The sequence below is a fragment of the Polistes dominula genome, unplaced genomic scaffold (genome assembly GCF_049000335.1).
Source record: "Polistes dominula isolate Pdom_NZ unplaced genomic scaffold, Pdom_raw_medaka scaffold_35, whole genome shotgun sequence".
In the NCBI taxonomy this organism is placed as follows: domain Eukaryota; kingdom Metazoa; phylum Arthropoda; class Insecta; order Hymenoptera; family Vespidae; genus Polistes; species Polistes dominula.
The window spans coordinates 2,191,183-2,255,000 of NW_028300968.1; the positions used below are offsets into that span (position 1 = coordinate 2,191,183).

A 63,818-nucleotide genomic window follows, 5' to 3' on the forward strand; every position below is an offset into this window, starting at 1 on the left:
AAATTAATAATATATATTTTATTCATTAATAAATATATTATATAATAAAAATAAATATATAATTAATAGTATTTAATATATAATATAATATATATATAAATATTATATATATTATTAATTAAATATTTATTTTTAGTATATTAATATTATAATATTAATAATTATTAATTATAACTATATATATATATATATGTATATACATTATAGATAAGAATAATAAAATAATATAAACTAGATTTGATATAAATATAACTAGATTTTATTTTAATATAAATATAAATATAACTAGATTTTATTTTAATATGAATATTAATATAACTAGGTTTTATCTTAATATTGGATCAGGGTTAACACATGGAAACGTTTTATTCTTTATTTTCATAATTTAGTTTTGTCTTTCTTTTTTCCCCTCTCAATTTATTTAAAAGATTTGTTGTGTTTAATTGACCAGTTTACTCGTGGTAAACTTTCAAAAGGAAAATGTTAGTTGAGTTAGCAAGTGATGGCAAAGTAGGTAATAGTTGTATAGAAGAAAACTGAAAGAAACTGCGCAAAGCGGTGCCAGGAGCCTGCGTTCAAGGAGAACCGCAATGAGAAATATTACGTAATTTTGTTTTACGCTCTTCTCGACAACTACTATGACAACGACTATAACGAAGATGCAGAAAAAGATCTAACACCTCTATAAGAGAAAAATATTATTTTTATCCAATTTTTTTTCTGTTTTTTTGTTTTTTTGTTTTTTTCTGCAAATCAACTTATTTAAACCAATGATATATTAGATTCGATTATAAAAACATATTATTAAACTACTTTACTATTCTAAACCGCATACTCGTAAATGAGATTCTTGTTGTAAAAGATCTACGAGAAAGGTATAGGGAAAGTTAGTTACTAAATACATTAGAAACACACACGCACACACACACACACATGCACTATGAGAATTAACTAACATAAATGCATGAAATACTTACACGTACGTGGTGATAATTAATGATGATAAATTTAGATAAAAGTAAATGTTTTTTTTATTTTGCTTGAATTTATGGGTTTTTTTTTTTTGCTAGGGATATAATAGAAATTTTAAATTTAACTAGATAAAAGCAAATGTTTTTTTTTTTTTATTTTGTTTTAACTTAATAAATCTTTCTATCTATATACATTACAATATTATTTTTATATCGTAATATAAATTGATTTATTTGTTTTTTATTAATTATCAAATCTTAGGTTTTTCTTTTTTGCTAGGGGTATAATAGAAATTTTGAATATAACTAGATAAAAGCAAATGTTATATTCTGATTTAATTAATTAAGTATTTTTTATTAATATACATTACAATATTATTTATATATAATAATAGAAAAATTAATTTATTTGTATTTTATTAATTATCAAATTATAGGTTTTTTTTTTTGCTAGGGGTATAATAGAAATTTTAAATTTTTAACTAGGTATAAGTAAATGTTTTTTTTTTTTTTTTAATTTAATAAATCTATATACATAACAATATTATTTTGATATCGTAATAGAAATTAATTGATTTATATTTTATTAATTATAGAATTGTAGGTTCTTTTCTATATCTAGAGATTTAACAGACATTTTAAATATAACTAGATAATACCAAAGTTTATATTTAGTTTTAATTAATTAAATCTATATACATTACAATATTATTTATATATCATAATAAAAATTAATTTATTTATATTTTATTAATTATCATATTATAGTTTCTTTTTACTAGGGATATAATAGAAATTTTAAATTTAACTAGATACTATCAAAATGTATATTTTGTTTTAATTTAATTAATCTTCTATCTTTATACATTACAATATTAATAGAAATTGATTTATTTGTTATTATTATTAATTATTAAATCATAGTTATTTTTTTTTGCTACGGATATAATAGAAATTTTCTATATTATAATTTATTTGTTTGACTGTAAATTCATTGAAGTATCATTTTACGAATAATTTTAAAAGCTTGAAAACTCGTGGGAAATTTTTTTATCTGATTAAAATGAAAAATGATAGAATAATAAAACAAACAAAAATTATACATTATTATCCTAATTGTTACTAGATAAATACTTTGTATAAATCAATGTATAGTATAAATGTATTTACTTGGAAAAATTATGAACAATTTCTAAGAAATTCATTCTATAAATTCTACTAATATTGACGTTGAAATTCGTAATACAAAATGCATACATAAACACATATATACACACACACACACACACACAGAACAGATAAATAGACAAATAGACAGACAGGTACGTGATAAATATTTATTTTCAAGAATTATTCAAGTAAATTTCCTATAAGACATTGTCAACCGACTAATAATAGGGAAATTAAAATTGAATTGTTAATAACACGATAGAAAAAAAAAAAAAGGAACCTTTTGTCTCCAACGAAAAAAATAAACGACGATGGAAAAAAAAAAGGAAAAGAATAATAAGAAGAAGAAGAAGAAGAAGAAATAGAAAATAAGGAAACACAAAAGGAAAATAAAATATGGTCGTGTTTGAATTCGCGTGTTTCGCGGAAGTGAACGGTCGCGAGTATGAACATTCAAGCGAGAAGCCATTTTCTCTTCTGGTTAATAATCAATTTCTCCTTTACCACGTTTATTATTCTTATGTTTGAAAGAAAAAAAAAAAGATATTATATATATATATATATATATATATATATATATATATATATATATATACATCTTAAGTTAGATTATTTTTATCGATAAAAATTAATATCTTATGATAACTCATTTGTATAATTTTTGTTCTTTTTCTTCTTCTACTGACGAATATCTTTTTCTGTACGATATTATTCATTGGACTAAGGTCACGAGATCATTATCGAATAGGAAGGGGAAAAGGTGGAGGAGTGGGGATAAGAGTTAAAGATGGTGAATAGAATTTCAATGAGTTGAACGAGTTTCGTGACATCATCATCTCTCTTTTGCTCGTTAAATTCTGCAAAAAAATGGCACGACCGAGTTTCGTCTTCTTATATAGAAGTATATGTTTGTCTGTATATATATATTTATGTACATGTAAAATAAGTATACATGTGTATGTATGTATGCATTACCGTTACAAACGATCGATGAATCTTCCGCAACTCACGTCTCGTAAGTTGATCTTACTTTCTATCGAGTACTTCGAAATAAAACCGGAAATGGCATATTGATGAAACTTAAATTATAAATGAAGTATAATAAATTAAATAAATATATATATATATATTATTTGAAAATAATGGTTATATGTGATGAATAGGAATCGATTATTAATAAGTGAAATAATAATTGGAAAATAAGTTATTTTGTTATTACTATGTTTTGTACATTAAAATTATTTATTACAAATTTTTATGACAATAAATTATACTTATATTGAAATTTACAATATATACATATATATACTTATATAGTTATGATATTAAATTTATTATAGTTATATTATATAATTAATTATTTAATTTATTTTAGTTATTATATAATTTATTTAATATATATATATATATATAATAATTTTAATAAATTTAATTTACATTTAATACATTTAACAATTTAACATTTAATTATATTTATTATTATATATTTAATATATAATATATTTATTATATATTATATATTAATAATATATGAAATAATAATATATAATTGTATTTATTATTATTATATTTAATTTAAATTTAATAAATTTAATAATTTATTATTTAATATAATAACTATATTAATTAATAAAATTTTAAGAATAATAAACTTAAAGTAAATTTTAAAAAATAGAAGAAATTTGTTTGAATAGAAATATATTAACTCATTTTATTTTGAAATGTAAATTACAAGGAAATTTTAAATCAAGTTTAAAATGTTTATTGGTAAAATGTTAAATGAAGTTTAAAAATATTACTTTCCATACAAATATATATATATATATATATATATATATATATATATATATATATATATATATATATATATAGTTATTTGTCGTTATAAAATAATGAAATAAATATCAATCGAACGAGTTTTTACTTAGGTTATGTTAGTGAAAAGTTGTTACGATACGACAATTTTCTAATTTGTTGTTTTTTTTTCTTATTTATCTCTTTTGGAATATATCTACTTCCGAATTACCTTAATCAGATTAATTACACGTGACCAGTTTTTCAAGAAAAAAAGCATAGAAAAAAATCGATAATTACATTCTTCCTGTTTGCCATTTCCTGTTGCAATTTTATTTTCTAAAATTCTTGCTAGTCATTTGTTTAAGTTTATCAAAAAAGTACAAAAGTGAAAGGAAATAACAACAACTTGATAATATTATACTAATTAAGATACTTTTACAAATTGTTATTATACTAATGACAAAATCATTGAATAGTATTTAATAATATGTTTTGTTTTTTTTTAACTAAAAATAAATATACTCGTTGTAAGAATTTACACACAAGAGATGAAATTGGCATTTAAAAGGAAACAAATGGTATCTTCCTTGATGAGATTTTGAAAAGAAGATATCCAAGGATTGGTCACCTTGACATTAATTATACCAACGTAATCATCATTATCGTTTTATTACGTTTCCTGATTATTCTATTGAGAAGAATATTTATCTTAAGTAATTTATTCTTAGTACAGGTTACAACTAATTTCTGTTTTTAACAAAGTAAACGTTTTACAGCTATACAGTGTGGTAGAAATTAAAACAAAAATAAAATCATGTGTCAAGAACAGAAAGAAAGAAAAATAAAGTAAAATAAAAAATAAATATGGCAACCATAGAATTAATGAATCAAAACAACAACTAAATAAATTCTTTACACTAATATTATAATTCGCAATAAGTACGAAAGTGGTAATAATAAATTAAAAGAAGCTTAACGAGTGATATAAGTTTGTTAAATAAATAAATTCTTAAGATTTAAAAATATTAGGAATATTATATTATTATATTAAATTTTATAATATTAATATTTATTATATTAAATTTTATAATTATATAAAATTATTATATATAATATATAATATATATTATAAATTATTATAAAATTAAATTATAATAATTTAATTATAATATATATTATAATATTATATTAAATTTTAGAAATATTAAATTATTAATAATGATTTAATATGAATAATTTATTAATATTAAAAATTTCTAATTATTTAGAAATATAATGTAATGTCGTTTTCACGTATATGTCAATTTTTATATTTTAATTAAAAATTAATTGACTTTATCGGTCCTGTATTAAAAATTTGCATACTAAATAAAAAAAAAAGGTTATTGATAACAAAGTTGATTATGTTATTGATTAAAAATATAAATTTGTTAGAAATGTATTCGTTTGAATTTAAGGTTAGAAAGCGACATTACTTTCTGGTCTACCTAATATCATTGAAGTGAGTTGAGAAAAGGATTTAGAAAAATGATTGAACTCAAGTAAATGATTTGAGGTATTATAAAGAATACTGGCATTTTGTATTTTTCACGAAACTCGTGTTGGAAAGGTACATTACTTACTTACTTACTTACTTACTTACTTACTTACTTACTTACTTACTACTTACGTACCACAACGGAAAGTGGGTTGCCCGTTGCATTCACCAACACGATGAACAACACCATCACCACTACTACTACTACTACCTCCATCAATATAATACTATACATAGCTTACATAGTACAGCAAAGTAAAGCCAAAGCAAGGTGAATGTTCTCTGAAAAGATTTTCTCTCCGTAAAGTAACTGTATTGTTACCCCGTTCGAAGTTAAGACGTTGTCTATCTTCTTTTTCTTCCTTTTTCTTCCTTTTTTTTTTATATCTTACACAGAGACCTGTTTTTGTTGTTGTTGTTGTTGTTGTTCGCAGAATACTTTTTATTTATACGAATTAATACTTGAAGAAAGCGTTAAAGTAATTAAAAAATAAATGAACGTATTATAGTGGAGCCATTTTATTTTGAAAATGATTTAAATTCAATTAATTATGAAAGTTCGTCAATTATTATTGTATTATAAATTTTGTTAGAAATTAGATGATTTTGGAAATTGTTAATATTAAAAATCGTATTACCACCTGTGCAATTAACTATCGTTGGATTTCAATTTTGTTGGAATTTAAATTTTAAATTAGAAAAATTAGTTATAAAATATATATATATATATAATTAATTAAATGAATTTAATTAGTTAAATTTAATTATTTAAATTAATTAGTAAAATTTATTGTATTATATATCTTAATATATATAAATTACGTGTCACGTTGTTCGTCCGCAATGGACTCCTAAACAACTGAACCGATTTTAATAAAATTTTGCACACTATGTGCAGTTTCATCCAACTTGAAATATAAGATAGTTTATATCTCAATTTATAATCGCAATATTATTTTATTAATCGCGAATTATTTGTTTATTAACAAAGAGTCATGATTATCTCTGTTAGTTCGATAAGATTCTATCAGATGGCGGTATAAGGTAATTCGTTGCTGATTTTGAGCCACAGCAACGCATGACGGGGCACCCCTAGTATAAATATATATTTATTTTTTTAATAAATTAAAATATATATTTAATTTTTAAATAAATGTAATTAGTTAAATTTATTTTGTTATATTTATATAAAATTATTTAAATTAATTTAATTAGTTAAATTTCGTTGGATTCTATCCAACGAAAAGTTTTTCCTTTTGTATTTGTTTTTTTTTTTTTATAATTGATCTTTATTTAATTTTATTTTTAAAAAAATAATGAGAAACAAATCATTGTAAAAAATAGAGAAAAAAATGTTAGGAAAATAGATAAGATAAATCGATAAGATAAATCATTTTGTTGAATATTTCAGAAAGTTACAGGATATGAAACATTTAAACAGAGACTCCACTAACCTTTCGAAATTACCGATGCGAATAATAGAATTTTCCAAAGAAAGAAAGTCTTCTTCTTTTTCTTCTTTTTCTTTTTCTCTTTTTTACGGTGCATCGTTTTTTTCAAATTTCTCGCCAGAATGCACCGGGGATATCTGCAATTTAGTTGTGCACGATCTGCACATATACACTTATTCACTCTCTCTCTCTCACAGATTTTAAACTACACATATACTTATATATACATTTACTTACATTTGCATACACGTGCATACATAATAAATATACGTTTACTATAAATATATGTGTATGGGTATGTATGTGAGAAAGAAAGAAAGACACATCATTTACTTTATGTACAACACACATACACACACACACACATTAATACGATTCATACTTAATCGATTTTCATACACTACATCCTGTCTGTCCTACCTTTGATGATTATACTTTGATGATTATACTTTGATGATTATACTGCTTGTCACTCGGTGCATCGTAAAATCCTTTCTACGTCCTAAATCATTTTCCAAAGTGGAAAGTACTCATAGATAATTATTTACTCTCGTCGTATCTTAGAAATCGTACGTTCACTTTATTATTATTTTATTTATTTATTCGATTACAATTAATAAAAATTAATACAAAATAAAACAAATATAATCATTAATTTCATTGATTTTTTTTCAGGTTTTAGAAATCATTTTAAAACCTGAAAATAAATGGTTGATTATGATTAATAAAAATTAATTTAAAAAGAAAACAAATACGTTCATCGATTCCATTGATTTTTTCAGGTTTTAGAAATCATTTTAAAACCTGAAAATAAATGGTTGATTATGATTAATAAAAATTAATACAAAATAAAAATGAATGCAATCATTAATTTCATTGATTTTTTTCAGGTTTTAGAAATCATTTTAAAACCTGAAAATAAATGGTTGATTATGATTAATAAAAATTAATTAAAAAAGAAAACAAATACGTTCATCGATTCCATTGATTTTTTCAGGTTTTAGAAATCATTTTAAGACCTGAAAATAAATGGTTGATTATGATTAATAAAAATTAATAAAAAAAGAAAACAAATACGATTATCAATTTCATTGATTTTTTTCAGGTTTTATTAGGTTATTCGGAAAGTTCGTGCCGATTTTGACGAAAGATTGAAATGCAACACATTTAAGTTTTTTTTTTTTTTAGTATATATTTATTCAATTATATATACAAGTGCTATTTTGTTCCATAACCTTTTTTCATCTTAAAGGTTAAATTAAAAAGTTCATCCCTCCAGAAGTTTTCAGGTTTTTTTCAGAAAACAAATTGTGTGCCATCTACCGACAATCGGCACGAACTTTCTGGACAACCCAATAGAAATCATTTTAAAACCTGAAAAAAAATGGTTGATTATGATTAATAAAAATTAATACAGAATATAAACAAATACAATCATTGATCTTATTGATTTTTTCAGGTTTTAGAAATCATTTTAAAAACCTGAAAAAAACATAGTTACAATTTATTATAATTCTAAGAATAATACAACGAAATAATTACAAAATGTTTATTAATATTTAAATATTGCATTCTCAATATTTAACCTGTAATATACTTGATATTTAAATATAATATATTTAATAAAAATATCAAACGTTTATATAATAATAAAAATTGAAACATATATATGACGAATGTATATAAATATATAATATATTTAATATCAAGTATATTACGTGTCGTATTTATTGTACATACTGTACTACTGTATATTTTTTCGTACATAAACATTTGCAATTTAGCAATAATCAATAACAGGTTTGTATATGTTTATTAAATAAGTAAGAGAAATTTGTTGAAAGTTAAAACCGTAATTTCGAAGGATGTGATTGCAAAAGAAAAAAGAAAAAAATGAAAAAATTGGGGACAAGTGTATGTTTGGGTAATCGTTGAGAAAAGTTACAAAATCTTTAGAAATACTATTATTTACACGATTCTAAAATTACATATCTCAGTTGACGTATGATATATAACATTACATACATTTATTATTAAATAATAACAATAATATATTGCACAAATGTATAAACATCAAGAAAATCGATTTTATTAAAACGTTTCCAGTGAAAAAAAAAAAAAGAGGAAAATAAAATGAAAATATTTAAAAATAAAATAATGGAGTTGGAATAAAAACATTTGATGTTAGTTTAATAATATTTTGAAAGTTATGCAATAATAGTCATAAAGTCAATTATCGTTCATCGTTGCAAATCTTCTTCCTGGTCGTGAAGGATCAAGTTTCAAGAGAAAGTGAATTTATCGCACTATGACCTCGAGTACGAATGCTAGAAATCGAATATAAACTGTGTGATGAGTTTGTTTTATAAATCTACTGTCTTTAAAAACTATATATATATATATATATAACATATATATTATAATCCTAATATTGGGATCTCTGGCAGGGTTGTGAAATAGCAATTCGACCTATGTACTTTGAATTTAGCCACCAGATAGCTTATTCAAGTGCTAGAGATCCCAAAACGTATATTATAGTATACCTTCGTATATTATATATATATATATATAAATATATATGACGTGTATAACCTAAAAATATAATTGTAATACTTTCTATTAAATTTATTAACAATTAAATTAATTTATTAACTTTAGGATCCGATTGAAGCCAAGGAGAGTTTACAAAATCTTGCTGAGACGACTAAGAAAGAAAATGAAATAAATACTAAAGATATTAAGAATCAAAAGGAAGAGGACAATGGTTCGAAATCCGACAACGAAAATGGCGATCGTGATGAGGACGACGACGATTACGATGACGATCAATTTCCTCCCGTACATATTAAACTTCCCCTCCAACTTGACTTGGATGATATAGCTGGTGTAAGTTGACGAACCTTGAAAGAAAAAGAAACAAAAATATTATAATACTATGATGAATCAAAAATTAAAATAATTAAATAATTAATTATGTTATAAATTGCATAATAAATTGTTTATTTCTTTTTTCTTTTTATTATAAAATTTACTTTAGAAATATTAATTCAAAAAATGTACAAACTTTTGATTCACCCTAATATAATATTTTGGTTATATTTAATTAATTTAAATAAAACAAAATGCATTTATTTTTTCCATTTTTCCAACTATTATGCCATTAATATTTTTCTAACCATTTTTTTCTTGTATTTTCTTATTGTTCAGGCTTTAATACAACAAGCAAGAAGTAGAGTTTCCTGTGTAGTAGAAAGAAGAAGAGCTGATGAAGTTATGGACGGAACTAACGACAACGGATTGGATAACAGTACCGATCCTCAACGTTTCCAAAGATTAAGCGGTGAACGTGTTGCTATACTGTGTGAATCGGGCAATCCTAATCAGGAGTAAGTACAGTTAATTATAATAAACAATACAACAACAAAAAATACTTCATTATGATAAAATAACATTATTATTTTACAGACAACAGGAGCAAGAAATGCTTACTCCGATCATAGTTCCATTAGGAACCGTACAAATTCCTTTACAATCGCAAGAACCTAATCCAAATTATCATCAGTATCAAATCCACACGCAGTATCAGGTTCCTGACATGCAACAATTGCCATTGAGTGATCCACGTGGTTTAAATCATATACCAGCTAATGTACTTCCTGCAGAATTACGTAATCTTCCACAACTTACGATGGAAATGAGACCACCACGAATGGGTCCACAAATTCCTTCAATGATGGGACCACAACCTGGTGTAACAGGACCACAGGTTAATATACGAATATTATTATTCAATCATGATTTATTTTGTTACTTATGATTTATTTTGATCTTAGATCGAAATGCGTCAAATCCCAATCGAATTACGTCACTTCCCAATGGATCCAGCAAGAAACATGAGACCACCAATGCCACAAGAACAACGTCAGGAACAACACCAGATTCCAATTATGTATCAACAACAACCCGAACAAAATCTTGAAATGTATGGTCAAGAACAACAAGGTGCTGCTATGATGCCACCACCACCACCACCACCCCCATCCCACAATGAACAACAAATTCCTGAACAAAGAGTATTGCCCCAAATGATTGTACCGCAAACGGAACAAAGAATGCCAATGCAACCGCAAGTTGTACCAGAAAGACCACATTCCCCGTTCCAGGGTATACCCATTGAGATTAGAAGGATTATTCAACAAGTACCTTTAGAAATAAAGAACATAATTCAACATATTACTGGGGAAGCTCGGCCAGTACCGATACAAGTATCTGAAGGAACAAGACGAGAGGTAAATCATATTTGTGCTTATCAAAAACTTGTATAAATCATCAAAAACATATTCATAAATATTCTTAATGTTTTTGTTTTAGAATGTACAAGAATTCAAACCATTCCCTGAAGGTGCACGACCAATCATACCAATGGGATCATTCCCACTACCTGTTGAAGTGAGAAACCTTTTGGAACATGGAAATATCGAAGGACGAAGACGAGAAGATGCTTCCAATGAGCAACAAGAAGCTAAACCATTCCCAGGACCCGAAGATGAGGGTGAAGAAGTTGAGAAGAACTTCCCTGTACCTGCCGAAATACGTAATATAATACACCAAGTAAGTTTTACGTCTAATTAATTATTTATAAAGATTATTTATAAATAAATAGAGAAAATGCATAAGAAAGTAATTTAAGATTTTTAAATTTGAGGTAGCGTGGCCGAGCGGTCTAAGGCGCTGGTTTAAGGCACCAGTCTCTTCGGAGGCGTGGGTTCGAATCCCACCGCTGCCAATTTTTTTTTTTTTTTTTTAATAAATAAAATTAATAAATACATATATATATATATATATATAGGGAAATCAATAGTTCTGTATCCGGTTAAGGATATCTAATCTCTTCGTGTTGCCGGCACCATTTAAGATAGATTAAAAGATATTCTTTATTTCAACAAGTTACTATTTATTATAATCAGTACACAATAACAATTCACAATCTCTCACGCTCACTCTGACCTCACAAAACGCACAAAATCCTCGAATATCCGCAATCTTACCGCAACTTGCTAATCACTCGCTAATCACTCTCTAATCATTCATATAGTATTACTTTGTCACTTGTTCTCATCGCTTGGTTCTCACACCGCTCTCACACGCATAACTGTTCATTCTTTATAAGTTTCTGCCCCCACCCTGCATCCCTGAGGAATGAACCTTCCTCCGTATCGCTCTCGAATTTTCCAAACGTCCGACTCGGTCTAATAAACAAAGCACCGATGTCGCTTACTTACACACACAACTTGCACAACTTACAAAGAACAGACCACAGTCTTTCTTTATTTCGATCATTGGGTCCTTTTCCCTTTAGTCTTTCGTCGCCTACCTACTTATCTATGTTTACTCTTCGACACTTAAAAACTCCCCTACATATATATACGTTTATTTAATCATTATTTTTATTAAAAAAAAAAAAAAAACATTTTTACAGGTTGTAGAAGGACGTGCATTCCCTGTACCAAGGTTTGCTTTACCATTGAGACCTGTCGAATCATTGGAAGTACCAGTTGAAGCTCGTGCCGAAGTTAGCGATGGTCAAATGTCCGATCGGGATTCGGAACATCAACAACAGGAACAACAACCAATGCATCCTGTTATGCAACAGCAACAACAACAACAACAACAGCAGCAGCAACAACAGCAACAACAGCAACAACAACAACAAGAACGGGAGGAAGAGAATCGACCACATTGTCAGTAAAAAGAAATTAATTAATTTATTTTTTTTTTTTTTAATAATAATGAATACATTAATTTGTGTTTACAGTTTTTAATAATAATATTCAATTATATTAAATAATTATTTTTTTTTTTTCAGATGTTCAACCACGTTCCGTACGTTCCATTCCAGAACCTTTTGCTCATCGTCGAGAAAAACGCGTACGTCGTTGCGCTTGTGATTGCGCTTGCTAATTTTGTCGAATTTTCACGAGCTTAATTCGCTTTTTATTTTTCGGGGCCTAATTTAAAGATTTTTATCTCCATCTATCCTCTCTTTCACCCTCTCTCTATCTCTCTTTCTTTCTTTCTTTCTTTCTTTCTCTTACTCTCTCCCTCTCTCTCTTTCTCTCTCTATACATATATATAAAAATATATTTGCGCGTATATATTTGTTTAACATTTAATTCAATTCTAACGCCCTGAAGTGTAGTATTCTTTTTAATTAAAAAAAAGTATAAAGCTACCGGTGCGTAGTAGCTACTTTCATATTTAGAATTTCTTTAGAAGGAAATTACACAAATTTCCTTAAACTTATTAGTTGATAAAACGATACGTTTTTTAAAAAACGAATCATACAAGAATTAAAAGGCGACTTTCAAAGATAATAATAAAATAGAAGTTTCGAATAGAAATATATATATATGTTAATATATCACTCTTTATAAATGTACATGTATAAATCAGGATCGCATTAACGATCATGCGTAATAAAAAAAAATATATATATATATATATAAATAATCGACATATTGACGACTCGTTAACAAAAAAAAAAATAAATTTGCGAAAGATGATCTTCAAATTTCCACGCTCATTACATTAATTGTATATTCATAGATATATACACATATATTTTTTTGTCATTATTAAAAAATCAGCTCAAATTGAAGAATATGAAATGAATGCAATTATTATTATATATCGTTATTATTATTTGTATCATCGAATATTCCTATACCAATAATTAATTTAATATTGATTTATTAACGGTGGTTCCTAATCAATGTGCTTTCGACAAATTTTAACTAATATTAACAACAAATTATTTTAATTACTTCTCTTTTTTTGTAACCAATTTACCTTTTTCAATCAAAAAGATTAAATAAAATATCGATAATTTTTCTATACAATTCGATTCATTGTTTTATATCATATGTTATTTCAAAATATATCCTTACACCAGAATTCTGTATTAAAAGAAAAGTTTTTTTATAATATAAGAATGAAATTATTTATTTAAATTACGCGCCATTTAAAAAAAACTTATAAAGAACATAACATATGATGGTAAGTTACCGACTGAACACGGTTGAAGTGTCGATAACAAAAATTGATGAAATTACATTTACCGATCGAGTGAATTTAAAAAAAGAAATAGAAAAAGCAAAGAATATACAAGAATAGTTTCGTATTTTTAGAAAAATAGTAACTGTACGTATTTGTCATTTATTTATATCTTTTTTAAATAAGATTATTAATAATCTTTATAGTTTTATTAAATGTGATATCTTTAACAATCAGTTAAACGTCAAATCTTCTTACGAGTTATTACACATTTAGATTTATTAAATAATAATAATAAAATAAGTATTTAATATTTCATTTATACATTATATTGTGTGTGTGTCAAAATTTCTATATCATATTTTTAACCACTTAGATTTATTTGTACACGTAAACGGAGTATTATAAAATGTAGTGCAGCTGGTATTAACCAAATCTGAATTCAACAGACAGATCAACATTATTTATAAATATATATATCATATTTATATTACTTATAATATTAATAATATTAGTAAATGATAACACGAAAAGGTAAGCACATATTGAAATCAATGATTTTCTATATTACACTTTTATGTGATAAATAGAAAGTAAAATCAATGACATTTAGGTTATGTTTTATTTTAGCACAATTAATAATAAACTGTAAATAATACTTTGCTAAGAACAAATCGTGAGATTAGGAATATAATATAATAATTTATCTGTGGATTTGTTCTTTTACATAATTTCATTCATAATTCATTATTGAATTTCATTGAAATTCATTCAGAATATATTTTTCAAATGCAGAATGAGACTATAAATTATGAACACATTGTACCAAAATGTCGTCCTCCTATAAGAAATGTTAAAGAATGTACAAATAAAGTTGAAAATAACGATAAAAATAATAATCATAATATAAAGAAGATACTTGTTACTTCAGAAACATTTGTATATGAACAAATAACTAAAATGAGTGATTCAAGTAATATTACCAATAATAAGAGCAACGAAGATACTCAAAATATTACAAATAACGATATTTCTGAGGAAGAGACAGATTCAAAAGAAGATTTTGATGTAACAGATAACTCATTGCTTAATCGTTCTAGTTTTAATAATATTGAGCAAATATCTACATCATCACCTAATCCTAAAGAAAAAAAGCAAAGTTATACAGAAGATAATAAAAATAATGGAGGGTCATCATCATTTTTATATATATTTATATTTTCTATGATTATATGTATAATAGCAATTTCATATTATAAATATTCACCAAATCATAATGATCAATTGACACCAATTAAGAAACAAAATTCAAACAAAGATATAATACAAGAATTTCGTAAATCGGTGGACAGTGTCAAATCAAAATTTCACAATCAAACTTCTAAAATGTGGATTGAATTTCAATCTCAGGTAGAAGAAGTTGTTGATGAAAAGAGCAAAACTTCCATTGTCCTTTTACTTGGTAATGAAACCAACACGATCAAATGTTTTGCACATTTGTTTGGAAGCTTAAGTAGCAAAGTATTAGGCAGTAATAATTATTTATTGTTAAATGCGAGAAATATTGGTAATGATCATGGAGAAATTCTTACTAAATGGAAACCAGAGATTGTGAAAAATAAAGTTGTGGTAAGTTGACAAATATTTTGATATATAAATGTCGTATAATATATTTACATTGAAAATGAATAAACGTTTATATATACATTTGTTTAGATTATTGAAGATTTGCTAAGTTTGGAAACTGAGTCTATTAAATCATTGCATAATTTATGTGATACAAATAATCCTTTGGTTTCAAAGTCTTTTTTATATAATTACTATTATATCCAATGGTTACGAAGGATTACACACAAATAAATTTGTAGAAGGTAGACTCACTGACAAATATTCTAAGACAATTGATTTGGATATTTTAGATCCTTTAATAACACGAATCACGGATGGTCCAATAATATCTATTTTTCCTGAATCAAACATGAAAGAAAAACATAACATTAAAGAATGTTCGTTTCTTTAATTTATATTATCTATAATGTTTGATTTATTTTCTTAAGATTTTTGTTTAATATGACCCTAGTAGCACAAAATATTGAAAAATATTGAATACATGTCTATTTAATATTAAAAAGACATTTGAATTTTTTTGTTTTTTTTTTAATATTAAATACCCATGTATTCAATATTTTTTTTCAATATTTTGTATTACTAGGGAATATATTAGAGTGAAGAAAAAAAGAAAACTAATGTTACTGAAAGATATTTTGTTATTATGCAAATTTATTTTGTTATGCGAAATAATGATACAAGAACGATATTTGTAAAATGAACTATGTTTAAGCATAATTCAAGATAATTTCTACAAACTTATAAAAAAATATAACAGCGAGATAGATGCCTCTGATATACATGTAACGCTACAGATTTTGCCTACAACGGCCAAGAGATTAAACTAGAGTTTTTTTTTTTAAAGGTATAGTAAAATGTATTATTACTTCATGCACTTGTGACACTTCTTCTCACATTTTCATTATTACCATTACTATAGCGTAATTTAGTCGGCAGTCGTCAGCGTTGATTAACAGTGTCAGTCAGAAATCGTACGTTTATGAGAGAGTGATGAGTTGTTATCTCATTGCCAATTTATAAACATTTATTTAACCAATTATTATTTGTATTTGATGAAACAAATAAGAATTTTCTACAAATATTATCTTTTATTTAATTTTGTTCTAAACAAAAATTCGAGCTAATATATATATATACTAAATATATATATTTAACTTATATTAATATACATATTAACATATATTAAATATATATATTTATATTTAAATTTATTAAAAAAATATATATATATAAAAGATGTTTTATTAATTATAAATTCATTAAATATAATTAATTATATAAAAATATTTAATTTATAAATAACAACATTTCTATGTATGTTTCATTTTATAATCTTCGTATAGAGAATTTTGTATGAAAATTAAATCACCCTATTTGTTTTTCATTTTTTGTTATAATCTTTTAGTTTTATTCCTTCGTTTGTTTGTTTTTTTTTGTTTTTTTTTTTTTTTTTGAAGCATTTATTATAAAGTATTTATTTGTATTTCTATTATTGAGTGATAATACATGCAATAAAACGTTAGTAAAAACAAAAAATAAAGAACAGAAGATTAATTTCTTCTTAATATGCTCTTATACACTACATATATAAGTATAAAATATTTTATAAATTGGCAACAAGTATACTCTCGTAGCTTTGTACACTTTGTCATTGAAATAATCAATCGACAAAGTTTGAAGCTAATTGAGTTTCAATATGATACAGTCGTTCTCTGTCATAATTCATCATATCGGTAACTAAAAATTAGGGAATTATACATAGAGATTGTATATAATATAGTATGGTATCATCAAACCTAAATAATAAATACAATTTATACAGTCATAGACAGACCCCTTTTTTATACATAATGTCCAAAATCTAAATGTGTGCTATACAATAGTAATATTATAATCAATTTATAATTCTTATACAATAGAATTTAACTTGTTTGCTTGTGAATTGTTACAGACAATCCTTCCAAAAATTTTCTAAATATTTAAAAATTAATAATATTTTTTACACATTATATTAATCACAATAATAGTAATCAAAAATATATCTTCTTCTTTTTTTTTCTTCATATTAAATCAACTTTTTAAACAACAACCACCATCATCATCATCTTCGATCAATCGAAAAATTTACAAATGTTATACTATTGTATAACACGAAAGATGTATATTAAATATTTAAAATGAAAAAGCCAAGAAAAATGAAAAATAATTTATAATTAATATTCTAAGCAAAGTTTGTATACATAATACCATTAGTTTCTATATATATATACCATCTTTTTCTCTTTTTATCTTCTTCTTCTTCATCATCATCATCATCATCATTATCTTCGTCATTTAAATATTAAAATTTTCATGCTATTGCTTGCAGATATTTTTGTTTAGAAAATTAAAGTGTGTGTTTTTTGTTTTTTTTTTGTTTACAATTGTCTGATCATTGTAATTACGGTTTTCATCTATCAGGGCACTCTGTATAGAATAGCCTTAATATTACGAGATACGTATTTACAGTAAAAAAGTTTAATTGGTCATATTTTTATTAATCTATCATAGTTAAGAGACGATGAGTAGTAGTACCACATTGTGTAATGTTGTCCGAATTGGCTGTAATAGTTAGTAGAAGTAGTAATAGTCGTTTACTTCAGTAATACAGTAAATCTTGCAAGTTGTGCAAGTCGTCATTATTGTTGCTGTGTTGATGTGTCGTAATTCTCAGTCAGTCATGTCGTAATGTGTACGTATAATATCTGGCTTTGAATATAATCGATCTCTCTCTCTCTCTCTCTCTCTCTTTGTTTTTTTTTCTTCTGTTTGCCAACAGTTTTAGCACTTAAATCATACTTACTTTTTAAGCACTAATACAATGGTTTCTGTTGTTTTTTTTTCTTTTTTTTTTTTTATATCTCTGTTAAACTGAACGCTTTACGCTGCAAAAGTATATACGAATAAATTTACTGATCAATCAGTAATATATATATATATGTATATATATATATATGAACAAACAAAAGCTTGATAAAAGCTTTGACAATTACAATTTAATAAAGATTTATTTTGTTCAGAATAAGAGCCAAAAAAAGCAAAAGATATAAGAACATTAATCCCTTCTGCTATTATCACAAGTCCAACTCTGATACAAATTGTGAGACAAATATACAAATAAAAATCGAAATAATAGTTTCGATTTGTTTTGCGAGATATTATTATTATTTGCTCACAAGCTGCACTATTTATCACATAGCGGAAGAGGTTAATGCAAAATTATATGACTTTGTAAAATTAAAACACCTTTGCAAGATAAGAAAATGTATCCCTTGCACCTTCATTTTGTTAAGAGACAAAAATCTAATAATTTTCTTTTAAAAGGGGTATGTGTGTACTATTGATATTTTTCCTTTTCTTTTTTTTTTCTTTTTTTTTTTTCAATGACTGATATACCAACTCAAAAGCATTTGTAATAATAATAATACAATGTATGAGAAAACTTGTACAGCTAGTTTTGTTGTTTTTTTTTTTCAGTATGAGAAAACTCGTATAGCTAGTTGTTATTTTTCGGTTTTTAGAGATATTACATTTCTCATGAGATTAAGGATCGTAAAAGATAGCGCATGGAACAGTCGTATTCAGAAGCACGTTATTCCAGGTTTCAATCAATATTTTTTTAATCAATTAAAATTCAAAGCCTTCAACTGGAAGTTGAGAAGAGTCGGGTGCTGTGAACTGAAATTGTTGTCCTTGCGAATCAATAGATGGAACAATTCTTGTATCTTCTTCCTCAGATCCGAAATATCGATCGATAATATCAAAAGCTTTTTGATAAATGTCCGTATTTCTATGAGATTGAAGAAATTCAATTTTGTCTAGGCCTACAAAAAAAAAAACAAGAAAAGAACATTATAAGTAAATATATAATTAACGTTTAAATATATTAATTAATTAATTTGTTGTATTAATTATACATTACCATAACATTCTTCGATCAAAACTGCATAAGGATTTATACCATTGTGCATAGCAGCATCTTGTTCACCAAGACGTAAAATATTTTCTAAACCATTTAATGCAACCTGAAGGATCTTTGTATCCATGACTGTTAATAAATCGCACAATGGTGAAATACATCCTTGTGATGCAAGATAACGAATTTGTTCTGGTGTACCACCACTGGTAGCATTTGTGATTGCCCAAGCTGCTTCTTTTCGAGTTTTAAATTCAGCTTTTTCTAATATGTCAATTAGTACAGGGCAAATATTAGCATCAATAACAGCCTGCAAACAATAGTATTAGTTTTATTCTTCATAATTGATGATTCTTAATTCAAAATATAAAATATTTTATTATCATTATTCACCTGTATTTGTTGAGGGTTACCAGCAGTGATATTAGAAACCGTCCAACAAGCTTCCTTACGTACAGCTTCTCGTGATGAATTCAAAAGATGTAATAAACAAGGTAGCGCAGAACAATTTAGTACAACTTGAGTTTGTACATCATCACCAGTAACTATGTTACCAACAGCACGAAGAGCTGCGCTCACTACATTATTTTCTTCACGCCTAAATAAATAAAACATAAATAGATTATTTTATAATCATGTATATTGAACATGAATAATTAATTTCTAGATACCATGTACTTCTAACTAAAATCACATTTTAATATCTAATGTAATATTATAATTCGTTTATTATTATATATATATATATTAATGGTAGCATATTAAACAAAATACTTACATCAAAAGTTCTACAAGACGCCTACAAACACCGGCATCTATAACTGCTTGTATTTTATCATTTGGGCCATCGCTTAAATACGACAAAGCCCAACAAGTATCAGCAAGAACGTCTGAATCTGAATGATTAAGAAGTTGTCCTAAAACTGGTAAAGACGGTGATACTTTATGAAAGTGAGGTGCAGGATTTTTGCCACGACAGAGATTTGACAATGCCCATACAGCATTCCGTGTCATTGATAGATGCGTGGTTTTAGAAAGAAGTCTAAAAATATAACAAAATTAAATGAAATCAAATATAATGCAAGATATCATATCTACAATTATTAAGAAACATGTAAGAAATAATGAAATTTAATAAAAACATACTGTAGAAGAGGTGGAAGGACACCAGAATCTATAACATTATCTCTACATTCAGGACTATCTCCTGCAATATTGCCCAAAGCCCAAACTGCTTGTTCTCGTACATCTTCGTATTCGGAACTGAGTAACGATATAAAAGTAGGTACAGCTCCTGTTTCTATTACCATACGTGTTTGTTGAGATGTTCCACTCGCAATATTTGTCAAAGCCCAAGCAGCTTCAAACTATTGAATAACATATAACATTTATTAGTTTTGAAATATTTATAAAATACTTCTTGTGATAAATATGGTAATGGATTCATAACACAGATGATGATACGATGATCACGTTACCTACAAAAAGTATATAATTGTTGGACCTTTCCATTATTCACACTAAAAGTGATAGAAATATTTTCTTCATTAATGTATAGATTAATAATATTAATGTACAAACCTGAAGTGTACAATTACTATCATTTTTCAAAAATTCAACAAATCGAGGTACTATTCCTGTATGTATAACTTCATCTATAGGAGGATTTGGTTCTCTCGATAATAACTTTCGGAATTTTTGAGTAGCTGCTAATTGATCTTCTACATTAGGACTGTATAACGCTTGTACCAATTTTTTTGTTATAACAACACTTTGCTGTAACATGAAAATAATATCACATTATAAATAACAAATGAAATTTCATTAATATAGAAATATTATAATTATAATAATTGGACATAAAAAAAATATAGATTTTACTAATTGTGGCGTAGGTAGAGAATATTCGTCTGTAGTTGAAACATTATCCTCGTCGGAAACAATATTAGGTACATTACGTCTTTTTGATAATTGTTGTTCACGTTTTTGTTTTCTTAATTGTACACCTTCTTCTTCTCTACGTCGTCTTAATTCCTGTGAGTCTAAACCCACATTTTTATAACGATACTTATGTGTCGGCCCACTTGACATCTATATTAACATAAAGTTTCACATTATTTTACATGAAATATATTCTTTTGTTTAATAACAGTACATATCAAGAATAGATATCATGATTTATACAATAAACATATATTACATGAAATATATTGTATGACATGTTGTATCATATTCAATATTTCAAAGTTAAGAAAATGAAAATAATTAATTTCTATTAAATTACTTTTGGCATATCAAATATTATCAAAATATTTCTAACAACATAATATACATGTTATATCGAAGTGTAATACGTTTTTGTTAACGTGCACACTAAATGTGCGTGCGCATAAATGCATATACTCGAATACAAAGCATTTTCGTTATACCTTGACAACAAGACATTACAAATAATACAAATGGACAAATAGTTTTGACTTTGTTACCTCGTAAGTTTTATCAATGATTTGGAAATAAATAGAATTATTGATAAAAAATGATATAAAATGGATAAAATTAACGTAATTATTTTCTTCGTAACGCGGTACTCTTGTACACACAGCTACTTGGTTACGTACGCGTTTCCGTGTGCAAGGTATTCGCATGCAACTCCCCCACCCCCTTTTTTAAAAGCTAATACAAACGTATTCGCAAGCGCACCATATATATATATATATACATAGCAATTGTACGTGTGGGGTATTCATGCGCGCGCATGTACGCGCATTTCACCAGTAACATTAACATAAAAGTAATTTTACCGACTAATCGTTTCAAAATGAATTCAATAAATATTTCTTGACAAATACTAAACTAATTCGAATCAAATATTAATACATTAACGTATCGATAAATATATTGACATAATTACGATTGAAAAAAAAATATATATGTATGTATGTACATATATATATATATATATATATATATTATTCTTAGTATTCTCGTTTAAGGGTTAGGTTTTTAATCCACAGGAAATAATGTTGCTTTTATTTACGAGAATAATCGACTATATCAAACGAAAATAGAATCGAGATCCGTGTATTACACGGATATATATTTTAACGATGACGATGACATATTTTTCATGATGATACTTCTTTCTTTATCTTTATTTCTATTTCTCTTAATCTTTATTTTCTTTCTTCAGGGTTTTTTTTTTTTTGCAAGCATTAGACATTTTCGCACACGGTAGATGGACTGACATTGGCCTGGAATCGTCTCGATTCATCGATACGTCATTATTATCATTTCAGATGATTACGCATTAGTTTAACCGAATTAATATTGATCAAATGTAATACTTACGTTTGTAAAATATTTTTCAAGACTTCTGTTATATGTAAAATATCATAAGAATATATGTGTATCTTCTACCAGCCACTGCCACACTTTTTTTCTCTCCTTAGCAAACTTTGGCAAGCAATCGGTGTACCTTCTTCTAGTCTTCACGCGCAAGGAATCACGGGGTTAACTAACGACTTTCTGATTGGTTCCTTTATATTACTATAAATATTTTTTTACCATTCTTCTAGTTTTTTATTACACTTCAATTTATTCGAATTTATTATTTATACAAGAGTATAGATTTTATTTTCTGTTTTGTCCATCAATATTAAAACTTTATTATAATAATCTTTTTAAAATTAATGACACTTCAATCGAAATAATAAATTACCATTTGCATCTTTAAGGGAATAGTTTTTTTTATTATTATTAGGTATCATCATTCTTACCTGATATTACTAGAAATAGTTACCAAAGTTTGTGGCACGCTATTGGAGAGAAAATGGAGTTGTATTGTTCTGAGATTTATTTATTTTTATTATGTCTATTTTGTGCAAAAGTTTTTTTTTAAATATTTATTTCTTTGATATAATTATTAATGATAATAAAATAAAATTTAATTAATATGTATACATTTTGTATTCGTAAATTTGTCTATTCATACATCATAAAAAATAAATAGAAATTCTTTTTGGAATAACCAATGAGAAGATTGGAATAACTAGTAACAATTTAGGTCATCAAGTTTTATACACTGTTTTATTGGAGTTTTTTCAAGTGAAGTATTATAATATCTCTCTTCAAATATTATATTTTACAGTAAACATATTTGACAATGTAGTGCATAATCTTTTAGAATAAATACAATTAATGAATATAAAATATATTGCAATTTCATAATAAAAATATAAAAAGTATTATAAGACAAAGAGATTTATATTAGTTAGCATGTTCTGTCTTATTCTAGTAACATATTATTAGCCAATCCACGTTAACGGGTCAATACCGTAGCACGTAGAATAAGAACCCGTGTTTTATGTAGCATGACAGTAATGTTAATAATAAGTTGATTTTTTTTATTAACAATTATTCATTTTTGAATATCATTACAAATAAAAAACGAATTGTATCAAATAACCTAGATTAAAAATTTTAATTTAATTTGATAATTTCACATATTTTTTACCAAGGGTTCTTAAAATCTTATATACGCGATTGAGTAAGAGACAAAGATAGAATATGATAATGTAACGTTTACCTCTTTGTCTTCTAAAGTTTTATGTTTTTAATAATAGTGAATCATACAATGTATATAACAATGATCAAGATAATAATATAATCAATCATGAAACTGTATAATTAGTTGTAAAAATTAACAAATTATCATTATAAACATGTTGTATACCTTAACACGTTGAGCGCCACGTCAGTCATCTATGACTGACACTAGACTTTCAATTTAGGCCGTGTCAGTCACTGGTGACTGACACATTCAATTATTTTTTTAATACAAAGTAACGCCTGTGGCCTGACGGGAATTCCCCTAAGAATTCACGTGGCGCTCAACTTGTTAATTCATCATCATGGGATTGAAAAATCGTTATTTTTACTTTTCCTATTTATACATTAAATGAAAAGTAAATTATATAAATTTATAATGCAAATGTTTAATTTTTTTTAATAGTCAAATAATACAGTAATAAATTATTATCCTAATATAAATATAAAAAAAGAACAATACAAAAAAGGATACTATTATTAGATACATAACTATGAATTTTTATAAGTAGCAATGAATTTAAAAAAAAAAAAAATAATCATTCACACAATATTATCAAATAATAATTAATTTAAATAATAACAATTTATCTATAATAATGAAATCAACCCCCATGAACTATTTGGTAATATTACTTTAAAAAAATAATCATCCATTATTATTAAATAATTAATTTAAATAATAACAATTTACCTGTAATAATGAAATCAACCCCCATGAAATATTTTGTAATATTACAATGAGATATATGATTTTCGTTAAAAAAAAAAAATAATAAAAGGCCCCTATATAATAACAATAACAATAATAATAATAATAATAATAATCAACTATTTTGATGATATTTAAATGTCCTGTACATTTAAACACTTTGGACATTTAAAAACGTGAACATTTATAGAAACGTAATAAGCCTTGCATTATTCTTCTATAGGTAGTACGGTCGACTATTCTTTTGTAGGATAAGCCGATAGGTTGAATTGATAAAGATTAGAGGTAAAAAGGGAGGTAACACAGGGTCCAAGGGTGTTTGGAGTTAGGCGACAGAAGTCACCCAGCGAAACGAACCAGGAGTAGATGGGCAAGGGGATGATGTCACATAGGGGTCTCTCCCCGTCTAAATACATACAGATGCAGGCCGGATTGATGCATTGACTGAGAGTACAGTGACGTAGAAACGAACAATGTAATATCAAAAGTAGACAGACAAAACAACAACAAAAAAAAAGAAAAAAAGGAAATCAAAAAAAAAATTCGCCATTTTTTTATTCTTTTCACGAGGTAACAATTGAATTTAAAATAATAATATTTAATTAATTTTATATTTAGTAGGATTTATTATGTTATTTAATGTTCTATTGTTAGATAATTTCAGATAATATTTGTTATAATAATTCAGTATCTTCAAATATTAATATATTAAATAAATATAATATTATAATTTGTGATATTTATGTTATAGATATGTGTATCTCACGTTACTAATTGGTATATGTTATATAAATAATTTTAGCTGTATATATTATCTTTAAAATTGATATTATACAAAATTTATTCGATATATACAAACAAAGGTAATTAATTACAAACATAATTTGACTTTTATTTTTGTTTTTGTAGATTTAGCAAAGTAATACATATTAAAGATTTGAAATATTATAAATTACTTTATATAAATACTATATAAATTAATTTATAGTAAATATATATATAATACTATAAATTAATTATAATATAATATTATATAATATATATATATATATAATACTATAAATATTACTATAAATTAATTTATAGTACATTTATAGAAATTAATAGAAATTATTTTAAGAAATAATTTATAGAAATACTATAAATTAATTATAATATAATATTATATAGAGAGAGTATATATAATACTATAAATATTACTATAAATTAATTTATAAAAATACTATAAATTAAATTATAGTATATATATATACATAAAATATATTTCTATATATAAATTACGTTAATATTTCTTTTATTTTATTTTTTGTAATCTTATTTTATATTTAATTTTTATATAAAAAAAATGTATTTTAGGTTTTGTAAAATTTTTGAAAAAGACCACCATAGAGGGAGCAGAAGGTAAAATGAAATTTATATATAATAAATAATAATAAATATATAATGAAATAAATAATAAAAATAATAATTGTAATTTTAGTTGATATTTTGGCGTATCTCGCGAAGATTTAGCCTACGCTATTGAGAGAAGCTTCGTTTGGATGACTCATGCGATCTCACTTGCAGACTCCCCTGCTACTCCCTTATCGTAGTCATACACAATAGAGAATGGTAAACATAGTAAAGGTAACTTGCATGGACCAACTACGTGTAGAACGACGACGACGACGACGACGACTACGAAGAGGAGGACGACGGTGTTCACGGCGATATGCACGATGTGCCAATCGTTCCCCCTTTCTAGTTTGCTTCGACTCTCATTCTATCTTTATTTCTCTTTAGTTTTGGTCCAAGCAAGCCACGTGGCAGCATCCCCTTCTTTCCCCTTCACCCCTTCTCATTCTATCATTCTCTCATTCTCTTTCTTTCTTTCTTTCTTTTTCACCTCACTTACTCTCTCTCTCTCTCTCTTTTTCTCTCTCGTCTCAACAATTGATTACCCAACGAGCAACTAGAGCCAAATTGTGATCGTTCTCGAAAAGTAAAAGAGTTCATTGCTTTAAAGTTGATATTTTATATCATATATATATATACATATATATTTTATTTATTCTAAGCGATTAATGATCTCAAGATTATATATATTTATATATATATATATATATATATATATATATATATATATATATATATATATATATAGCTTGTATGTATTTTATATTATTTAATTTGTATTTATTTTATTAGCAATATAGCAATTAATTAGCAATTAAGTAGCAATATAATTTTTATACTTATTAATTTGTATTTATTTTATAATTTTTATATTTATTAATTTGTGTATTTGTTTTATAATTTTTATATTTAATAATTTGTATTTATTTTATATTTAAATATTTGTATTTATTTTATTTTGTCAGGTTGCAAGGAAATATTAAAATTTGAGTTTTAAGTTTTTACATTTTTTTATTTTAGAGTATGTCATCGTATAACGTAGTTTATTATTTAAAATTATTATTTTATAAAATATATTGTTGTTATATTTATCTTACATATAAATTTTCTTTTAATATATATATATATATATATATACTATTAATTTAATTTATATTAGTTATTAATTTGATTCATATTTTGAAATTTATTAGTCATATTGTCAATTATATTATAAGTATTATATTTAATAATATTTTTTGCAAATATTTTTTATTATATACCTAAATTATATTGAACATATATATATATATATATATATATATATACAGTTGTAGTTTTAATTCAATGAATTATCTTGAAAAAAAATGTCTCCTCACGATAAATCGTACGTGATAGATTTAAAAAAAAAAAAAAAACTGACTCACGTATTCGTAAGATCTAAATTTAATAAAGAATCTATCTAATAAAAGTTTAAATTTCATGATATTTTTCATGTGGGTACAAGAAGGGGAAAGTTATTTCAAGCCAATAATAAAGCCACATATCTACCTTTATATTATGTGAAACTTCTACTAGGTGAACACGAATAATTCTTAACAAACATGCGGGTACCGTGCTGAGAATTCCATTCTATTTAACCGTAATTATTTAATTGACGATCTCTTCGCCAGCATTCTCACAGACGTAACTGGACATATATCTGTGCATATATATATATATAGACATGTGTTAATACACATGTATTATACAGGGACGATAACCAACCATGATACAATAAAGCTTTATAAAAGAAATGTAACTGAAAACATGAATAAAACATATCTTTATTATTTTATATATATATAGAGAGAGAGAAAGACTCTTGAGTCAACTCGACTAATTAAAAAATAAAATTATAAGAAAAATTCTTAATGTAATTCTCACAAAATATTATTCAATTATGATATGATAATATTTAATTAAAATAATTCTAATACAAACATCTTTGATTCTTTATTCCCTTATATATATATATATATATATATATATTATTAGTAATATTGTTTATGCAGGTAAACAAACAAATATTTAATATATATAATATAATATTTACAATATAGTTGACAATATGACTAACAAATTTCAAAATATGAATCAAATTAATAACTAATATACATTAAATTAATAGTAATATATATATATATATATATATATATATATATATATATATAAAATAAAGTGTTAAAATTAATTTTATACAATAATATACAATAATATATAAATTATTGTACACAAAAATATAATAGTATATATATATATATATATAAACTATTAGGTTAGAATAAATAATATATATATTATTAGTAATATCGTGTATACAGGTAAACAAGCATATATTAAATATATTACAGTAAAAATATTATTAAATAAATATTCTATAAAAAAAAATATATATTCAATATTAAATTTTAATAATATTATTCTATAAACAAACTATAAAGTAACAATTTTTGTTTCTTTTAAATTAGCAAAAATTTGATTAGAATATACAATGACTATTAGACGTTTATCTACACGTAAAAAAAAAAAATATATATATATATATATACATGTGTATGTGTGTGTGTGTGTGTGTATGTAAAAATATAGAACGAGATTTCGCGTCAGTATTTAAGCGCGGTGGAAAGAAAAGAACGAGGGGATTCACATAAGGGGGTGGTGGTGGTGGGGATCAAATCGTGTATCCATTGTGCTTAGGTGTTAGGCGTGTGTAGGGGTAGTATGAGCGGCGAACGGCGAACGGCGAACGGTGAACGGCAATGGTGCTTTAGAGGGTAGATTTGCACACGCGGCACAGATCCATCCGACAAAGGGATGGAACAGATTGGAACCTATTTGTTCCTTTACGTCGGTTCACTCACCCCGTCTTTTTTTTTTTTCTTTTTCTTTTTTCCTTTCTCTTTTTGTTCTTCTTCCTTTTTATTTCATTAAAAAGAACATATTCGAGACTAACGTACGAATTTTTTACCTTTTTCTTATTTCATAATTTTTAATAATATTCATTTTTACAAATCATTTTTATTTGTAGAAATTGCATTTCAGGTGAATGTATATGTATATGTATATGTATACAGTGTGAATGTATATATGTGAATGGGCAAAGGTATTGTTTGATTAGTTAAGGTAAACAAATGATGAGTAAATGATAATTGATTTTGTTTGATGATTAAATATTTAAATATGTAATTTAAATAATGTGTTAGGTTAGTTAGTACATGAAAAGTACAAAGGTATGTTTATATAAAACACATATAATATCAATATGAAAGTTAGTATTAATTTTTAGGTAACAAGTATCTTATTAGAAACCCTATACAAAGGTTATAATATATATATTTACTTATAATAAGTAAATATAGTATCAATATTATAAAAATATTATTAAAATATTCTTAATAATGATACCAATATGGAGTTAGCAATATGGCTCCCAAAAAAGTGAGAATAAATTATTTAATATACAAAAATAAATATCTTATAAGAGTTACATGTAAAACATGAGTTTAATATTTAATATAGTAATATATATTATTATATTCAATATTATTTATATACCAAGATATATATATATATATATATATATATATATATATATATATATATATATATTATTATATAGATATACCAAGTTGGAGGTGACAATATGGTTCCTAATTAGGTTAGAATAAATTATCTAATATATAAAAATAAATATCTTATAACAAATAGCAATATGTAAAAAGTGAATACCAAAATATATAATATACTATAATATAATATTATATATAATATACTATATGTATACCAAACAGAGATGACAATATGGTTTCCTAAAAATGTTGGAATAAATGATCTAATATATAAAAATAAATATCTTATAACAGTTATATGTAAAACCTAAATTTAATATTGAATATAATAATAAATATATTTCTTATTACATATTTATAATAATATTAAATAATTATTATTTTACAGATATATAAATTCATACATCCATATATATATGTAAAGCTTCCTGGGAACAGAACTCTGTACGTCTAAAGTATCGATGACTCATGTCGACTCTATCTGGCGCCGTCTCGCTTTTGGAGAATCGATCTTTTTAAAGGTGAAGGGGAGAGAGGTGGAATATCGTTTCTAATTCTACTCTCCACGTATGTATGCACCTAACCCATAAAATCTGAACGGCATTCTCGACAATAGAAGAACAACGCGTATATAGAAGAAGAGAGTATACGCTTCTTTCTCTCTCTCTCTTTTTTTTCTACTGGACCCTCAGGGCTTCTCTCTCATCCATGGTCCATATGGCGACCACCGAGCATAGTTCGTTTTCACAGGAGTGTATACTACGCTTAGGTAAAAGTACTCACGTTTATTTTCCTCTCCCACTTTTAGTCCTGTGTCTCTCGAGAATAAGAGACGAGGAGAGGAACACTGTGTTCTCTTATTTTATACTCCTTCTTTTTTTCTCTCTTTTTCTTTTTCAATCTGTCCAACTTTAGGAACAATTTATTATACAGTATTCCTGTTATATACTAGTACTATTTATTTTTTTTAATTCTCATTCTCATTTACAAAATTTTAATGCTTATTTATTTTAAGACAAATTGAATCATACAATTTAATCTTTTTAAATTACTAAAATAAGATAAGATTATTTTTGTTTATAATATTTTGTAAATTTTATTATACAGTTGATTGGTAAATCTCAATTTTTGTTAAGAATATCATGGATTATTTGTGTTAGAAAACATTGATAGAACAATAGATGGATACCTGTATATATGTGATGTATCGAATATTACATTTCATATTTGATTTTTTCTGATATTATTATCATATATATATATATATATATATATTTTTTGTATACTATTCTATACATAGTATAGCATAGTATAGTATAGTACAAATATAGTATATACCATAAATATACTATATAAAAATAATATATACTAAATATACTATACTAAAATATAGTATAGTATAAATATAGTATACTATAGTGGTGTAGTATAGTACAAATTCTATATATACTATATATATATATATATAATTTTCTATAATATATATATTATAATATAATATATATATTATATAGTATATTATAGTATATTATAGTATATTATATTTATTTATATATTTACATATTTATGTTATATTATATTTAATTAATAATATATTATATTATAATTAATATTTTTAATTTAATTATTATAATATATATATATATATATATATATATATATATATATATATATATTTATATTGTATTATAGTATATATTGTATATTAATATATTCTATATATTCTACATTTATATATAGTATTCTATATATACTATTTTATAGTTTATATATACTATTATATTATTCTATAATTTTTATAGAATATATATATATATTATTCTAATAAAAAAAATATCAAGGTTGTATACTAAAAGGTAGGATAGAGAAAAAAACAACAAAAATTAGAAAAGATATATCTAAACAATAGTTAAATAAGGATAGAAATGACTGAACACGTACCATCTCTACCCCCTACCTTTAAAACAATGTTCCTACAGTTTCACCATAAAATATAATACATTGTAAAATTCATGAGAAACGGTTGATTAATTTTATTGGTAACGTCATTTGGGTATGAAAGAAGAAGAAGAAGAAGAAGAAGTCGTTAAAACAAAAAGTAAAAGGAAAAGAAAAATGTAGGAGGTAAAAGAAGAAGAAGAAGAAAAAGAAGAAAAAAGAAGAGGACAGATTTCTTGAGTTTAAGGTGGAGGAAGAGCGTAAAATATGTAGAAGGCACTTTGAAAAACAAAAAGAATAGTATAAGAAACGTGTGGAGGCAAGTGGTCCGCACATGTTGGGACATTTGCTCAAGAGGTCAATTTTTTGTCTTACGAGCTTTCAGTTTTACGGATCCTACCAGACGATTAGGTTTTCTACAATTTTCTACGCGTATTTCTTTAACTCGATAATGAATACCTGTTGAGATGAACATTTTGATATTCAAAATAAATGTTTGAAACAATTGTTCGTTAAATTAATGTCCTTGAGACGTATGTTGAAACAGTTGGAGGTGAATAAAATGATCTTAGAGAACCTTTTTTTTAATTATATAGCCATACCGTTATTCTCTACCTTAATTTCAAGGTTTCGCCTTTTGTTTTATTTTAAATTTTCTATTTCTTTTATTTTTGATTTATTAGTCTGTCTTGTTTTTTTTATGATTAATTGTTTTTTTCCTTTTTTTTTTCAGATTTTTATTTTCTATTGTTTTTCTTTTTTCTCATTCACTTTTAAATTCTTAACGTTCTTCCTGTTGTTTTTTCTCTCCATCGCGTTCTGACACATTCTCTCACATATAACTAATCATTCGTTCCATCCAAACTATCTTTGTTTTAGAAAATCAAATTTTTTCTTTCTATTGCTTCTTTCTCGATAGATACGAGAAATATCTCGAACTTTGAATATTTTTGTTTTCTGTTTAATTAATAATATAAATTAATATCATAATTTATTCTTTTACTCGTCATTCCACAAATCTTACAATTCGTAAAAAAAGAAAAAGTAAAAATAAAAATGACATAAAGAATTTTAAGTCCCTCGAAAAATTTTACTTCAAAAACTTCATAAATCTCATAACGACAGGAAACAAAAAAAGAAAACAATAAAAAATACATTCTAAGCTGATAATCATGTTAAGTGTAATAAAAAAAAACAACAAACAACAAACAAAAGAAAAGAAAGGAAGTAAGATTGGAACAGCAAACAAAATTAAAATTCGATTACACATGAAAAGGACTTTATACTTGGAGCAGGTATATATATATATATATATAAATCTACAATGCAAACATAGGTTCAATATTCTAATCACAATACAGTTACGATAAAACACGCGTCATATCATCAATCCAACATACAATGATTCACTATTGTAATATTTGATAATATTCAAAGAGTATAATAATAATAATGAAAGTATGATGCATAACCATAATAAGAATAAACAAAAGTAAAATGAATATAGGATAATATAATAAATAGGAATATATAATAATACAATAAAAAGATAAACTATAAAACTAATAATATATACGATATATTATTATATAGTATATAATAATATTAATACTAATACTAGTATTAGTATATAATACTAGTATAATAGTATATAATAATATTAATATTAATACTATAAATTATATAATATATAATAATATATACTACTAATATATTGTATAATATACTATAATATACTATTAAAATACTGCTAATATACCACTAATATACTCTATAGTATACTATAATATAAATATTATATATTATTATGATATAGTTATATATTATATTATGTTATAGTATATGTATACTATAATAAACTATATAATAAACTATATAATAAAATATAATATAAAAAAGATATTGAAGTTATGCATGAAATTTATTCTTTTTATTTAATATATATATATATATATATATATATATATATATATATATATATATAATATTTATAATTAAATAATATTTAAAATATAATTTATAATATAATATTATATATTAAATAAAAAAAGAATAAATTTCATGCTCAACCTCAATATCTTTTTTTGACAAAGGATAAATATAAATCATACTAAAATAAACAAAAGTAAAATGAATGTATAATATGAATGAATATATATATATGATACTTTCCTATCCTATATATATGTTGAATAAAAAAAAAAACAAATTTTATGACTTAACCTAAAAGATAAAGATAAATATAAAGATAAAGAATAAGAGATATAGAAAAAGTAGAAGAAATAGAGAAACATAGACACAAACACATAGTCGGTGCTACGAATCACGCCGTGTTTAATGGGCGGCAACAAAAAAGGGACTCACGGAGAGAGAGAGAAAGAAAAAGAAAGAAGGCTGGGACTATGACTATGGATATCTTACTGCGTAGGAAGATACCCCTCCATGAGTTAAAAAGGAGTCACGATCCCCACTGTAGACACCTAAATGTCCGTCCTCCGCGTACTCTCTCTCTCTCTCTCTCTCTTTCTCTCTCACTAATATGCGCCAGAAACACGAGCGCGCATCATCTATTTCTTTGTGTATATGTCTGTGTATGTGTTACGTTCTATTTTGTATTCGTGTGTAATTCATCGTACATGTGCCTTCTCCTCCTCATCATCATCCTCCTCCTCCTCATCCTCCCCCGTTCCTCATCACTCACCACTTACCCTCCAACCCCCTCATCAGCATCCTCATCCTCTTTACACAGACTTCGTTCGAATCCGATTTCTCTTATCATTCTCGTTCCTTGTTGGTGTGTAGTCGTTTTAAGCCTTAACTTTCTCAGTGCCGTATAAACTCACCAATTCGCCATTTTATTTGTTATATTTATTATTCATTTTTGTAAATATTATATTGGTTTATTAATCAAAAGTTCTAAGTGTATTTATTGTATTATTATAAATTGTGTTATAAAATGCATATTAAGGATTGTAATGTTTATTTTAGAAATATTTATAATAAAAATACATGGCGTACGAAATTTTGATTCATGTTAATAGTTATACAAATATAATATGTACAATGTAAAAATATTGAAATAATATTTGCGGTTATTAATTAATAATTAATTATAGGATGTCGTCACATGAGAATTAGTTTTACGTGAGATGTATTTTATTAGTTGCAATACATGCTAGTTATGTTTACAGTAAATTGTTTTAATTTTATACAGTTTACAGTTTGAATGAAGAATATTTGTGATGAATGTCATGAGAATTAATTTCAGTATTAATAGATTGCATTCTTTGTATCATTCATTTCAAAGAATAAAAATACGCAATTTAAGATAACATTTTTTAGTTTGTAAAATTAATTTTTAGGTTATACGATTTTATAATTGATGCATTTTTATTCATCGAATCCAATTTTTCCAATATTTTATCATCCAATAATCTGGATCAATTGATAAATGAAATTTTCAACAAAAGATGATAGATTTCATCACATTCAAAGTTTCTAAATTGATGATCCTTAACATGGGAGATGTACTTTTTTGTTATAAAAAAGAAAAGAAATAAATTGTATTAAACATGTCTACCTCCCACCCCACTCCCATGTATTTAAGTAGATAAGAAAACTAGTAACAAGAAGAGGTATCAAGGCAAAAGTAGGAAACAAAACGATATAAAACCCAGTTTCCGGTTTAATGAGTAACGTCATCCGATAAGAAAAATTAGAAGACGACGAGGACGACTACGACGACGACGGACTTACACAGAGTGGGCATACACAGATGGTATCGATCGTAGTTGGTGGGTATCTTCAAATGTTCGAAAGAAGGAAAATAAAGAAGAAGAACAAGAAAAAGAAAAAGAAAAAGGAGGATGAGGAGGTGGAGCTGGAACAGGAGGAGAGAGGAATGAAAAGAGGAGGGAAGGAGAAGGGGAAGGAATTGAAAAGAGGGAAAAGAAAACAGAAAAATATAAATCAGAATTAACCGAGAGAACGAAGAGAACTAACAGAGAGATTATGCTCAAAGGATGATGATGGTACCGCACATATCAAGTAAGTGAAATAAGTTAGTGTAAGAGAGAGAGAAGTGTGTGAGCTAGAATAAAAGTAATTAGTACTATGGGGTTTAGTGTCAAATTGCAAAGGATAACAAAATTAGATAAAATAAGTAAGTAAAATAAATTAGATAGAGTGAAAAAAGAAAAATAGAATTTTCATTTTTTAAGATAAGAAAAAGAAGATGAAAAAGAAGAGGGCTATACAGAGAGAGTATAATACTCGCGTAGTTAGGGACGACGGAGGATAGGGACGCTGATGGTGTGTGCCGGCACGGTGGCGCCACAGTGACGAGAGGGATCTGGAGGAGAAAAAGGTATATACAATCCGAGATGGTTAATAGTAGAGAGGTGGTGGAGGTAGTAGAGAAATAGTAGTAGTAGAGGGATAGGTGATGGGTAGAGATGGTAATGCGGGAGGAGAAAAGAAGGAGAGATGGTAATGGAGGAGAAGGAAGAGGAAGGCGTGAGTTGCGCGTGCGGTGGGATTTAGGTGAGGAGGAGGAAGAGGAGGAGGAGGATGATGATGATGATGATGAAAAAGAAGGATGAAGAAGATGAAGGTAGAAGAAGGCAGCTACGTCGTAGATGAAGCAGACACAGAGCTGAGACTCTGTGGACGGGATTTTAAGTCCACCGAGTGTAACATGTAGAGTAGAGGTGTTGGAAATGAAAGTAAGAAGAGACTACTGCACTATTGCAAATAATAGTAATAGTATTTAGTGTAGTAGAATAAATAATTGTAATAGTAGTAGTAAGATTTGTTGAAGAGAGGGCGTCTGATTGGTCAGCTACCGCCGACGCCGTCGTGGAATGACTTTTTTTATGGGGGTGGGAGAATTGTAGGCGGAGTGGGAAAAGAAGCGGTGCGCCGAATCGTCAAAGAGGGGGAGCAAAAGCACGGAGGCGGTGGCTCCTCTGTACTATAGCCGCCATCATCGTCCGTCCCATCCTATAGTAACCTTCCAAAGCTGTACCCGATCTTTCCTCTCCAATGTGTGTTAGTTGGGAGCGCGTTTACCGGTGTTCGCTGCTTGAGCGAGTCAGCTAGTGTAAAACGGACGCTTCTGTTTCGGCCGAACTCTTACCATGCCCTAACATCGACGGAACAATCTGAAATTCCTCGCTTCTTTTTCCCCCAGTTCCTTCTATTCTCTATTCTATTTCTATCTGTCACCTTATTAGATATTAGGTTTTTTTATTTTTTATTTTATTTCTTTCCTCCTCCTCCTCCTCCTTCCTTTTTTTCTTCTTTCCACTCCACCCCTCACCCATACCCCGTGTATCTTCCTCTTCGTTTGGTTTCGTTTATTTTTTATTTTACCCTCTCCTCTTCCTCCTCCTACCCCTATTCACACTTCAATTCTTATTCTTTTACCGATACATACTCGCCCCACCCCAAGAATATCATCTCCTTCCGATCCTTTTCTTCCCCAATCTTCTGTCGATACTCCAACTCAACCCACCCTGTCAAAAAAAGGATCTTACTGTACGTCTTTAATTTTATTTCTTTTTTTGTTTTGTTTCTTTCGTTTTATTTATTTATTTTGATTTTCCATTATTTTTCATTCCCTTGGAGAGAAAACTTCCTTTCACACTCCTCGTAAAGAAAGTTATATTTTCTAACGAAGAAATCCAAGTGTAATTGTGAAGGTGGAGGAAAAGTGGAAGAAGAGGAGGAAGAAGAAGAAGAAGAAGAAAAAGAAGAAGAAGAATAAAGGTGAAAGGAGAAAGATAAAAAAAGAGCATGTCAAAGTAAAAAGCTTTCGTTCTCGTGATAACATATATTTATACATATATACATACATGTATGTATATATATATATAGCTTGAGTGAAATTTAGTTATTTCAAGAGTTTCATCTCTTGTGTCTTATTTACATTATTTCATCAGGAAGAATAGTGTGCTTAGTGGGTGGTGATGGTGGTGTTGGTGGTGATGGTGGTGATGGTGATGATACCGTTCTGTTCAATTCGAAAAATGACAAGGGACGGAATATAAAAATCTCCAATAAGAAAAGAATAATGTGTCATCCGTGTTTTCTTCTTTGATATTAAAATTGTATTTAAAAAATGTGGAATGTAAAATGAGATCAATTTAAATGGATGCACACAAACAAGTGCTACGTAGAAGTATATAAAAGATAAAAATATAAATTCAAATCAAAAATAAATAAAGAAAGGAAGGAATAATAACAATAATAATAATTACTGGGAGGAGGGGGGAGCACAAAGAGACGTGTTCAATCTAGAAAGAGGATGGATGATGCGATCGATCGGTCGTCATCATCCTGTAAAAGTAAATAATAATGGAATGATACGATTTGAGATACATAGAATAGTTAGATACACACACATACGTACTTTACCTACGTATATATATATACATATATATATATAGATAAATATATATAAAAAAAAGAAAGATTATATAGAACAAACCAATAATAATTTGATGACAAAGTTCGGGTCGGGTGTGCAAAGGTTAACAGCCCTTTAATTGTAAGAGAAACGGGAAAACCGTCACACGTTAGAAAAAAAAAATTGAAATCAAACAAAACTAAGCCTAAGCCTAAGTCCAAGTCAAACCAAGCAAGAAAGGAAGGAAGCAAAGTTTAACAGTGGCGACATAACAGCGTCCCGCCCATTCGAGATAGGTCAGACGCGAGGAACGAAGAACCAAGGCAAGTAAATCGCACGCGCCCCTTGTGGATGAAGAAACGAATAAAACGAAATCGAACGAACCAAGGAACAAACGAACAAACTTCACGAATTGATTGATATTATTATTATTATTATAACAACAACAACAACGGCGCTGGCGGCAACGGCTACGGGTGACGGGGCCATTATCACCGAACATTTCAAAATACCCGAAATTAGAACAGAAAATTAAGAAGAATTTTTCATTGACACTTCCACGAATTATTGTTCAACTTGTCTCTCAGAAAACAGCTTCCTTCTTCAGCTTCTTATTATTATTCTCTTCCCCCCTCACCTCCAATAAAAACAATTCTTATTTAGTGGAATCTCATCATCGTCATCGTCATCGTCAACATCATCTCAGTATCATCAGTTATATCGTCGGGAAGGATTAACAAAACATCTTCAATTCTTCTACTTTGTTTGCTGCTGCTGCTACTTCTGGTTGCTGCTGCTTGTGTTGTTTGTTGTATTCTCAACCTACTCTATACACGTTTTATGGAAAAGACTAATTGTTGTTGTGTTTACTTAAACAACTTTGTTATTTAAAAACCAAAGACATCAGACAATATTTCTTTCTTTGTAATATCATTTTAATTTTCATTGTTTCTTTCTTACTTTCATAATATCAAGGCTTCCCGTTATATTCAAAAGTTTGTTTATTTTTTTTTATATATATACTAACTCACCCCTGAACACACACACACACACGCACGCACAAATTAATTTGTGTCCACGTGATATAACAAATTTCGAACTTCACTTCTTCTACGAGGTATCGGAAAAAGAACAAAATTTGGTTAGAGACTCGTTGGCGGCCCATTCGATATTTTTTTTTTTTTTACCACCACGTGAGAGACGACACCCACTCACCCACACCCCCGGAGGGGAGGATTCGTCGTTGACGTCGTTGACGTCGTCTACGTCGTCGCTGCCTTCGCCTTCTTTTTCACCCCCACCATCCCCTTCTTCCTCAACCTTCTTCACCACCTTTTCAACGTACGTGTATATATATATATATATATATTTATATATATATAAATATAAAGAGAAGAAGAAAATAAAATAGAAAAACACGTTGTTAGGTGTGTGTATGGGGGAATTTTTGGAGGAAAATTTGTTGAAAAAGTTTCTTCTTATAAATAAAAAGAAGAAATAAGAAAGAGAAAGGATTGATAAAATTATATTGGCCACAAAGAAAGTGGGGGGGGGGAGGAGGAGGAGGAAACACTACCTGAAATATCTAAAGATAAGGGGAAAAGGAAGAAAGATAAGAAAATAAAATAAAAAGAACGAAGACTAGAAGAAAGAAAGAAAGAAAAGGAAAATAAAAGAAGAAAAAAAAGGAAGAAGAAGAAGAAGTGGTCGATAAGTGCGCGTACGCGACGCTTCAACAATTCCAAAACCCTCGGGTTGTTGTTTTTTTTACCTGCTTTTCTAAGAACAAAATTTGACTCGTCGTTCATTTTTATTTTTTTTGTTTTGTTTTATTTCATTTATTTTATCTTTTGGGGGTATATTATAATAAAATAATAAAGAAGTGAGTGGGTGGGGTGTGTGTGTGTTTGTGACAATAAAATACGACCAATACGAAAGATAATATTATTTTTATTATTATTGTTAATTTTTTTAAATATTTTTCTTCGCATTATTATTATTATTATTATTATTATTATTATTATTATTTGTTTGATATTAAAGAAAGTAAGAAAGAGAAGAGAAAAGGTGCACGAGAATGATGCGTGGTTGCGGTTGTTACACCAAACGTCGTTGGACGAATTCTTGAAAGAGATGATGATCTAAATAAAAAAAAAAAAATAATACAAAAATATTATCGAGACACGTAATATTCTAATAATAATAATAATATATCGTTAAGTGCGGAATCGAATAAAAGGATTTATTCGGATTTGCGTTAGAAAATCGCGCGTGTCCATCTCCGCGGTTGTTGTTCCTCGGCAATGAAAAAAAGTATAACGCGCAAAACGCGAAACGAAATAGCTGAGATTTCGCGAGTTATGACCATGACACTTAGTCGGAACGTTTACGAAGGTAAGGAATTTATTATATTATTCCTTACTCAACAAAAAAAATTACTAATTTTTTACTCACTCATTTCATTAATTACTCGCATAACACGTTGAGCGTCACGCGAATTCATTGGGAAATCCCCGTCAGTTCACAGGTTTTTCTTTGCATTGGAAAAATAGTTGAAGTGTCAGCCACCGATGGCTGACGTGGCGCTCAACGTGTTAATTAATCAATTAATAACTTACGTTATTTTATTTACGAAAAATTTCAAGTTAACATAACCTCACACATATACACACACACGACTTAAGACATAACGCGTATTATTTTTGTCCCTTCCGTCAACGTTCTTGGTTATACTCTCACTCATTCTTATTTTTTTTTGTGTTCATCTTCTTTCTTTTTATTTTTTTTTTATTTTTTTGTAATTTTGTTTTGTTTAGTCGCGTCGTAAGCGCATGTGCAGCATATGCAACGTAGTTGCTTTTAACCCTCTTTTTCTTCTTTTTCTTCTTCTTCTTCTTCTTCTTCTTTGTCATTCATCCCCACTTGTCATTCGTTGTTGAAGTTTTATATACGGCGGACAACTAAACTTCAAGTATAATTACTGTATAAAGGGAAATGATTTTTTTTTAAAATAGATACCCATATATAAATATAGCAATATAAAAGAGGAAAATAATGGTTGGTTGAGTAAGACAAAATAAAAGAATACACACGCCACCACCCCCCACTTAGATTTCGTTGAATCGTTTTGATTCTATTCGTAACTCGGTTCTTCTTCTTCTTCTTCTTCTTCTTCTGTTTCTGTGTGTATGTGTGTCTGTGTTTCATCTTCTTCTTCTTCTTCTTACTTCCCGTGAACACAGTGACCTGATAACCTCAAAAGATCTTATCTACTATTTCAAGAATTTTTAATCCAAATATTTATTCCCAGAAATGATTAATTAAGTAATACACTAACTATAGTAATCATTATCATTCTCATTTTTACATTTGATATATATATATATATATATTTTTTTTATTTTTCTTTATCATTTGTCACATTTGAAATAATTCTTTTGATATTTATTTTATCGATCGTATTTTTTGTATTTTATTTAGCATTAGATATACCACCATTTTTCTACCACACTAGTCAAAATAACTAGTGTATAAAAAAAAATACTTTTTGAGGCTTCCAGTCTTTATTTACTCTTTAAAAAATAAGAAAAAAATGTTTAACGATAATAATTTTAATAAATGATTGAATTTATAGACATTTGGAAATTATTTATAGAAATCAAAATGTTACTTGAAGTAGAAATTTGAAATTAAAATGGCTGGCCTGGTATTTCTAGTGTTAATTGTAATTTGTTACGCATGATATTTTGAAAAGTTAGATTTTTTAATTGTTAATCATTGTTTCGTTTGTTTGTTTAATTACTGTATATGAGATATGTGTGTGTGTGTATGTGTGTGTGAGTGTAAGGTACAAAAGTTTACACGTTGAGATAAGAAAAGATTGATTTTTATCTTATAAATAATTTCCATGAATATTTGATCATTTTTCATCGTTAACCATTGTTAACCATTTAAATGGTTTTATTTTTTTCTAACCAGAGAGTCAACGAACGTAAGAAAACAAAGATAAATTTTTATTATTGTTCGGTTTGTATGATTCTCTCAATACTTTTCTTTTTCTTTTTATATTATCTACTTTAATATTTCGTCATTCTGGTTATTACGCATTCTTGTTTGTAGAGTAATCGTTTTGAAAAAGAAAAAGAAAAAGAAAAAGAAAAAAAATAGAAATGTTTTCACGCTTTGTTACTTTTGTTTTTCTCATTCTAATAATAGTCCTACTTATTTATTCAATTTTGATCTTGTAATTATATTTTTCATTTGTTAGATTATTTTGATATTTATTGGATGATTAATTTTTGTTTGTGATTCATTATTGATAAAGTAAATTAACTTTATGTATTATAAATTATTTAAATATGATAATATTGTTATTTTGAAATGTTTATATTTTATTTCGAATTAGTATCAAAATTATTATACATTTAATAATGTTTTTTCTTTTTTTTTTTTTTTTTAATATAAATAATTACTGTCAAAATATTCTAACCTATATTATTACTTTTACAAATAATTCAATTTCAAATGAATTCAAATTGAGATCAAATTTCATTTACGTAGATACAATTATTTTTAAAATTATGCACAAAAAATGCATCAATGCATTGCTATTAATTAGATAAAAAATTAGTCGTACAATGTATACACACATACACACACACACAATCATGAATATAAATATCTATTTGTTATCGTTGATTATAATTGACAGATTGAGTTTACAAAAATCTTCTACAAATGTCTGCAAATTTATTTGAATATTTTCTTCCTTGTTTAATATTTTTAATAATTATTTAAATATTCGTCTTTCCTATTTAACATTTTATTGAATTAAATTGCGTATTAGAAAAATAGAAGAAGATAAAAAAAAAAAAATAAATAAAACAAACAAACACCAAAGACTCACGTAGTAGTTTCGATAAGAATTTATAATTCGCGTCATTGTGATGATAAAAAAAAAAATGGCGCACATTAGTTATTGATTAGAGAAACGTTAGTACATAACAATAATAAAAATATATAAAAAAAATATATTTCTCCCCCCCTTCAAATTTCACGATTAAAACAATTGAAACATAAATTCAGTGAAAGAGGTTAGGATTTTTTCTTTATATCCATATATATATATATATATATTATAACGGAAAATAAACTTTGTATTTTCATAAACTTCGTGTTAAATGTTGAACTGTTGGTTAATGTACACACATAGGTGATACATATATATGTAATATTAATAACAATAATAATAATAATAATAATAATAATAATAATAATAATAATACGTCAGACTGTTCATTGAGAGACGCGCAAATATTTTCTTTATGAGATATTCGCATCGTGTTATCTCTCTTATAACGATTATTATTTTGTCTTTCGTTTTTGATAACAAAACGAATCTGCGTTTTACTTTATGGGGACTTATATATATATATATATTTCTATAACATGCATGCGTAATTTTTAACTCACACTATGCGTGCACACGTCATTTATTTTTCTTTTTATTTTTTTTATTTCAATCATTAGTTTGTTCTTTTAAATATTCGATTTTATTTCAACGATGAACTATCAGCGTAATGAAGATAATATTATTAATAATAGTAATAATAATAATAATAATAATGCGTAGAAGTATGGCGGTAAAATTTGAAACATTGATTTAATTAATTAATACAAAATTAATTTATTAATTTTTATCTGTTGGTTGATATATATATTTTATTTTTTGTTTTTAATTGTCACCTTAATTTATATTAATTTAATATTTTTATATATTTATTTATTAATTTCAATAATTTTTTCTAATCAAATTTATTAGGTTATGTGTTGCACGATTATTAAAATAAATTTAATTGATTTGCGTCAGAGAATTTGTTCAATTAACATTGATTTCTTTTATAATTTGTTTTTATTATTTTTTAATAGACAAAAAATAGATAATACATGTCATTCATTAGTGTATCACATATTTACAATTTACATGAAAATTTAATATTCTTCACATACATACATATTTACCGATAATGGCTTAAATGATTTTACGATTTATGCGATAATATTAATTATTATTAATATAAAATCAAATTTATAATATTCCTTGACTTTTTTTTTTTTCTTTTACTAATTTATTTCAATTAACAAATTATGACTTCATCGTCATAATTATCAACATTCATATATATATATATTACATTTATAGATTATATTATCTATAATTTAACATAAACAAAAACTTTTTCAAAATTAATTCCCCCAACCCCCTTTTTTAAACAGATTTTACAATACAAATTAATCTTTAAACAAAATAAATCATACTAACAATCTTAACATATTATTTATTAAACTGTACACGATCATAATTACAGTATACAGCATCTACAAAACAATTGTTAATAAAAATGAGATAAAAAGAAGAAAATGAAAAATTTCAAATTCGGAATTCAAATTTGAAAATTGAAAATTAACATGAAAGACAATGAAAGACAAAGAAAAAGGCTAGGGGAAAAAAAGTCAAGGAAAGAAAAGAAAATGAAGGCATCGAAATAGTTTTAATGTCATGGAAGATGGCGACCGCGCCCTATCAGGCTCAATGACCTCTCTCTTTCTCTCTCTCACTCTCTTCAGAGATTCAGTCGGAGAAATTGCGTTTACTTGGCTCACACGTAGCACGGTTTATATCCTTGTTTCTTAGTGCATCGTCTTATACACGCACGATATATAAAATATATTTTTCAAGAGTAGAAGATGAAGATGAAGATGATGTTAAAGATGATGTTGAAGATGAAGAGATGAAACTTTGGGTTTTCTACTTAAAGCTTCTGTTGTTTCTTTCTTGTGTTTCTAACTGCAAACGCGCCTTTAATTCCCTCTCTCTCTCTCTCTCTCTCTCTCTCTCTCTTTCTCTCTCTTTCTCTTTCTCTCTTGTACTCTTTGACTTTTTCTATCTTCGTCAGTTCTACTCGTTCCATAAGTTTATAGCAACCCATACTAACACTCACGCAGTAGTAGTATGCCGCCATCCGTTCTTTCCGACGTTTTTGATGACGTAAGCGTGCGCCCATCTTTTCATCTCCGTCTAAGGGCATGGCTACCATACTTCTCCTAACTTTTTATCATATCCACCATAACATATTTTGTTCACCTAATAAATAAGTTCTTTCTATTCCTTTTTTTTTCTTTTTTTTTTTTACATTTTCTTTATCATTGAACCATTGGTTCAAGTAAACCCATTTCTTGTTACGGTCACACCGAATATATTTTTTGGTTATCCGTTTAATGTTTTATATATTTTTTTGTTTTGTTCTTCTCCATTCGTTTACTTCTCATGTACATTTTTTATTTCAACAGGATACGGTTAAAAAAGATCATTGCTCTTTCCGTTTCCGTTTATGGTTGATTATTCGTTTTCTCTTGAGAATGATAATTACGAATGGAGTTTAATGTAACTCGAATTGTTTTGCACACTTATATATGTGTTCATTTATTAAATTATATATATATATATATATGTTTGAATCTTAGTTTAAAGTTTTAATTAATTTGACAATTCTCATTAGAAAATACTTTTGAAATGAATTATTTTGAAATTTGTATAAACTTTGATTAGTGTAGTGATCACGTGATTAATGTAGTGATCACGTGATTAGTATATTTTATATCACGATATTCGATTCTTAGATATTTAAATTAGATTGAAATTTGATAGAAACAAAATAATAAAAGATTTGTTTTTAAATATTATTTATAATAATGTCACGTGAAATAGAACGAAAGTAAATTCAAGGAATATAATATTTTAAAAGTCAATAGAGAAAGAAAGAGAAAAAGATATGCGGTTTTATTCATGACCACGAAGGATAAGTGGTCTCAAAGAATTTCTAAGATTTTTTTTTTTCTTCTCTTTTTTTTTTTTTTTTCTATTTTCTCGAGTATACATGAAAATGACGAAATGAACGAAGATATTCACGTTGAATTAGAAAGTATAACCCAGACCGCAGGAATTCTTTCCTAATAAGTCTTCTAACCTTAAAAATGAACAAAATCATGTATTACGTATGCTTTTTTTTTTTTTTTACTTTCTAGTCTGATATAATTTATTCCAGGAATAAATAATAAAGTTCGTAGTAAAATCGATGATCTTAAATCGTAAATAAACTCTCATTTGACTAATGTGAATCAAAACAAAAGCTAACCAATGAAAATTATGATACACTAGATAAACGATCAATTATTTTTGTTACAAATTAAATAATCTAAGATATTATATATCGTAAATTTTGATGTTATTAATAAATTTAAATTAATATTTAATTAATTAAGATTGTTATATTATAAATAAATGCGAATTAGGTAATTTGGGGTTAATAATAGTGTGTATATTATATCTTTGAAGAAAAAAAACAAAATTGTAATATCGAACATATACATATATATTTCTAAACGAATGATATAGTTTCGTTATTATTGGTTGAATCTTCAAAGATCATTCTTGTTTTCATTCTAACGATCCATTTAAGATCATGATCTATACATCAAACTATAAGCAAGATGTGTAACACGTTAAAGTAGAATACACATCACGCAATTTGCTAGATATTGCCCTTTCCACATTCCATTGACATCATTGGTTGAATAACATCGTCATCGTCATCATCATCATCATCATCATCATCATCGTAGTAGTAGTCATCGTCATCTTCGATCAGATTGAGATGAACCCCAAATAAGATAAAATAAAATCATAACAAACAAAAAAAACTATTAAATTTTCAATCGTTAACGAACTAACATTTAGTCCAATTAAAATTGATATTTTCAATAATAATAATAATAATAATAATAATAAAGTTAGGCGTATATTTGTATCTAAAGATAAAAACTTTTAACAAAAGAGAATATAACAAAGTGGGTCATTATTGATAAATAAATGGAACAAAGATATACCTTCTTTAAAGGAAGATACCAATTTTTTTTTGTTTCTAATTGTAAATCTAATCTCTCCCATTTTTTTCTATTCGCATAATTAATTTCTCCTTACCCAGATACACTAATTACATATACATATATATATATATAAGAAACCAAATAGGAAATATTATATTATTTGATATATTTTATTTTTATTATTTTTATTTAATAAAAAATATTAAATAAAAAATAATATAATATAAAATTAAAATTAATATTACCACAATATTATTAAAATTATGAATTATTAATTATAAAATTATTATTATATTATATATATTACTTATTTTAATTTTATGTAGGTAGTATAATATTAATAAATATATATTACCTACTATTATTTTATATAAGTAATATAATAATAATAATAATAATAATAATAATAATAATAATAATAATATATAAAATTAAAATTATTAATTATTAATTATAAAATTATTATTATATTATATATAAATTATAATAATATATATACTATACTATTACCTATACTTATTATATAGGTGCGTATATATATATATAATAAAAATTAATAAAATATCATACATAATAATAAGTTAGTTAGTTAAAACCAATGAGAAAAGAGAGAGAGAAAAAGAGGAATGTGATCCATGATGCGTGGACAGGAAGGCTCTGAAAAGGTCATGGCTGTGACCTGTTTCAACATCTTATCGGAGTGCACGCTGATCAAAGTTCGTTTTTCATATACGAACGACGTACGAAATCTAACTGGATGAAGATACAATACATTTCGTTTAATAGTAACATAACAAATCATACACACGCAAATATATACATGTATATTAGGGTTAAATTAAAAATTCGTGTATTTTATAAATTAATATTTCACACTCACCCTATATAAAATAATTTTTGACTTCATAAAAAACAAAAACCAATTTGTGTTACCTGAAGTAACACAAATTTTACTAACACTTGATTCGTATGTTAATTATATTAAAATAATAATAATTATTACTATTATCTTAATTAACATACGAATATAATTGGTTGAGATAAAATAAAATTACGTCAGTCGGATGAAAGTAAAGAAAGTTTTTTTTAAATATACCTCAGTCATCGATTAGTCATCGTGAATGAAATAAAGGTACAAAGTTGAAAAGAACGTTCAGTATAATCTAACTAATCAAATAGATTAGGACAAAGGGCACTTTTTTTTCAACCACACACATATCAAAGTCTGCATTTCATGAACGGTTCATGATCACGAATGCTGAATTATAGTATACATATATATATATATATAGAAAGAAAATAAAAGTGGGGGAGGGAAGATTTGAATCCCTGCTGTGGGTACTACAATGATAGGGCCGAAAAGTTATTCAGGCTCGAACGGACTCACGGTCATGTGTCATTTTTCCCCCTTCATGGTGGTGGTGGTGGTGGTGGTGGTGGTGGTAGTCTTTTCGAGTATGCGTGTCGACGTCATCTCTTCATCGTCATAGTCGTTGTGTCGTCGTGAACGTAGAGGTTGTCATAGTGTTCAGTACTCTGTACTCTCATTTCGACGCGTGCGTGGCATCTCATGTGTAGCAAGCAAGAAAGGGAAGGGAAGGGAAGAAAAGGTAAGGGAAGGGCGTCTCGTATAGCACAGCAGTGTAGGCAGGCAGGCAGGCAGAGCAGGCACCCACAACAGGGGCCAGCCACAGGGTGTCGTGCGAAGCCGCGTGCGAAAGGACCGGTAAGAAGAGGGGGTTAGTGGGGTAGAAAGAGAAGAGAGGGGAATGTCTTTTTGCATAGATATATATATATATATACATATATGTATGTGTGTTATGTATTAGATAGCAACCTATATATATCTGTACACGTAGATGAGTCGTAACAGATGACAATGGACCCTCCCAGAATTGCAGGCGGCTTTGCAACTTTGGATTAGTGGATCATGATTTTATTGTTGTTGTTATTATTATTTATTGTTAATTGTAATTTGTATTTTTTGTTGTTCTTTTGCATTTATCATCTCCTCCCGTTATTTATGTATAATGTTGATTGTTTTTGTTTGATTTTGAATGAAAATGACGATAATATATTAAATAATTAGAATTATCTGACATTTTGTTTTTACCTTTGATTTAATTAGATTCCAGCGAGGACGAAGCAGGTGTTGCAGATATAGGTACGAAGGTGAAGACGGCTACAGCCGAAGGTTTAGCCGCTGAAGCCACGTCGGCCGTACTCGACGAGGATGCCGGCGGTGGCGGTGGCGGTGGTACCGGTGGTGCCAATGGTGGTGGAGGTGGTGCCAGTAGTGGTGGTGGTGCCAGTGCTGGTTCCGGTCAACAAATTCTTGGGATCGGCGGGATTGGTGGTGGTGGCCTCGGCGGCAATGATGGAATTGATGGAAGAATTAGTAATCCTGGTGGTGGTGGTAATAGTAGTGTCGATGGTGCCGATGAAAACGAGGAAGGGCCGAAGATGAAACAAGAAAACGGCCAAACTTGTCCTCACTGCGGTATTCACTTCCGGAACGCTCACGTACTTCAACTTCATATAGAGGATGTTCACAAGACGTTGTATTCGGCAGACAAAAATGATCTTAACGCACAATTTTCACAAGTGGTTAGAACCCTTTTGATAATTTTTGATAACATAAACTTAGTTTTAATTATAAATATGAATTCATCTTAATGCACAATTTTCACAAGTTGTTAGAACCCTTTGTTTTCTTTTGCAAATGTTGATAATTTATAATTATGTATACATTAAATTAATATTACCTTTCTTTTATTTATATATATATATATGTTTCTTTTTTTACAGTCGTGCAAAGTGTGCAACAAAACCTTCGCCAATGTCTACAGATTACAAAGGCATATGATCAGCCACGACGAAAGTGCTGTTTTAAGAAAATTCAAGTGCCCCCATTGTGAAAAAGCGTTCAAATTTAAACATCATCTTAAGGTAAACAAAATTGTTAATAAATCAAAAATAATATAAATTATTCATTTAAATACTTATCATAATATTATTGTACTTTGATTTTCTAGGAACATTTGCGTATACACAGCGGCGAGAAACCATTTCAATGTAACAACTGTGGTAAAAGATTTTCACATTCTGGTTCTTATTCGAGTCATATGACATCGAAAAAATGCTTAATCGTTAATTTGAAGAAGTCTAGACAAAACAGCAACATTGGTAATATAGAAAAATGTTCGAAGAAAACGCTTACGCAATCGGTTCATGGTGCCCGACGAGATGATACACTTCTTGCGGCTAACAATAATACTTTTTTACCGATACTGCCAAAGCTTTCTCCTTCGGATTATCAAGAAATACGAGAAGGTGGTGGTAAGGAAATTAGATACGCATATATACGTATATACATAAACATAGGATATCAATATACACACATTAAATATCACTTGTGATAAATCATGAAAACATTGAAACGTTTACACCTATAATAATATTTTATTTAAAAGTTATTATGTAATATAAAATTCATTAACACATTCTTCATTCCTATATCTAACATCTAAACACCATAAAAAAATGACCATTTCATTTAATCACCATTTCATTATTATTTATCCAGGTATTTACGACGGACCAAGTCTTATACCCCCTATGATGGGATTTACCAATTATTTCCTACAATCCTCGTTAGGAAAAATATTAAATCAAGTGCATTCCAAACGACTCGACGAAATAACAGAAAAATTTGAGACCCATCGTGAAACGATGAGTCCATTAACTGCGGATTCGGAGGGTACGGAAGGTACGGAAGGAAAGGAGTCACCTGCACCGATTGGGTCTCGAGGGTTGGATGCTGTTCGTCGTATTTTAGAGACTGTCAATACCTCTGTCACTAAGGAATTGTTAGAAGAAAATGTTAAAAAATTGTCTACCTCAATATTCAGTTCTCCTATTATGAGACGAGAATTTGAAAGTGAACTTGGAGAATACCACGTAAGTATTTGATATTTCAATTAATTCTCAAATGTTCTAATTTATTTCAACTTAGAATAAATAATTGATTAATTGTTTAGGATCAGGATAGTGAAATATCGAATGAAATGAACCCCCATTATGATTGGTCGTTAACAGCGGATCAGTACGATTCCCAAAGTGAAGGTTTAGCTGCCAAATTGGAAGATGCTAATCAATCACAAGGTGTCACCACCAGGTTATCTTCTAAAAGAAAACACGAGGATAGTTCCGAGCCGGATACCGATGATGAAGAGGATAGTAATCAAACGCATACAGAAAATGGTAGAAGAGTAAGGGCAAGGTCTTTAATAGACGATGAACAATTGGCTGTTCTTAAAGGTTACTATGCTATCAATCCGAGGCCAAAGAAAGAAGAAATAATTATGATTGCGAATTATATTAATTTCTCCACTCGCGTAGTACAGGTAAATATCAAATAATAATCGTCTATTCATAGATTTATTTATGGTTTTCTTTTTTATTATTGTTGTACTTCATTTGGTTGGTTATACTTTATTGGTTAATGTATTAACAATGTTCTCAAATTGTTCTGAGGTTTAAATATCCAAATGCAATGAACTTATCTGCGTTCATACATTGCACAAACATTTAACCCCATAAGGAACAATTTTGGCTCAACGTAATACAACGCCGCTCGAATTAACTCGAGCGTACAACTTAAGGGGTTAATAATATAGTAAACACACAAGTTTGTGTTGTGAATAATTAGTAATTTTTCATTGAATATGTATTTTTGTTAGGTTTGGTTCCAGAATTCCCGTGCTAGGGATCGTAGGGAATCAAGAATTCCAGCATTGTTACCACTTTCAAGTCCAACAACGTTTGAACAACCCTTGGATTTATCGAAAAAAGATGTCCTAACGATATCCCTCGTGAAAGATGCCGATACATCCAATGGAAATATTGCTTCTCCTCCTTGTGAGAAAAAAGAAGACACTTCATCGACTGTTGCAAATCAAGAAACGGACGATCTTGAGGATTCACCTCTTGTTATTGATGAAGAAATGAACGATTCTGTTGAATCAAAACGTATGCCTTCTGTACTTGACGTTTCGCAAAAGGTATTTCTTTTTATACATGTATAATTTTTGTTAAATTTATCTTACTAATTAAAAGAACAATTGTTTTTTGTTTCTGTTCGAAGTTTTGCATGAATTATGACGTGTCTGTGTGTAGTTGAATGTACAATTAACAATTTGTTTAATAATTAGAAAGATTTCGTAGGATAAACAAATGGATTTTTTTTTTTTTTTATTTCAGAGTCAAAATCTTGGGAACGCCAAAAAGGAAAACGAAAATCCAGTTAAAGTTGAACAGCCTACCACAACGGACACCGAACAAGGACTTTATTTTTGTGATCGTTGCGACAAAACTTTTTCGAAACATAGTTCACTCGCTAGACACAAGTATGAACATTCCGGTAAGTTGATAAATTATAAATAATATTTTATATTTAATTCTAATTTCATTTAGCAATAATAAATTACAAAAATCTTCAAACCTTTTCAAAGATTGCCATTTATTAGTTTACTATTTCAATTGACTCCGTCAGTTTTGGTATCGTTCAAAACTCATATCACGTATTTTTTTGTTGGCACATAATATTTTATATTTAATTCTAGTTTTATTTAACAATAATAAATTACAAAAATCTTCAAACCTTTTCAAAGACTGCCATTTAATAGTTTAGTATTTCAATTGACTTCGTCAGTTTTGGTATCGTTCAAAATTCAAATCAAGTACTTTTATATTATTTTATATTATTAATGAATAATTGATATTAACAAATTATAAATAATATTAACCTAAAAATAATCTTTATAATATCCACTCGTATCTTCTTTCATTATTTTATTACTGAACAAAATATATAGATTGATTTTTCTTATACATAATACGTGAATCAAATAATGCTTGTTTTTTTTTTTCAGAAATATGAAACCAAATGAAACAAAATCATTACGTGATATTCTAAATGAACTATGATAAATTTCGTTTGATTGTAATATAAATATTTTTTGTTTAGGGCAAAGGCCGCACAAATGCGTGGAGTGTACAAGAGCGTTCAAGCACAAACATCACCTAACCGAACATAAGCGGTTGCACAGTGGCGAAAAACCCTTTCAGTGCTCTAAGTGCCTCAAACGCTTTTCTCACTCAGGCTCTTACAGCCAACACATGAATCACCGTTCCTCTTACTGTAAACCTTACAGAGAGTAAATTTTGTCGAACGTTTCTTCTTTCCCCGTGAAATCCCCAACCCTAGCCCTTTACCCTCACCCCTACTATCCCTTCCTAATCCCACGTTCACTACGTTAGTCGTGTGTTCTTCTCTATTTTATATATTTTCTAATAATTATTGTACTCAAAAATTGCATTTAAGTTTTTCTTTTTTTTTTTATTTCCTTTTTTGTTCTGATATATTTTTCCTATTTTTTTTTCTCTTTTTTTTTTTTTTTTTTTTGAAATTAAGGAAATTAGGGACAAGGTAAATCTCTTTCTATCATTCAATCCAATTGAGGAAAGAAAAAGATTTATCTTTAATTTTTATTTTGAAATTGCTTAACACGCATTTCTCTTTTTTTATATTTCTTTTCCAAAAAAAAATCCTAATCAAATTTTAATCTTAACCTTAAAAAAAAAGAAAAAGAAAAAAAAAAGTTAATTCAATCGAATCTATTTTAAATCGAACGAAATAAAAACGAATATGGTAATATTAAAGTTACAGATATAATCTAGATATTATGGTATGTATTGGTTCTAATACATAATATTATATATTTTCTTAATTATTTAAAAAAAAAAAAAAACCAAACAAACAAACAAAGAAAAAGAAGAAGAAAAAAAAGATCTATTTGTACAAAAAAAAAAAAAAAAAATACATATTTTTATTATATTATAATATTAATACTTTTATTTTTTACTTTTTTTTTTTTTTTTTTTTGTACACGAGGAGATGAACGGTACGACACCCTCCCCCCCCATTTCTCTCCCTTTCTCTCCTTTTTCCTAGAAAACAATTTTTCTTTAGGGGTGGGTTCGCGTCGTCGTTATGTACTTGAGCTTTTCCAAAGTTCTCGGTGTCGATACGCAAACAAAAAAATATATATGTAAAGTTCATCAAGTAAACTTTGATGATAATGATGATGATGATGAAATTATTATAAAATTGTCGATGTATGCGTATCGACAAATTATTATTATTATAATTATATAAGTTTAATAACGTAACGGTACCAAAAATGCATAATGCAATAATCTCTTACTATAACAAACTTAAAGAAAAAGTTTAAAAAAAAAAGGACAAAAAAACACAAAATAAAAGCCACGTTCGCGCGTAAGCATATATTACACATGTATTACAGACACACGTACATACACACCAAAAAACGAGGTTAAAAAAAAAATAATAATAAGAAGAAGAAAATAAAACATAATAAGTGTGTTTGTGCGTGTGTATGATTAATGTGTTTATATATGATATAAAAACTTACATAATATTATATATACATATATAAATATACATACACCTAAACGGTATAAAAATATACGTATATATGTATACATATATATGTATATATATATATATATATATATATACTATAAGATATAATATACATAATATTTTAGTATTTTTATTAACAAGATATTATATATTACCATGACAATAATAAGGAAACTAATTAATGTACAAATTCGTTAGCTACGTTTGCCTGGGGGAGTGTGATATTTAAAAAAAAAAAAAAAAAAAAGTCCATTTCGCATTTTTTAAGAACGCGAAGATTCTTCTTCATATATCTGAAAATATAATTAAACGCATAAATACGAGTTTAAAATAAATAAATAAATAAATAAAATAAATAAAGAAAGAAGGAAGAATAGAAAAGAAAGAAAGAAAGAAAGAAAGAAAGAAAGAGACACGCATAGAAAAATGTCGATCGAAAATTATACTAGTTACTGAGAATTTACATTTTTTTATAAACATACACACACACATACACTAAATATATATATTTATATATATTATAGATATATAGTTATATAGATATATATATATATATATATGCTTTTATTGTCGCTCTTTTATTTTTATTTTTAATTAATTTTCCTTCTTTCTCAAAAACTAACAAAATATATACAAATATATACATGTGTATTTATGTGTATATATTTGTATATATTTGCAATAAGTATGTATGTAGATATTAATTATAAACAAATGTCATTCGTTTCACTCCTCTCGCTGTTCGAAATGAGCTCCTCTTTTCTTTTTATTTCATTTCATTTATCCAATTACAAAATGATCTTCTTTTTTTTTTAATCGTTCGCGTGAGAAAACAAAAATTTTTGAAAACATTTTTAATAATTATTCCGCATCGTTGTTGTTTAAAAAAAAAAAAAAATAATATAATATATAAAAGAGGATCAAGAATTTTGGCAAGAATGTCATTTAGAAATTTGAAACGTACTGTAAAAATAAGGAGCTTACAATTCAAACAATTTATTATTATTATTATTATTAAATTGTATGTTTCAATTTTCTATGCATTATAATTTTGGAATTTACAGAATAACTATATTATAATATAAATATATATATTATATATAAAAAGAAAAAGAGAGAGAGAGAGAGAGAGAGAGAAAGAAATTGTATGCGTGTTGTGCGTATAAATGTCTGCGGCGCACATACATATATAAGGAACAAACAAAATCACACCGATATAACATTGAAAAAAACAAATTCATCATTTGAATTTTTTTTTTCGTATTTTTATGTTTTTGCAAAATTTATAAAAAGAAAAGAAAAAAGAAACAAGAGTTACGCTAAAAGTACAAAATATGGCGTCATAGTTTACAATACAAATTGACACGATTTATCTATATATGTATATAGATTAATATAAACATACTTTAACACATTGTTAACCTAATTAAAGTAAATTAAAACGTAATTTTATTAAATCACATTGACTGCATGGCAAAATTTGACATGTTTTTATTTTATTCTTGTAAAAGTTCTGTGAAATAATTGATTATAGTTTTCAAAAAACAATATGGCGGTCAATGGATTGATATATAAAAATTATGCACAATTGTAATATTATTTAATAATATTAATCTTATATCAATATTATATAATATTAATAATATTAATAATATTATAATATTAATTGATTATAGTGTTCAAAAAACAATATGGCGGTCAATGCTTGTTGATTTATAAAAATTATGCAATTGGAATTTAAAATAATTTAATATTAATGTTAATAATATTAATTTAATTTTATTTGATATAATTTAAACACTTTTTGTATATTTTCAATTCTCATTTAGAATTGTGATGATCCTCTTCGTTTAATTATATATATATATTTTTTAATACAATTGTAAACGAATGAGATGATGCATATTAGGTTAACAATGTGTCGGCCATGTTTATTTTTATCTTCTTTCTCAAAGAAATGTATTTTTACGTTACGCAAAAATTGTATTTAGTTTAAAAAACTTAATCGTTCAATTATAATTCACGTTTTTCTTTTTTCTTTTTTTATTATTATTATGGGTTAATATTATTGTTTGTATAATTTAATTTAAAAAAAGAAAAGAAACAATACGAACAAACCCCAATAGAAAAAAAGAAAGAAAGAAAGAAAGAAAGAGAAAGAAATATTTCAAATACGAATACTCAAAGAAAAAAAGAAAAAGTTAATTTAATAATTAATTTCCTACATAAACAAAAAAAGAAATAAATAAAAGAACTAAACGAAAGAAAATAAGAAAAAGATAAAACAACACGCAACAAGAATATTAAACGAACACACCGTTGACTAGAAAAAGAAGGGCCTTGCAAATTGGTGTGAATGGATGTCATTCGAGAAAGAAAGAAAGAAAAACAAACAAACAAAAATAAAACATTCGATTTTCAATGGTCGTTCGCAATAGAAATCACGCTACGCCTTCCAAATATATAGACATATATATATATGCATATATTTATAAATTACACATGAGAGATTGGTTGAAAAAAAAAAAAGCAAAAATATGCAAAACGAAACAAGAACAAAAAAAAACCACAATAATTGAAGAAAAAAACAAAACAAAAGAAAACAAAACAAAAATGTCTACGTATATTCGTAAGGAAGATAATTTTATTTTTCTCATATATTATTCAATTAATTTTCTCATTCTCATTGTCAAATATTAAAAATCATTTGAACGAACGAATTTATTAAATTGAGGCAAATATTTCAATATAATTTATAAAATAAATTTAAATTTAAAAATAATTAATTATAATTAGCGACGACGAAAAATTGATATTAAAAAAAAAAGGAAGAAGTAAATAAATAAATGGTAGGGAGAAAAAAAGGATAATAATAATAATAATAATATACATATATATATATATATATAATTAATAATAATGATATATATATATATATATATATATATATATATATATATATATATATATATATATTATAATAAATAATAATATTAATAATAATATTAATAATAATTATAATATAAAATAATATAAAATAACGACAATAATCTCGCAATAATTTCATTACCGAAATTTCGAGGCCCGACGATATGAATGATAATAATAATTATAATAAATTAATATTAAATAATTAATAATAATAAATAATATTAAGATCTACATACATAAAAATACGATATGATATTAAAATGCTTCCAATTATATATTACTCAGTAACAAACAAAAATGAAATGATTATGTCTTATATACATATATATATATATGATTTTATTCGCTCAGCGTGTTAATTAAAAAAAGAAAAAAAGAAGAAAAAAAGGGAATAAGAAAAATGAAGATTGAAATAAACAAATAAATAAATGAAGAAAGAATGAAACACACTCCATAGAATATTGATAATACTCGCGAATGTGTATTTTATAAACAATTTATGCGAACTTTTTATTTACACGCGCCAACAAAACGAAATATTAAAAAAGTGATAATAATTGTTATCAAAAAAAAACTAATAATTAACCAAAAAAAAAAAAAAGAAAAAAAAAGAAGAAGAAGCAGCAGTTGAAGAAGAACATAAACTAAACCAAAAAAGAAAAAAGAAAAAAGAAAAAATAATTAAATGAAAATGAAGATAATACGATAATAACAATAATAATAATAATAATAATAGTGGAAGAAAATAATAAGTTGCAAATATACCATATAAAAAAAAAATATATATATATATATATATATACATAAAAAAAAAAAAAACAAATATATTATAATTAATTAATTAATGTATCAAAATGACGTTAAAGTTCGCGACAAATACCACCACCAAACGATAAAAGAAAAAAAAAACAAAGAAAAAAAAATAATAATGTCGGATCTTGTACTTCCTCACACACGTAACACAAAACATAAAACATATACACAGACAGACAACACACGCGTAAAATAAATAAAAAATAATAATACATAATTAACATGAAATATTATAATAATAATAATAATAATAATAATAATAATAATAGAAGAAAGGCTTCGGTTATCCGCGACAGGCATCGTGACCATTTATTAAGAGAAAGAAAGAAAGAAAAAAAATATGATGCTTATATAATACTCATTTATTATATAGTGTTAATAATTAAGAAATATATTTTTATATAATTATAAACGTATAATATTATATATACATACGTATATATATATATATATATTATTGATCGCTATTATACGCCGCCATGATAATGTTCTTATCTAATAATACATCAGATCTCTTTTTTTTTGTTTAAAAACCTTAATTTCATGTGCAAGACGATGATTTTTGTTCTGATACATTTTATTTTTATTTCTCTATCCATCATTTTGACCATCTTTCCTTTCCCCCTCCCTCCTTCCCTCCCTCCATCTTCTATTCAATTTATTTTTACAAACTGTATTTTCTTTTTCTTTTTTTTTTTTAAAGGTTTATATATATATATATATATTATTTTATCATTATGTACGTTTTTTTTTTTTATATCAAAAATATGATACTCTTTTTCTTTATATATTCTTATCAAAGTTAAATGCATATACATATACATATTTATATAAGTTTTTTAGGTTAAGATAATAATTTTTCATTTCAAATGAACATTTTTTTTTAGGTTAAGATAACAATTTTTTATTTCAAATGAACATTTGTTGTTCAGGTTAATATAAATAATTTTCATTTCAAATGAACATTTTTTTTAGGTTAAGATAACAATTTTTTTATTTCAAATGAACATTTGTTCAGGTTAAGATAATTTTCATTTCAAAATAACATTTTTTCATTTCAAATGAACATTTTTTTTAGGTTAAGATAACAATTTTCATTTCAAATGAACATTTTTTTCAGGTTAAGATAACAATTTTCATTTCAAATGAACATTTTTTCAGGTTAAGAGATCATTTTCATTTCAAAATAACAGTTTTTCATTCCAAATTAACCTTTCTTTTCATTTCAAAATAACAATTAAAAAGACTGAGATAAAATAATAAATAATAATTTAAACAATTAATTCGTATAATGTGTTATGTTAATTTAAAAAAAAAAGAAATTATGTACAATCATATTTTAAAACAATATTTATGGAATTAAATTCAGATGTTATTTTGACCAGAATAAAATGTTCATTTGAAATGAAAAATTGTTATCTTGATCTGAACAAATGTTCATTTGAAATGAAAAAATTGTTATCTTGACTTGAACAAATGTTCATTTGAAATGAAAAATTGTTATTTTGACATGAAAAATCTACAGGTGTTACTCGTGCACCATAATTTGTTGATTGTTTTAACTAATTTCTTTTGTTTATTATTTATTATTATTATTATTATTATTTGGTCTTGCACGAATAATAGTTCTAATTGATTCGTTTGTCGTGTGAGAGCAACAAATCTGTCGGACTTACCATCTCGTTTAGTTCCTTCATTTAAATCACTGATCATAGTAAATTGAATATGACAACCAAAGTGTGTCTGAATGATTTATTGGCTGGAAGAGAAAGAAAGAAAATAAAAATAGAATAAAATAGAAAAGAAAAGAAAAGAAAAGAAAAGAAAGGAAAATCCTTTTAGAATAATAAACGATTTATTATTTACTCTTATTCAAATGGGAATCATTATTATTGTTATTATTATTATTATTATTATTATTATTATTATTATTATTTATAATGGTCTGTTAAAAATGCTTTAAAATTTATGAGTAAAATATACACACATATACAAATGCTCACATATAAACATACACGCATATACACGTAAACAATTTTACAGCTTTTTGTTCTCCTTTTAAACAAAAGGAATAATTAACAATAATAATAATAATAATAATAATAATAACAATAATAATAATAATAATTCGTGGTATTTAGCGATAAGGTTAAATTCGTGCGTTAATAAAATTATGCATTAAAATAAAAATATAATATTAAAAAAAAAAAAGAAAAAGAAAATGGCCGATAAAACTCTTTAAAAGAAAGGACAATAATAACGCGTGTCTATTTACGACACACATATACACACATATATGTATATATATATATTTATAATATGTATGTATACGTAATAGTATTTGGTTTATTAGAAAATTGAAATGATTATTTATAAAATGACAAAAGATTTTAATTAAATGAAAATAATTTCTATGAATACTCCATACATTGTAAAATATGTCATGAAATATGAAATGTCTGATTTCGAGGTGAAAATAATCCGAGTAATCAGACATTTCATTGTTAATAATCTAATAATTTAAACAAACTAAAAATGATATTTGAATAATTCGTTTCTAATAAACCATCCTGCATATTTATATATATATATATATATATATATATATATATATATATATATATATAGATTTATTCACGTTCCATTTGCTCCCAGAGGATAAACAAAAACAAAAATGAAATAAAAATAAAATAAAAATATGATATGATATGATATGTACATTATTAAATAATTAAAAGAAAGAAAGAAAGAAAAAGAAAAGAAAAAGAAAAAAATGGAAAACATTAGAATAATCGATCGATGCAAGCTGTGCTAAGAGAGGTCGCTTTGATGAATCGAAAAATATAAAAAACTCTTTGTTATATTATTCCTTTAAATCTAATAATAATATGTATAAATAATTCTATAAAAATAAACAAACAACCAAAAAAAAAAAAAAAGGAAGAAAAATTTTGAATGGAAACAAAAACAACATGGAGGATGAAAGAACAAACAAGACAAAACGTAAAAATGTGAATTTAAAAGTAAAAAGGAAATGAAAAAAGGAAAAAAGAGAAGAAGAAGAAGAAGAAGAAGAAGAAGAAGAAGAAAAATACGAATGGAAACAAAAACAATATGGCGGATGAAAGAAGAAAAATTTTCAATGGAAATAAAAACAACATGGAGGATGAATGAACAAACAATAAAAAAATGTAAAACTATGAATTTAAAAGTAAAAAAGAAATGAAAAAAGGGAAGAAGAAGATTTGAAAAATAATACGAATGGAAACAAAAACAATATGGCGGATGAAAGAAGAAAAATGCGAATGGAAACAAACACAACATGGAGAATGAAAGAACAAACAAAACATAACGAAAAAATGTGAATTTAAAAATAAAAAGGGAAAATAAAAAGAAATGAGAAAAGGAAAAAGGGAAGAAGAAGAAGAAGAAGAAAAAAGATTAAAAAAAAAAAAAAAAATTGTTAACGATTGTTGAAGCAACGATTTAATAAAGCACCATACGATGCCTTGCGTGAACGACCGAGCTTGCCTAATTGTCGAAGGCGATGATTAATAAAACTTACTATAATAGAAAAAGATAATAAATAATTCGAATATTAAAAATAAAAATAAAAAAATAAAATTAAAAATAAAAATAAATAAAAAAAAAAAAAAAAAACTAACGAACTCTTCTTAAACGAAGGCCAACAACGGTTGCTTCCATGATTCTCCTTATAAAAAATAAAATAAAATAAAAAACTAAATAAAAATAAATAAATAAAAATAAAAATAAAAATAAAAAATGATAATGAGAAAACTGCTTTTTTAAAAAATAAATAAATAATAGTTAATCGCGATATATATATATATGTGTATATAGATAAATATTAAAAATTAATTTGTTGATTGATTTTCCTTTTTCTTCTTTTTTTTCTTTTTGTTTTGTTTCTTTTTTTTTTTTTTTTTAAGGGATAATCTTTTATTTCTTCCTTCGTAATTCTGTTTTTTTTTGTTTCTAATATTTATTTTTAATAAATATTTACTTTTTTAAATAATAATAACAATATTTTTATTTGTTTTTTATCATTTGAAGTCTTAAGTTTTACTTTTTTTTGTTTTGTTTTTGTTTTTTGTTTGTTTTTTTCGTTGTACTCTCTTCATTCTGTACACACACGCACACATGTACGTGACAATTACACAAGAAAAAAAAAACCATGCGTAATATATATATATGTATGTATGTATGTATGTATGTATGTATGAATGTATGTATGTGCGACAGGAGATGATCCGGAGGTGATATTTTTTTAAATACAAAAAAATGCTACACAATGTAATTTATACGCAAGAAAAGAGAGACAAAAAAAAAAAAGAAAGAAAGAAAGAAAGAAAGAAGAAAAAAACAAAGAAAATGATTTTTGTTAATTAAATCAGCGAAAAAAAAAAACGGTATCGATTGTGATTACAAAATAAGAAAGATCCTCAGGAGTATAGCGAAATAAAACTAAGATCCTTCGCATTTAAAAAAAAAAAAAAATAATAATAATAAAAAAAAAAAATTAAAAAGAACTATACTCGACGAATACCAGTGGGTTTTATACCATTGAGCTTTCCATGACTATGTTACGTAAGCAAGTACCAAAAAAATAATAATAATTATTATTATAATATTAATATTAAAAAAAAAAAAAAAAAATACACACACACACATACACACACACGATAAATTGTATATGATTAAAAAAAAAAAAAAAAAAAAAACCACAAAGAAGAGGAAATGATAAGATGATGCAAAGAAAAGAAAAAAAATTGATTAAAAAAAAAACCACCGCAGACAATAATGTGAACGTTTCTTTTTAGATTAATTAGAATTAAAAAAAGAAAAAAATTAAAAAAAATAAAGTAAAATAAAATAAAATAAAAAGCGTAAGAGAGCATTACACCATGGTAGGATATTATAATTAAAATTAATAATAAAAAAAAAAAACTAATAAAAAATAAAAAATAATAAAAAACTTACATACGTCTTATAGGGAATATTAAAATAATAACAATAATAACAATAATAATAATAATAATAATAATAGTAATAATGATAATAATAAAGAATTAAATTTACTAAAAAAAAATTGGTACGTAAATATATATAGTATATATATATATATATATACATCATTACATTTAATCGCCAAAATGGGAAAAAGAACAACAAAAAAAGAAACATGGAAAAAAAGAACTAGTGACGTGGATGTTATTATTATTATGGTGATATTGTAATATACAGCGCGTACTTGGTATATAAGAGAGAAAAAGAGAGAGAAAGAGAGAGAGAGAGAGAGAACTAAAAAAAAAAAAGGTGGAAAAATCATCGAAAATAAAATGGTCGTATTTTAGTTAGCAACGTAGTGGTGGTGCATTAAACAGTGCC

General features: G+C 26.1%; 5 protein-coding genes, 3 long non-coding RNA genes and 1 other non-coding gene across 16 annotated transcripts in view; 5 read left to right on the forward strand and 4 right to left on the reverse strand.

Annotated features, from left to right (window-relative positions):
- The window catches only part of LOC107069816 (uncharacterized), a 23,177-nt gene extending 9,352 nt beyond the window's left edge, over positions 1-13,825 (forward strand). For both annotated transcript variants that reach the window (XM_089173267.1, XM_089173266.1), the window contains exons 4-10: positions 9,585-9,812; positions 10,134-10,312; positions 10,392-10,692; positions 10,760-11,215; positions 11,298-11,537; positions 12,406-12,667; positions 12,793-13,825. In XM_089173267.1, the coding sequence (XP_089029393.1) occupies positions 9,585-9,812; positions 10,134-10,312; positions 10,392-10,692; positions 10,760-11,215; positions 11,298-11,537; positions 12,406-12,667; positions 12,793-12,887 (1,761 nt within the window). In that variant the 3' untranslated portion in view covers positions 12,888-13,825. The remainder of the gene's footprint in view (positions 1-9,584; positions 9,813-10,133; positions 10,313-10,391; positions 10,693-10,759; positions 11,216-11,297; positions 11,538-12,405; positions 12,668-12,792) is intronic.
- Positions 11,631-11,712, forward strand: TRNAL-AAG (transfer RNA leucine (anticodon AAG)). The gene has a single exon. It is a non-coding gene; the product is annotated as a tRNA-Leu (tRNA).
- A 307-nt stretch (positions 13,826-14,132) lies between the features above and the next one.
- Positions 14,133-17,148, forward strand: TORIP (Torsin interacting protein). The gene is given in 4 exon segments (XM_015327522.2): positions 14,133-14,513; positions 14,610-15,608; positions 15,696-15,776; positions 15,778-17,148. Coding segments are annotated over 3 exon segments (1,143 nt in total). The 5' UTR covers positions 14,133-14,513; positions 14,610-14,768; the 3' UTR covers positions 16,000-17,148.
- A 1,954-nt stretch (positions 17,149-19,102) lies between these two features.
- Kap-alpha1 (karyopherin alpha1) lies at positions 19,103-23,072 on the reverse strand. 2 transcript variants are annotated; one of them, XM_015327501.2, is made up of 8 exons: positions 22,912-23,072; positions 21,445-21,654; positions 21,145-21,339; positions 20,710-20,930; positions 20,342-20,605; positions 19,957-20,161; positions 19,570-19,873; positions 19,103-19,471 (listed from the first exon to the last, which is right to left on the reverse strand). In XM_015327501.2, the coding sequence occupies exons 2-8, from the start codon at positions 21,652-21,654 to the stop codon at positions 19,275-19,277; spliced, it is 1,596 nt and encodes a 531-aa protein (XP_015182987.1). In that variant the 5' UTR covers positions 22,912-23,072; the 3' UTR covers positions 19,103-19,274. The 2 variants fall into 2 exon arrangements, with proteins under 2 accessions (XP_015182987.1, XP_015182986.1); XM_015327500.2 differs by lacking the exon at positions 22,912-23,072 and adding an exon at positions 22,050-22,218.
- Positions 23,073-23,755: 683 nt separating this feature from the next.
- LOC149032378 (uncharacterized) lies at positions 23,756-26,964 on the forward strand. 3 transcript variants are annotated; one of them, XR_016176775.1, is made up of 4 exons: positions 23,756-24,255; positions 25,104-25,450; positions 25,632-25,743; positions 26,237-26,964. It is a non-coding gene; the product is annotated as an uncharacterized LOC149032378 (long non-coding RNA). The 3 variants fall into 3 exon arrangements; XR_016176774.1 differs by lacking the exon at positions 23,756-24,255 and having other exon boundaries at positions 24,769-25,450; positions 26,237-26,281; positions 26,361-26,964; XR_016176773.1 differs by lacking the exon at positions 23,756-24,255 and having other exon boundaries at positions 24,702-25,450; positions 26,237-26,963.
- Positions 26,965-33,941: 6,977 nt separating this feature from the next.
- zfh1 (Zn finger homeodomain 1) lies at positions 33,942-58,982 on the forward strand. Of its 3 annotated transcripts, none has more exons than XM_015327481.2 (9): positions 33,942-35,850; positions 49,287-49,765; positions 49,967-50,107; positions 50,194-50,497; positions 50,745-51,118; positions 51,199-51,564; positions 51,901-52,221; positions 52,421-52,580; positions 53,187-58,982. In XM_015327481.2, exons 1-9 carry the CDS (start codon positions 35,826-35,828, stop codon positions 53,378-53,380), a joined length of 2,364 nt encoding a protein of 787 aa, XP_015182967.2. In that variant the 5' UTR covers positions 33,942-35,825; the 3' UTR covers positions 53,381-58,982. The 3 variants fall into 3 exon arrangements, with proteins under 3 accessions (XP_015182967.2, XP_015182965.2, XP_015182966.2); XM_015327479.2 differs by lacking the exon at positions 33,942-35,850 and adding an exon at positions 40,353-40,606; XM_015327480.2 differs by lacking the exon at positions 33,942-35,850 and adding an exon at positions 48,197-48,768.
- On the reverse strand, positions 37,084-43,832 carry LOC107069845 (uncharacterized). The gene is made up of 2 exons (XR_016176817.1): positions 40,667-43,832; positions 37,084-40,353 (listed from the first exon to the last, which is right to left on the reverse strand). It is a non-coding gene; the product is annotated as an uncharacterized LOC107069845 (long non-coding RNA).
- On the reverse strand, positions 46,035-49,411 carry LOC149032379 (uncharacterized). The gene is made up of 2 exons (XR_016176816.1): positions 49,272-49,411; positions 46,035-46,910 (listed from the first exon to the last, which is right to left on the reverse strand). It is a non-coding gene; the product is annotated as an uncharacterized LOC149032379 (long non-coding RNA).
- Positions 58,983-62,483: 3,501 nt separating the features above from the next.
- LOC107069827 (trafficking protein particle complex subunit 12) overlaps positions 62,484-63,818 on the reverse strand; it is an 8,090-nt gene continuing 6,755 nt past the window's right edge. For both annotated transcript variants that reach the window (XM_015327433.2, XM_015327432.2), the window contains exon 2: positions 62,484-63,818. This exon is cut by the window's right edge and continues 6,400 nt beyond it. The gene's annotated coding sequence lies outside the window, so the exon portion shown is untranslated.

Coding starts and splice junctions, on each gene's coding strand:
- Kap-alpha1 (XM_015327500.2), bottom strand. CDS start 22,208: ATGCGAATACCTTGCACACGGAAACGCGTACGTAACCAAGTAGCTGTG. Junction 20,606..20,709: donor GTCCTTCCACCTCTTCTACA/GTATGTTTTTAT, acceptor TTATATTTTTAG/ACTTCTTTCTAAAACCACGC. Junction 20,162..20,341: donor CGTCTTGTAGAACTTTTGAT/GTAAGTATTTTG, acceptor TTATTTATTTAG/GCGTGAAGAAAATAATGTAG.
- zfh1 (XM_015327479.2), top strand. CDS start 40,516: ATGAAAAAAAGTATAACGCGCAAAACGCGAAACGAAATAGCTGAGATT. Junction 50,498..50,744: donor AGAAATACGAGAAGGTGGTG/GTAAGGAAATTA, acceptor TTATTTATCCAG/GTATTTACGACGGACCAAGT. Junction 52,581..53,186: donor ACACAAGTATGAACATTCCG/GTAAGTTGATAA, acceptor TTTTTTGTTTAG/GGCAAAGGCCGCACAAATGC.